The 72,089-nt window shown below is 36.9% G+C and overlaps 3 protein-coding genes and 1 pseudogene across 3 annotated transcripts; 3 read left to right on the plus strand and 1 right to left on the minus strand.

Annotated features, from left to right (window-relative positions):
• Nucleotides 1–17,548: 17,548 nt before the first annotated feature.
• On the plus strand, nt 17,549–34,749 carry LOC122194694 (uncharacterized). The gene is made up of 2 exons (XM_052764604.1): nt 17,549–19,673; nt 19,747–34,749. Exon 2 carries the CDS (start codon nt 24,995–24,997, stop codon nt 26,768–26,770), a length of 1,776 nt encoding a protein of 591 aa, XP_052620564.1. The 5' UTR covers nt 17,549–19,673; nt 19,747–24,994; the 3' UTR covers nt 26,771–34,749.
• A 622-nt stretch (nt 34,750–35,371) lies between these two features.
• On the minus strand, nt 35,372–36,040 carry LOC111894158 (uncharacterized). The gene is made up of 2 exons (XM_023890244.2): nt 35,584–36,040; nt 35,372–35,463 (listed from the first exon to the last, which is right to left on the minus strand). The coding sequence occupies exons 1-2, from the start codon at nt 36,038–36,040 to the stop codon at nt 35,381–35,383; spliced, it is 540 nt and encodes a 179-aa protein (XP_023746012.1). The 3' UTR covers nt 35,372–35,380.
• LOC111894157 (uncharacterized protein At2g29880-like) lies at nt 36,031–40,338 on the plus strand (annotated as a pseudogene).
• Nucleotides 36,550–39,099, plus strand: LOC128126694 (uncharacterized). Its single transcript, XM_052764605.1, has 2 exons — nt 36,550–38,480; nt 38,550–39,099. Exons 1-2 carry the CDS (start codon nt 37,835–37,837, stop codon nt 39,011–39,013), a joined length of 1,110 nt encoding a protein of 369 aa, XP_052620565.1. The 5' UTR covers nt 36,550–37,834; the 3' UTR covers nt 39,014–39,099.
• Nucleotides 40,339–72,089: the final 31,751 nt, after the last annotated feature.

The following is a 72,089-nucleotide window of genomic DNA, read 5'->3' on the forward strand; positions in this document are numbered from 1 at the left end:
CAATATACATTGGGCCCAACTTGCCCCGCTTCCTGAATCGAATGATGCCTTTCCAAGGCGACACTTTCAGGAGAACCATATCTCTGACCTGGAACTCCAGGTCGGATCGACGCTTATCGACATAACTTTTTTGCTGACTCTGAGCAGTCTGAAGCCTGCTTCGGACCTGTAGAATCTTCTTTGTCGTCTTGAGCACTACTTCAGTGCTCCCCATGACCCTCTGGCCAACCTCGCCCCAGCATATCGGGGTCCTGCACCTCCTCCCATAAAACATCTCGAAGGGAGGACGGTCGATGCTCGCATGATAGCTATTATTATACGAGAACTCCGCCAACGGAAGGTAGGTATGCCAGCTACCACCAAAGTCTAAAACACATGCCCGCAACATGTCCTCCAGAGTCTGGATGGTCCGCTCACTCTGGCCATCCATCTGCGGGTGAAAGGCGGTGCTGAAATGCAGACGAGTACCCAACTCGTCGTGGAATTTCTTCCAAAACCTGGATGTGAACCGTACATCCCTATCCGAAATCATCAAAACAGGCACTCCGTGCCGGGCCACCACCTCTCTGATATAGATATCGGTCAATTTCTCGGCCGAGATACTCTCCTGAATTGGGATAAAATGGGCGCTCTTGGTCAATCGATCCATGATGACCCATATCGAATCCACTCCCCGTGCAGTCCTGGGAAGCTTGGTGATAAAATCCATCGTAATATCCTCCCATTTCCACAACGGGATATCCAACGGCTGCATCTTGCCGTGAGGTCTCTGATGCTCGGCCTTGACCTTCCTGCAGGTCAAGCACCGCTCCACGTACCATGTCACATCCCGCTTCATGCAGGGCTACCAATAGTCCAGACGAAGATCCCTATACATCTTCGTCGCCCCGGGATGAATGGAGAATCGGGATTTGTGCGCCTCCTCCATCAAGATCTGGCATACGCCTCCGAGGTATGGCACCCACACCCTGCGGTGTAATGTCAATAATCCCCTGCTGTCATAGTCGAAGGAGGAAACCTGACCCACTATGCGCTCACTCTTCCGATGTTTCTCCTTCATGGCCTCCTGCTGGGCCTCCCAAATCTGCTTCCAATAGCGGAGTCATCACTGTCATCCGCATGCAGATACCCCTAATTGGCGCCGCCTTGCGGCTAAGCGCATCGGCCACCACATTGCCCTTACCCGGGTGATAAAGGATCTCGCAATCGTAATCCTTTACCACATCCATCCACCGACGCTGCCTCATGTTTAGATTTGGCTGATCCATGAGGTACCTCAAACTCTTATGGTCCGTGTAAATGGTACAGCGAACCCCATAGTGGTAATGACGCCAAATCTTGAGGGCGAACACAATAACCCCCAGCTCCAAGTCATACGTCGGGTAATTCGCCTCGTGAGGCTTCAGCTGCCTCGACGCGTAGGCGATGACATGCCCTCTCTGCATCAACACCGTACCCAAACCTGATATGGACGCATCGAAGTACACAACAAAATCCTCCATGCCCTCTGGCAGGGCTAAGATTGGCGCCTCACATAATCTCTATCTCAGTGTCTCGAACGTTGCCTGCTGCTCAGGCCCCCAATGAAAGACCACGGCCTTCCTTGTTAGCCTGGTCAATGGTACGACTATCTTGGAGAAATCCTGGATGAATCTCCGATAATAGCCCACTAATCCTAGGAAACTTCGAATCTCGGATGGAGACTTCGGAACCTCCTATCTCATCACGGCCTCCACCTTGGCCGGGTCTACCGAAATCTCGTTCTGGTTGACAAGGTGCCCAAGAAACTGCACCTTGCGCAACCAAAACTCACATTTGGAGAACTTGGCATAAAGGCTCTCCCTCCTCAAAGTCTCCAGCACCTCCCGCAGGTGCTCCTCGTGCTCCTCTTGCGTCTTGGAATAAACCAAGATATCATCAATAAACACTATCACTGACGGGTTTAACATTGGTCTACACACGCGGTTCATGAGGTCCATGAACGCGGCAGGAGCATTGGTGAGCCCGAAGGGCATCACTACAAACTCGTAGTGGCCATAGTGCGTCCGAAACGCAGTCTTCTACACATCCTCCTCTATGACCCTCTTCTGATAATATCCTGAATGCAGATCAATCTTGAAGAACCAAGATGCTCCCTGTAGCTGGTCAAAGAGGTCATCAATCCTCGGGAGTGGGTAAAGGTTCTTCACTGTTACCTTATTCAGCTCCCTATAGTCTATACACATACGATGCGACCTGTCCTTCTTCTCCACAAATAGAATCGGGGCTCCCCAAGGCGAACTACTTGGCCTAATAAATCCCTTGTCTAGCAGCTCCTGCAGCTGCGTAGACAACTCCTGCATCTCGGGAGGAGCCAACCGATAGGGTGCCTTGGCTATCGGAGCCGCACCAGGGACTAGGTCGATCATGAACTCCACCTGGTGCTCCGGAGGTATCCCAGGCAGCTCCTCGGGGAATACGTCTGCGAACTCTCGTACTACGGGCACCTCGCCCACCGTCGCTCTAACCGCCTCCTGGGTATCCATAACATACACGACATAACCTGCGCAACCCTGCTGGAGGTAATGCCTAGCTCTCCCTGCTGAACATAGGGCTGGTCCTCGCTGTGGCCTTTCGCCCTGAATCACCAGCTCTCCCCCACTTGGGGTCCTGATCCGCACCAATTGATGTGTGCACTCAATCACCGCCCCATTGGGGCTTAGCCAATCCACATCGATAATAACCTTGTTCCCCTGCAAAGGTATGGGAACCAGATCCACCAGATAACGCTCCTCAAATAACCTCAACACACAATCTCGGAACACCGTCGATGCTCGCATCGAACAGTCATCTGCAATCTCTACGTCTAGAGGGCAATCCAACATGCCTGAAGACTAGGAAAATCTCTTGATGAGCGCAAGAGAAACAAACGATCGGGTAGCCCCCGAGTCAAACAACACCTGAACTGGGATACCGTTCACATGGAACGATCCTAAACAGAGCACATACATATAACATATCAAAATTACAACAGCATAACATAAAGAATAAATAGAAAATCATACCCGTCACCACATCGGGTGTGGCGCGTGCCTCCTTTGTAGTCAGCTGAAAGGTCCGGCTCCTCACCACTAGAGCCTCCGATTTGCCCTGCCGGCCATCTGTGATCCTCAGGGTCGCTGGAGCTGGCGCCTTCACTGGCACTGATGCTGCTGTCAACTGGGGGCAATTGGCCTTCTTGTGCCCCCCCTGGGACTCCCTAAAACCTTTCCACACTCATCTGGTCCTTTTGACCCTCACTGATATGGGACAGAACCCTTGGACTCGCCGAGTCCAGGAATGGACTCGCCGAGTCGGTCACATCCCCTCCTTAAAACTTCGATTTCTGATGTACAACACTTGTCCAAAAGATAGATCCAAGCCCCTAAACTCGATCTAGCATGTAAAGTTACAAACTTTACGTGCATGCATGGGACTTTTGAGCTTAAAAGGCTCTAAAATGGTTCTTTTGTGGCATGGCGCCTTCCTTGGGTGCAAAAGCAACCCAAATCTGTCTTGTGACTCCAATAATGACATGATCCAGAAGCTCAAACCCCCAACCATGTTTGCAAACATGGTTGGCCACTAAAAATGGCTTATAAAAGCCCTAAACACCTCAAAGAGGGATCTAACAAATGAATGAGCAAGGTTCAGACTTTATACCTTCTGTAGACTGCAAATGATGAACCAAACTCGAATCCTTCAGTCTCCTCTTGATCCTTCTATGCTCTTCCTTCTTCCTTGAGGTCAAAACTCATAAGAATCACTCAAAAGCCTTAGATTTTCTCAAGAACGGCTAGGGTTTGCTATGAGAAGTGTTTGGGAGCATAAAGGGGGGAATGGAGGCTGCATAAGGTCGTTTAAATAGGGTGCAAACCCCTGGATTAGGGTTTTTGTCCAGACAGCGGTTACTCGCCGAGTCCGGGACCCGACTCGCCGAGTCCGCAACTTAAACTCCGCGTCTCATCCCGCTTCTACTCGGCAAGTCAGTCCTTCGACTCGCCAAGTCCATGGCCAAAAATGCAAACTAATTGAAGATTTAATAACAGAATACGTACCAAGAACAATGTGTTATAGTAATAATAGAAACGTATTTATATTTACTTTCATTTAACAACTTAGTTTAACCTATAATAGCAATGTACTTATATTTTTTTATTATGTGTAAAGAAAATATAAGTACATTGTTATTAAGAGTTACATATTGCTATTATTGTTGAAAAATGTGAGCATGTTGTTATTATGAGTAAATAAATGGAACTGTGAGTAAAAAAATAAAGTACATTGTCTATATTTATAAAAAGAGTACATTGATATTTCCTACAATTTACCCTAAATATAAACATAACAATTACAATTTGGTCATATTTTTTTTTTCAGGAGTTCTCATTTATACGTTACTGAGCTACCAAATCACTTGACCCTAGAAATATATTTCTCATTTTAATTATACCTCTCTGTCATATAATCATATATTTCTCATTTGCTGCTCTAACCCTCCAGTATACCGATAAATACGATGTATGCTTAATCATAAATGATTATATTACAGAGAGCTATAATTATATATGATTATACCTGTTTATACATATATGGCTAATCATAAATGATTATATATATGTTTGTTCACAGGTTGAGTAATCATATATGATTATGGTTGTTGGTTGCAGATGAAGTTGTGGTGGCAGAGGTGGCGGTAACATAGGTAACAGAGGTGGCAGTGGTGGGGTCGGTTGGTGGCGAAAGTGATGATAGTAGTGGAAACGATGACGGTTTTGATGGTGGGGGAAAAAAGATCAGACGACACTGAGTAATCATTTATATTATAACTTTCTCGGCACGCCAGTACGTCGGAGTGTCAGAGCAGCAAATGAGAAATATATGGCTGAGGTTGAATATCAAGATCTCCATTTTTTTTTGGAATCTCAACGGAACCTATATATATATATATATATATATATATATATATATATATATATATATATATATATATATATATATATGTTATTGTATTAAAACTATCTATTGTGCGAATGTAGGGTTGATTGTAGACCAATCATTTTAGTTATTTTAAAAAAGTGATTAATAAATATTATTGAATTAAAAATAATTGAAAAATACCATCTAATTTCACTATAAGGGTATTTTAGTCAATTGAGATAAATTTAAAAAAGGAAAATTCCAGATTTTTAGGGATAATTAATTCTCTTAATTTAAAAAGTAATTTTAATTTTCTAATTAATTTAATTTTAATTTTAATGTAATTTTTTATTATACCTGATTATATTTTTTAAAAATGACATTTTGTTAAAATGATATTTTATACAAGAATGACAGGATACATATTTCTGACAGAATAAATATTTTGATTAAATGAACTTTTTGAAGAAGGACAACATTTTTGAACTATTAGTTGAAAAATAACCACATTCCTTTTATATTCATGAATATGTGAATGTAGATTCATACAAATTCTTACACAATAATAGTTTTATACATTTTAATACAACTATACACATTATAACGGAATATATTGCTAATCCATTTTAAGCGAATTACATTTTATAAGAATGGCTTTATGCTTGGAGTTGTAAAAGGAGCTAAGCTCAAGGATGACAAATCCTTAAGTAAAGCTTGAAAAATCTGAAAACATGAAAAACAAATACATATTGGATCCATTCAATAAAATGCCAATGAGACTAAATATACCTTAAGCAAAAAAAAAAAGATTTGTTGCTTCTTTTTGGTGGATTTTTTTCATCGAGTCAATCCATCCAACACTTGTTATTCATTTTGAATAAACAACCATGTGAAACCTGCTGTCACTTACATATTTTCATATTACAAGCCCCTCAATCTAAAAGCAATTATGATATAAATTAAAAGAAATTACTGTAAGAGATTTAATTAGATTTAAGAAAGCTAGTCTTTTAGCTCATAACAACAAATAAGTCAAATCAAATAAGGAAGAAAGTGATTGAGGACCCTTAGAGACTATGTTTTCTCTTTCAACAGAAGAGGACATCGATGTAACAATACTTTTTTACATTTCAGAACGCTATGAACCTTAATTTATAGGTACAAAGTTGATTAACGAAACTGAAATTACACAAGATAAATCACAGATTAAAAAATAAAAATTCCTAAATTTATGTTTGTGGTGTGGGAGAGACGGCAATGTGGCCGACAACATTTAGATACAAGAAAAAAGATAATTAGGGTTAAATTTTCAAATGGCTTCATATACTTATTATAAAATATTAATTTACTATAATGAATGATACCTATCAGAAGAGATCGTAGGAGTGGTATCTTTGCTTTAGAATATGTCTGATAAAATAATAGTACGTCTAGATGATTACGTTATATCCAAATGTACACAATTGATTGGCGGGATGGTAGACCGATTTGTGTAATTCCTGATGTTTTCCTATCGTCTCGTCTGGTATTTCCACCACCAACTGAGTTGAATCAGAATTGTTGTTGAAGATACACATGGAAGAAGTCTTGGTAGAGTCTTAGGAAATTTTTTAGATTATATGGACACATTCGTATGTGTTAAATCGTTTTGTGATTTTAGAAGATTAGAACTTGGGGACTACGAGGCAATACTTGGGACAAGTATGAGTAGGTGTGAAAGGTAATAGAGGACTATACTACCGAAAGCATATGACTCACACTTGGATCAGGAAAAGCCACAAGGTTACCAAGGTGCTAGTAACTGATTCTGTTTTGTTCATGTCTGTCGTTACCGTCGTTTTGGTAATGACTAAGAAGATGATGGTTATTCCAAACCTAATGGTCATATAAAATCGAGCCTGGCTAAGATAAGTATGTTACGTGGTTCAGAACCAATGTAACATCTGATTTCAGCCAAAAGATTGAAGTGAAAGATAATTGAAGCGATCCATAGAAGTATCATGATCGCCGTTAAAGTAAGAAGTTGTAGCTAGACGTGCTACTTGCTAGAATGTGATTGTACCACATTAGAACATGAAGGAAGGTGTCTTCCATTCTGGATTCTAACTAAAAAAGACCTGAGTCTAAGCATTGCTTCATATGACGAGAGGTCATTAGAACATGACCCGTCAGTCTGTTACGATAATCGAAGTAAAGAACTTATCTTAAGTTAAGTCTGTTTAAGAAAGAGCAAGAGTCTCCAATAAGGATCAAATTTATAACTCGAAGGTTACGATTGAAAGTCCAACATAGTACGAAGAGCAGGTAGATTTGTTCACTATTTGGATAAAACCGAATTGTCCAACTGGACAATTTAGATTGGACTATTTGGTTCGGATATTCGGATTTTTGAATTGGTTTTCACCAAAACCGAATTATTATTTTGGATTATGGAATGGTTTTGGTTTATAAAATAAGAACCGAATAGTAAAAAAAACCGATTTTTTTTATCATTTATTTATTTTTAATATATCTATAATTATTTATTAAATTTATAATTTATTTTTTTCAAAAAAGTTCAAAATGTTTCACCTAATAAAAAAATTAATATGTATTTTCTCTTGAAAGCTTTTTATCTATTATATATTAAATTATAATATATCTTCTTAGTAGTTTTTTTATAAATTTTTAATCACACATAAATAATTTGTTTTATCTTCTTATGTGAAAAATTGGATAATATTATAATTATACGTCGTTTTAAAATCTTATGGTTTTTTAAAACTGAATTCTAAAAACCGATCCAAACGAATTGTAATTGGATTGGATCGGATCATATTATAATTTAGTTTGGACAATTCGGATACATATTTTGAAAACCAAAATCAATTTGCATTTACTTAATTGGATCGGATCGAAACGATCCATCCAAACTATTAGACAATATTTGTAATCATTGTTAGTACGGACTAGAGTGTAAATGACTTAATTATATATCCACCTGATGTAATACGTGATTAACACAATTCATAATACAATTCTATTTACCAAGATTAACTTGGTATCAGAGCCGATCAAAACAAACCTAACCCTACCACCCAAAAAAAAAAACTCCATCGCACAAGAAACAAGCATAGAACAAAGATTGCCCCTGGTTAGCACATATCGTAATCCTACCCTACCTCTTTTTTTCTCTTTTTTTCTTCTTTCCTCCATGGATCCTATTACAGTGTTTTCTACAATTGAAAAGACTGCTCAGAACTCCCACAAGTTTGGGTTTACTTTGTCCCCTACAACTTGTTATGTACGGACTTAGTCATGCTTGTTATGTCTGGACTTAGGGAAGCGTATAATGGTCTCAAATCAACCATCTTAACTCGAAAAACTCCTACAACTTTCTCCAAATTACATGGTCTTCTGTCTGATCACGATTATATGGTCCGGAAGTCAACACCTGAGGTATCACCCGTTCAAGCCTTCACGGCTACAACAACAAGCCGCAACATAACGACCCTACCTGTCTCCCTTACTTCCTCACCAGATCAATTGCAGGCTTTACAACAACTTCTTTCTCAGCTTGGCGTTCAACTTCAGCCAACTAATAATCAAAGCGCTCAAGCATTTTAAACTAACATGTCTGGTAATCCTTGTGGATGCGGTCAGAATAATAGAAGAGGACGAGGCAACTTTAATCGCACTTAAGGAGATTTCAACAACAGAAATCATGGGGGAGGTAATCGTAGTTAGTTTTCTTGGGCGTATAATCAAAATACCATTTTTGGTACATGTAACAGGTGCGGAATAGGACATGTTCCGTCTCAGTGCCCAAATCGCGACCCTGCCACACTCAGAAGACCACCACCATCAGCTAACTATGCAGAATATCGCTCACAAAGATCCACATCATGGCTCCCCAACACAGGATCAAGCCACCATGTGGCACATGATTTCTCTGGTTTTGAGAATGTCGAGCCCTATTATGGCGAGGATAATCTCCATGTTGGCAATGGTAAGGGTTTAGCCATCCTTCACATAGGCTCTTCTAAACTTTACTCACCAAATAAAGTCTTCTCTCTTACACATATTCTTCATGTTCCTGATATCAAACGAAACCTTCTTTATGTTCAAAAATTTTGTTTAGACAATGATATCTATTTTGAATTTCACTCTTATTTTTTTGTCATTAAGGACACAGCTACACACTACACCCTCCTCATGGGTCCAAGTAATGGTGGACTCTACTCAATTCCTCTACTCAATCTTCAATCACTTCCAAAAATTGCGTTCTCTGCCATACGCGCTTCTTCATAAACCTGGCATCAAAGAATTAGGCATCCACATCACCAACTTTTACAATCTATGTTATCTAAATACAATTTACCTTTAACAAATAAATGGTCTACTGTTGTTTGTGACTCTTGTTCTATTGGAAAATCATCTAAATTACATTTGTTATCTTCCTCTTACAAAAGTTCACATATTTTAGATCTTGTTTTTTTTGACGTGTGGGGCCCTGCACTTGTTACTTCTACTGATGGTCACAATTATTTTCTGTTATGTATTGACCATTTCATGTGGTTCCTCCCATTAAAATCAAAATCTGATATTTTCCCAACTTTTAAACTTTTCTTGGTCATGGCTGAATGACAATTTCAAACAAAGCTTAAAACTATTCAAACTGATTGGGTGGGGAATTTCGAATTCTCTCTAAGTTCTTCTCACCCCTTTGTATCATTCATCGACTCTCTTGTCCATATACAAGTGACCAAAATGGTTTTGTCGAACGAAGACATCGTCATGTAGTGGAAATTAGGCTTAGTTTACTCGCCTAATCTCATGTTCCACAACATTTCTGGCACTTTGCTTTTGAAACAGTTGTGTATCTTATCAACCGCATGCCATCTCGTAACACTCGCAACATCTCACCCTTCGAACACATCTTTCGACACAAACCTGATTTTTCTTTTCTTCGGGTTTTTGGTTGTAGGTGCTATCCCCATCTCCGTCCATACAACAAACACAAAATGGATTTTCGATCCATTCCTTGTTTCTTTCTAGGCTACAACACTTCCCATCATGGTTATCGTTGTTTTGACCCATCTTCCAAACGGATTTATGTCGCTAGACATGTTCGTTTTACTGAAACCTCATTTCCTTTCCATGCCCCACCAAAGAATCCACCACAACCTGTTCTCGGACCATATGTCTCTTCCTATCCAACTCCTCTACCACCACAAGACCATTCTCCGCCTTCTACTACACCAACACAACCCACAACACCACTCTTTCATAAACCAAACCATACATCCACTTCTACACAAATATCTTCCTCAAACTTATCTCTTCTTCCCATCATTTATACTTACCATTGTCGACACCATCCACCCTCCAACACCACTTCAAATCAGCTAACCACTTCTACCCATGAAACTGAACCACAACAACCTACTATCCCACAAATGACCACCCATCCCACCACAACCCACCCACGTCCGAGACCGTTTCTGGTTACAAATGGCCTGTTTGGCTATGTTGACGACACAATCCCATGTCCACCTGTTACCATCTCAGTCTAAACCTCATCCACTGGGAAAGAAACTGACGCTTCATCTGTTACACAAACCACACAACCCAACCCTCAGTACCAAGCATGGGTCGCCAATGATGATCATGTACGCATGTTGATTATCTCGAATGTCTCTGAAGCCTCATTCCAACACGTACATGGGGATACTTCTTGAGATCTATGGTTGTCCCTCGAGCGTTCCTACGCTCCACATATGTCTTCTAGGGAATACAATCTAAAGACCCAACTTTTGAAACTTGAGATGAAGGCTGATGAATCCTCCCCTACCTATCTGAACCGGGCTCAAGCTTATGCTGATGCTCCTGCTAAATTCGGTGAACCTATAAAAGAAAATGACCTAGTCATGCTTGTTATGTTCGGACTTAGGGAAGAGTATAATGGTCTCAAATAAACCATATTAACTCGAAAAACTACTCTGATACTGAACCTCCCACCTTTACCATTGCTAACACACAACCACAGTGGTGCTCGGCTATGTGTGAGGAATATTCAGCCTTGATACAAAGCGGAACTTGGTCGCTAGTTCCACGCATCAAAAATATCAATGTGGTTGATTGCAAATGGGTGTATAAACTAAAAAGAGACGAGACAGGAGCGGTGAAGCGATACAAAGCATGTCTTGTTGCTAAGGGTTTTCGACAACAACCAGACATTGATTATCAAGAAACATTTAGCCTGGTTATCAAAGCAACAACCATTCGTGTCGTTCTTTCTCTAGCTGTCACACGAAAATGGCTGTTACGACAGATCGATGTTAAAAATGCCTTCTTACATGGTGATCTAAAAACAACAAGCTGGTTTTGCTGATCCATCCAAACCGGATCATGTTTTTATTTTACACAAGTCATTATACGGCCTAAAACAAGCTCCAAGGGGGTGGTTTCATAGGCTTTCTACCGCTCTTCTTGCTCTTGGTTTTCGGGGTTCTCGGACTGACCCATCGTTGTTTATCTATTCAACACAGGGAGTTCTCATGTACATGCTAGTTTACGTTGATGATATCATTTTGACAGGTAATAATTCTCAAGTCATTGATCCAGTTGTACAGAACCTTAGCAATTCATTTTCGGTTCAATATATAGGCACCTTGTCTTATTTTTTGGGTGTTGAGATACACTATCAACCGGATTCTATCATTTTGTCTCAACGCAAATACAATTTGAATTGCTGCAACATGCTGGTCTTTCTACAGCCAAACCAGTTTCATCTCCAATAACAACAACTGCTAATTTGTCCATTGGGGATAGTAAGGCCTTTGATAACCCGATTCGATATAGAAAAATCGTTGGTGCTGTTCAATATGTCACACTTTCTAGGCCTGACATCACCTTTGTGGTAAATAAAGTCTGCCAATTTATGCACTCTCCAACAAAAAATCACCGGTCAGCCGTCAAGCGTATATTGCGCTACCTGTAGGGTATAGTCTCTTACGGGTTGTGCCTTCATCGTAACTCTAATCTTCAACTTCATGCATATACAAACTCTACTAATCTCTCCATAACATCTTATTTCGATGCTAACTGGGCTGGGTGCCCTAATGACCGTCGATCCACCGGGGGATATTGTCACACTCCAAAACCGATAACGGTGGAATACGTTTTGGGGTGGAGGACGTCATGTACAGTATCATCACAATTGCATAATAGTAAAAACAAGAAACATACAACCATTGCATTACATAGTGAGTTTAATTACAAGTGTGTTTTGTAATGTTTAACAAACACCAAAAGTAATACAAAAATAAGAGATGGATCTTGTATGCTCCACCTTCTCCAAAATGCTGCACCTGTACCTGTCTATCTTTGACCTGAGGATACAAGTTATTTTGAAAACGAGTATCAGCATAAAGCTGGTGAGTTCATAAGAGTTTAGTGTGAGTTTTGTATAAAAAGCATTAGAACTAATAGTATGAAAAGCTGCAATTTACATTCATAAGTAGTAGAAAACCCAGAAAATCCTATATTTTCCAGAAAATACATTGTAAGTGAAACCTTTAAGAAAACATGTAATTCTCATCTTTGAAAAACGTTTATTGTAAAAGTATATTAGTGAATCTCCAATAAGTAAGGTATTAAAATAGGTTATGCCTGTTAGTCATTAATAGAGGTGCAAACTTCATTTAGTATTAGATACTTGTTTACTTCGGGATGTTAACTTAGCCTTTAGTTTAGTATTTTAGTGTGGATATAGTGTATTCCTTGTATGTTACCGATAGTGTGAGTAATAGAGGACCCCATGACCTTCCCGGTCATGTATAGTGTAGTGAAGTAGCGGCATCCATGGGCCTGCACGGCTCGGACTGAAATTAACAGTCGGGATGTAATAGTTTCTGCCCTCGTATAGATCTATACATGTAGCGTCGTTCTCCCGTCGGAAAACTCTGGGCGTAGTGTGTAGCGAATAGAGTATCTCATAGAGAGTTAGTGTATTATCTTTGGATTAGTACTTTCTCTTGTATTATAGTGTAGTAGTCTTTTGTATAACTCGTAGTGTGTTCTCTTATTAGTGTATAGTCTCGTAATAGTGTGTGTTATAGTGTGTAGAGTAGTAGCTATAGCGAGTAGTAGTGGCCTTAACTATACCTATTATAGTTAACTTAGTGTGTATGGTTCTTGTCAATTTAGTGGTTTAAGCATCGGGAGAAATGAAAATCCTTGTATCCAACACTAATATACATGATATATAACTAAGAAATCAACGACAGTTGGACGGATAACAACTACCCTAAGCCCACAATCAAACAAGAACAGGAAATAAGGCGAGCTATTGGTCCTAAGTCCTTCAAGTCTTACTTATATAAATATATTAGTGTGGTTACATTTTTTAAGAAAAATTTATTTAATAAAAATTCTTTTCAAAAGGAAACATTTAGAAAATTGTTTATTTATCCAAAATAGTTTTGAAAGCGAAAATCCTTATATGAAGCATAGTGGTAAATCACATGTGATTTGAACTATGGATAGTGAATCACATGTGATTAATTTCCATAAACATGTATAATTGACTTGTATCCCCCCCTAAAACATATAAAAACATTTGAAAGGTTCATTTAAGGGGTATGAACTCACCTGAAACCGAGTAAATCGGGTAAATCGGGTGAAAGTGTCGGTTGAGCGTTTTGTACCAAATAAAGACTTGTGCACCTTTTAGGACCCTATTAACATGTGGAATATGTGTTTTGAAAAGAATTAATCATTTTATGCCTTTTATGAGAACATTTAGACATTCTAGCATTGATTCGGGGTCTTAGGGCTTAGAAGTGGTTCTCGGGGATCGTATAAGGCCAAATAGGGGTTACGGGGGAGTCCAAGAGTTTACTCCCTTGGAGTTTACGGCCCAAAGGCCACTCCTTGGGAGTTTACGGCCGTAAGCCCCTAGGCTTGGCCGTAAACTCTTGTTTTCCTCCAAAAATGCATGTTAAGGCCTTAAATCAATCCTCTAAATTTCTAGTGAATGCCTAGGACCAACTTTGGGGGTTAAAACCTTCATTTGATGGTGTTTGAGGGAGTTTACGGTCCTAGCTTGTGCTTGGGCCGTAAACTCCATTTTGTCCCTCAAAATGTGTTGATAAATGGTCCTAAGCACTCCCTTAAATTATAACCAAATTCTAGAAGGCCTTAGTTGAGTTTTTGGGACATTTTGGCATGAGAATTGGGTGTTTACGGCCTAAGCATAGGCTTGGCCGTAAACTCCCCTTTTTGGTTCTAAAATGTGATGCTTTATAGCCTTAAGCATTTCCTATGATCATATCTAAATTCTATCATGCCTTGGATGAGTGTTTGGGGCAATTTATCAAGGAATTTGGGTGTTTACGGCCTAAGCACAAGCTTGGGCCGTAAACCCTCTTTTTGACCCTAAAAACTTATGTTTTGATGTCCAAACTCATCTAGGCAATTCCCTTAATTAGTATACAAGCTTAAAGGAAAGAAAAATGGGACTTTTGCCAAGTTTTGGGGTGTTTACGGCCTAAGGGGCTTCCTAGGCCGTAAACTACATGTTTTCCACTAAATCCTATGATTTTTGTGTGCTAAATGCAATGGAGTACGTTTAGAACAAGTTAGGGAAGAAACCCTTACGTTTGGAAGCCGGAATTCGCGGTTTTGGAGTCGGAATCGGGTCTAGAGAGAGAAAGTAGTGAGAGAGTGTGAATGAATGGTAAAAGTGTTCAAAGTGGTGTTCATTCCCTTTATAAATGCCTCGGGTATTGCACCCGGTACACGGCTACCCGATGCTAAAGTTTAACGGGGTTAAAACTTTTTATCCGGGTGAAGTGGTTGAAAAGTAATATAACTTTATTTGGTTAAACGGGGTTAACACTTACAAGTTATATTTACTTATACTAAAATGATAAGGTCAAGAAAATATAAATAAATAGATATTTATTTATTGACGACTCCAAATATTACGGAAATATATATATATATATATATATATATATATATATATATATATATATATATATATATATATATAACGACGAATTCCGCTAGCGAAAACGGGATTATGTAACGGAAATAAATTTGGGTTGTCACAGATATGCAACTATCTTGGTTCTAACCTTGTTTCCTGATCTGCTCGTAAACAATGCACCGTCTCTCGATCATCAACGGAATTCGAATACAAAGCTCTTACTGATACAGTGGCTGAGCTAACTTGGCTTGAAGCACTTCTGGGAGAACTTTGTGTTTCCCTCAAGAGAGTTCCTACATTATGGTGTGATAATCTAGGCGCTACATATCTTTCAACAAATCCAGTATTTCATGCATGTACCAAACATGTCGAGGTCGATTTTCACTTTGTTCGCGAAAAGGTCGCACAAGGAAAGCTCTCGGTTCAATACATCTCTACAGGTGATCAGATAGCAGATGTCTTTACAAAGCCACTACCCTCACAACGTTTTCTCCTATTACGATCCAAGCTAAAGCTCGCTCCCCGATCTTAGCTTGAGGGGGAATATTAGACAATATTTGTAATCATTGTTAGTATAGGGACTAGAGTGTAAATTACTCAATTATATATCCACATGATGTAATACATGATTAACACAATTCATAATACAATTCTATTTACCTAGATTAACTCAAACGAACACCTCTAAGAGTAGGTGCAAGATTGAGCACCGTCAACAATCAAGAAGTCTAAGAATTAGATACTCATTTGAAAGGACATAAGAGTTACGGTTATTACTAGGATGAAAAGATAATGTATGGAGTCATTATACAAGCCCTGTTTTGTTGATGATTCCGAGACGTAATCATCCTAAGGGGGAGATAATTGTAACGCCCACATATTCGGGCTAATCAATCTATAGATAATAAGCGTCAAAGATGACTTTTTGATAGAAGATTATTTAGGATAAATAATGTTTAACAAAGTTGTATTATAATCCCTTCGTCCCAAAATTATTGTCCACGTTTGACTTTTTAAGTCTCTTTTGTTCAACTTTGAAATTAAATAATTTACTTTTTGTTATATAATTTTTTATTCAAGATATATGAATAGATTGTTTTTTAAATGTATTTTTATTGTTATAAGTTTCATAAAAAATTATATAACACAAATAAAATTATTTATAGTCAAAGTTGACATGGAAAGACTTCAAAAGTCAAACGTGGACAATAATGTTGGGATGGAGGAAGTATGTCACAAGGATTCCATACATATAAAGAACGCTGAAATCTGACTTATAACGAAGAAGTTATGTCCATCGAAGTTTTGCGATTAAACCAACACGGCTTTGCGTAACGTAAAAAGTGAATTTTCATAAATTATTTTTTAGCATTAGTAATCTAAACTAAAGTCATAATATTCATTAAACCGAGAGTGTACATATAGAGAACGTCCAAATCTGACTTCATAAGAGGAAGTTATGATTTTTCGAAGTTTCAGTGTAGTAGTATACAACTCAGAAATCAAATTTTAAATCGGTCAAGTTTTAGCCAAAATGATCCATGAGAATTGAAGATCTTATTATTAGGAGTTCAACGATAAAAAGACAGTCTAAAATGGAGTCTATATGTAGAAGTTATGAACTTTACACGGTCGTTAACAGTGTAATCTTCTCATACTGTTAAATTTAAAATCGATCGAGAATTAGCCAATGGGTCAAAAGAAAGTTGTAGATCTTGTCAATACCTACGCGTGGATATATAGAACGTCAAAAACGGAGCTCGTATGCGAAAGTTATGAATTTTTTAAGATTGATTGTTTTACCTGCATCCTGCGCCACGTGTCAGCACCAGGCTTCGCCTTGGTGCCTACTCAAGACACACGACGTGAGAGGCATGTCTCACGAACTGAGAGGCCCCTGTACAACCTATACATAGAGTCGAAATTCACTCATTTCATCACACCTTTAAACTCCATTCTTTCCCAAACCCCCCAAGGTCCTAAGACCTTTTCTCTAGCACCTCCTAGGTGTTAGTAGCGAAGCCCGAAGCACCGGAAAGCCCCGAGTAGAAGAGTTTTCGGCTCAAAAGTTATGCTCGTGTAGATCCCGACTCCTCGCTAAACCCCCAGTAAGTGAGTTATGCATACCATACTTTAAGTATAACTTATGTTTAATTTTATTATCGTTATTATGAACCCATAAACAAGATTTATTAGTGATTCCAAGTCGTTTTACTAGTTGACCTACTTATGGGAGAGGTGTCTAGAACGGTCATATTGGCTTGGTTGTTGGATTTCAGAAAGGCTATATGCCGAAATGGTTCTGTCTCCCAACTGTCCTACCTGACCGATCCTTACTTGATAGATCATGAAAGACATTTTACATAATATTATGTAAAAAGGAAATTATGAGCAATTTTTATATAGTTATAAACTTACAAACTTAATTAAATAAAATACACATTCATTACATAACGTTTGGGAACAAATACATTATATAAAATATTAAATATAAAACTTATTCCCTTCACACTTAAAAATGACAGCAAATTTATGGTTACTTCTAAAATTTGTTTTGAACAATTACACACTCAAAAGAAAGGGATTCTTGCACTCCACTGTCTTCTTTCCTTCCCACGTTTTTTTTTCACATGTATTATATAGCTCACACTCCTCAACTACTGATAATATAACAGCTCACACTCCTCAACTAATGATCATATAACCGATTCACAAACAAAAACAAAAGAGAAACAAAGTCACCCCATTGCTGTTTTCCTTGCACCATCGAAGATCTCTTCCCCTGTCAACCATTTGGTTCCCTTCATCAATTTCGGTCAAAACAAGAACGAAAAAAAAAAGAGTGAACAAGAAAGAACAAGGAACGCCCCATGTGAGCTGCTACTGCCGTCAGTTCCTCCCACCGAACCACCTCCTTCCTACTCCCTGTTTGCAGTGGGCATCCACCATCGATACATCCATATTGTTGCATTTCGTTCATTCTTCCCTTAGTTTGATCGAGCTCTTTTTCGTTTTCCTTTCTCCCAGTCGAACTCAATGAACAAAACACTAACCTGAAGTCTCTAATATCCTCCCCTTCGTACCTCATGGCTGGAGTAGAAGAAGAACAGATTCACTGCTTCGTCTCTTTCCTTTTCTTCGGTCCAACCAAGCTTCGGAGGTTCTCGTACTTGCTTGACTTCGGTCGGCTACAAGATGCACGAACCAGGAAGGTTCCTTGGAGATCGCCTCCTTCCCTTTCCACCCCACAATAATCTGCCGGACGAGAAGAAGAAGCCTCGCTGCCTCTACTTCCCATCTCTCCTTCGGCCTCGACAATCCCCAGAGATATCCTCTGCGCCATCGATTAGAAAGAAACGGATTAGCCGCCTGCGAGATTCCTCATGCCTCCGGTCTTCTTCGTGGTCTCCGACATCCGAGGAATCGGAAGCAGCGCCGACGAGCCCTTCGCTTCTTCCACTCTTCATTCGTTTGCCTCGACTCACCCCCGATCCATTCTATTTGTTCCATCTGCAAATGACGCAGACGGGAGGGTTTAAAAGCCCTAATTTAATTGACGTTTGGACCATTAGACAAAAATGGTCCCTCTATGAGAATCTTTTCCATAAAAACCCTAATCCCTTTTAAATTCCTTCAAAAATGAAAATAATGAACCCTCCTTTGACAAAACATTTAGCAATCAGTCCGATTCTGTCAAGAAGTTACATACCAGCCCCTATAATTTGTTCAAGTTAAAAATCAGTCCCTCCTTGATATATTTTAACCAAAAAAGTCCTATGTTGGCTACAATAAATTACCAAACAGCCTCCAATAGTTTGATTTGTTGCAAAACGGTCCCGAGAATACTTTAAAGTTCAAGAATGGTGGATTTGCGATTCACAAGACAAGTTTCTTAAAAGAATCCGAATTCGGACAACTCGAACACACGCTTCAAGGGTGAGTCCTTACGGCCCTTTTTCAACATTTTAATTATTTCGGAGGGGGAGGGGATACATGCACCTATATGTTTTATTTATACAAATATATTATCCTTTATGCGAAAATAATATAAATATAGTTTATAAAAATGTTATTTAAAATTTTAACATCTTCTTACAAATAACTAATATAAACTTTTCGTATACATATTATGGATTTTTTATCGACTAGTCCACACGACAAATATTACATGATACAAAAATATATGATTTTTATATGACATTGTATATTATGACAAGTACGTTATAACACTTTATGGTATTTCAATGATTCAAACTATTACTATACATGTATATTTATATGTTTATATGCATAAAGTTTATACATGTACATATGTTCATCAATTTGAAACATTCATTTTTTTAAAGGCGAGCACATTACACTTTTAGATATATATCAAACATACTCGACTTTTATAAACTTTATACAATGATATTCATTACGCCTAGAACTTACCCACAAGTAAGTTAGGGCTGAGAGTTATTCACAAACTTTTTAGTTGAAAACTTTTTAGTGAGACGTTACGTGATTCATTACCTGAGTTTAAACATTAAACATACCCAAACTACTATAATCGTTAATATTCGGAGCGAGATACATATGTATATATCTATATAGGGTTGACATCCCCATCTGCGGTTGCTAGCTACAACCTCGACTAGTGCCAAAATGTGTAATTTAGTCTCTTCTTCACCAAGTTGATGGTTTCGCTAGAGAAATGTTGAAATTGTCTTATGATGTCCAGAGATTTGAAACATTGTTAACTGACATTCAGGAAAAGGTATTCATCACTCAAAATTATATTCAACAAACCTTTAAAAGGCTTCTTTGTAAGATGTATATTGATTTCGCAGAATTTCACCTATAAGATACCGCTTGTTGGATGGGATGCAATATTAGACCTCGTCAATTACTTTTTACGTTCCACTTATCTCTACAAAAGTGACGTTTGTCAAATAACTCTTCTGCGAAATGAAGTGTTTTGAAAAACATGTTTTTACCCATTTATCCCTACATGGACTTTTTGACGCATATATCACTAACCTATGAAATAAATAAAAAACAAAATATGCCAAACAAATACATGATGCTTTTTTCGTTTCAAATGTTTCACATTTTTTAGATATATCCATTAAACAAATATTAAAAATCAAGTGAGTAAACATTAAGATGTTTCACATTTTAGAAATTTGAATGTAAGATTGAAAAAACAAGTAATATACTTTCATATTAATTTAATTTCAATGCAAAGACAAGAACCGTTAAAAGTCAATGAACTTGCTAAGAAAATAAAAGAAAAATAGGCAATCTATTGTTTAACTATGTGACATTCCACATCATTAAAAAGAATCCAAAAAAAGTCATTTTTTGCTAAGTTTAATGCTATTAATGATATTCATTTCTAGAACACTTCTCTACAAATGAGCTACAATGTAAGAAAAAAATTCAATATCATCTTAAAATAATCTAAAATAATAATTGTATAAATGTACAATGTTGTTAATGATTTTTTTTTTTTTGCAAATTTCTGTACTAAAAACAATTTTTTTTATCAGAAAGCTGTCATATCAATGACCTATTAATGAACATTTACAAGTATATATTACATAAATGGTGCACTTGTGAACAAAATTACATAAATGGTCCATATTTGAGAAAAAAAAATACATAAATGGTCTACATATGAAAGAAAATAAACATGCACTTTCCATTAGCAAAATGTTTTCAAAAAAGAATTATCCTATTACTGAGCTCTAACGTTCAAAATAAATAAAAAACATAAAAAAATAAAAAATCCAGGCTAGCTAAAAGGAGTACGAACTACATTACCCATGACTTACAATTGAGAGCCATAGAGTTTGTCTTAAAGATTTAGAGACACTACCTCTAGGGAACGAAGTGTGTCGTGTTCGCCAACCACAAAAAGCCTCCCAACAAATCTTTGACCAGAAGGAGCTTAACATGACATAAAAAAGTGTGTTAAGTTGCAAAATGATTACGAATGTGAAATTCGTTAGCATCTTGGTAAAATAAATGTTGTAGTAGACGCTTTAACCAGGAAAGAACAAGCAAAGCCACTTCGTGTAAAGGCTCTAACCCTAACCATCCACTCAAACTTCACCACTCAAATTTGTGATGCTCAACGAGAAGTAGTCAAACCCAATAATATCATGGAAGAAAAAAACTTCGTGGAATGGACAAACGGTTCAGCCTCAAGGAAGACGGAACACGATATTTAATGTTCACCCTAAAGTTTGGTGAAGTCAAGAGTCTAGTTCTAAACAAAGTTGATAAATCAAGATATTCAATGCATCTCGGATCAGACAAGATGTATCTCGATCTCAAGAAGCTTTATTGGTGGTCCAATATATAGATAGAGATTGCCACCTACGACAGTGAGTGCTTAACTTACTTCAAATACAAATCAGAGTACCAAAGCCGTCTGGTATACTACAACAACCGTCAGTCCGGATTAGAAATAGGAATAGATGACCATGGACTTCATAATGAAGCTGCCAAGAACGTCAAGTGTGACACCGTCTGGGTAGTGGTTGACTGTTTAACCAAGTCTGCCTATTTCCTAGCTTCAAAGAAACTGACGAAATGGAGAAACCTACAAGGACCTATCTCAAGGAGATACTCCGTTAGCTATAAGGCACACTGGAGATACTCTACTTACTGGCCTTAAGGGTAATCAGGAAACAACGAAGAAGATCGTTAAGATAAAGGAACAATTGAATGCCGCACGTAGTCATCAGAAAAGCTATGTTGACACAAGACGCAGACCCTTAGAATTCAAAATAAGAGGTCGTGTTCAACTAAAGGTCGTAGTATAGAAAGGTGTCGTTAGATAAGCAAAACGAGGTAAACTAAATCACTGTTACATCGGACCTATTCAAATTAGGTTAAGGGTTGGTCCGGTGGCTTACAAACTCCAATTACCTCAAGAAATCAACAAAGTTCACAACACCTCCCACATATATAATTTCAAAAGTTTCTCTCTAATAAGAAGCTTGTCTTTCCCCTTGATGAGATCCAGGACAACACTCAACTTCACTTCGTGAAGGAACCGATGGATATCATGGATCGAGAAATCAAAAGCATCAAACAAAGCCGCATACCTGTAGTAAAGGTCCGATAGAACTCTCGCAGAGAGTCGGAGTTTACTTGGAAATGCAGGGATTAAACAAAACAAAAGTATCCGCAATTTTTCAGCGGTGCTCCCTCCACTATTAGAATGAAATACTAGTAGAACAAAATGATAGTGGGACAAAATATTCTAGAACAAAATAATTTCGGGACGAAATTCCCTTAATGGGGAGGTAATGTGACGTCCCGGAATTTAGGTCATAGACTGTTAACGGTCAAGTTCACAGTAAATCTCTTTGTAATTTTATTCATTGAGTTTTAGTACAACTAATGTAAATAAATGAGTTATTTCAACTATTATAAGATAACAGATGGTATCTTACATCAAATTTATTAATTTGGCAAACAAATCAAACAACTTAAGCGACAACCTTAGGAATGCATATGAAAAACTAAATTTTTTTTATTAAGTAGTTTTGAGCAATGCGAACACTGTAGTCTAGTAGTGTAACACCCGTGTTTTTCGGTTAGGCATTAATGACGATGTAATAGTCTAGGGTAACCTTTGTAACTCATTTTGAAATAATAAGAATGTATTATTTGAGTATTATGTGTTTTATGCTTAATTATGTGGCCTAATTGAATTAAGAATAAAATAAGCGTAAAAATAAAATGTTAGATAAGACCTATCTCGATACATGAATACGTAGTGATCGTTACAAGGTTTCTGAATATATAAAGAATGCTGAAATTTGAGTTATAACGAAGAAGTTATGACCTGTCGAAGTTTCGCGACAGAACCGACACGATGTTGAATGACGTAAAATATGAATTTAAGATCGAGCGGTATCTAGCCTTAGTGATCTAAATGAAAGTCGTAGAATACGTTAAACCGAGAACATACATAAAATGAACGTCTAAATTTGACTTCGTATGAGGAATTTATGATTTTTGTAAGTTTTGACTTAGCGGTATACGGCCCGAAGTTCGGATATGAGGTTGAGTGGTTTTTAGCCGAAACAATCTAAATGAGAATCGAAGATTTCGTCGATAGTATTCCAACGCTAAAAAGACAGACGAAAATGGACGTCAGGTGAAGAAATTATGATTTTCTAACGGAGTTTTCCTGTCCCGGCCTACTAAAAATAATATAATAAAAATAAAATTCAAAATTAGCCGACGGAGTCTAAACGGAAGTTGTAGAGCATAATCTCACCTACACGTGGATATAAAGAACATCAAAAACATAGCTCGTATGCGAAAGATATGAATTTTTGAAGTTTGAGGCACGCATACCGAAGCTTATCCGGAGGGAACGCCCCGCGTTCGTTTTGCTTGGCCTCGGATTGGCCACGTTGCGCTCTAGTCGCATAGCCATCACTTCCGAAGTTCGTAAGCCATGACGCTCCGGAACGCGCTGCGTTCGGAGGGTCAGCCTCCCCCCATAAATAGAATGCAAGTTCTCCGGGATTTGTTGCTCATTTCTTCTCTCTCACTCCTTATTGCCTCATTTTGCATGCAATTTTTACCCCTGAAGCCCCGGTAACATCCCGACACCCGAAGCGAGTCCCGAAGCCCCGAAGATCCTGAGAAGTAAAGTTTTTGAGCCGTAACTCTGCCCGCGAGAAGCCCGGTTTTTGTGCAGATCTCCCGGTTTCACCGAAGAAATACTATTGTTAGAGCCGTAGTGCTGTCCGATCATCTTCTTATCAAGTGAGTCTATACTCCTTTTCTTCTAACACATAGATACGAAGTAGTCTCTACAAAATACGTGTTATGTGTTTGTATATTATTTGCTTATTTGAAATAATTGTCGAATGAATGATTTGTACAAGTTTTAAGTTGTATATAAATGTATATATTTTATCTACTAATATGTTGTGTAGAACATGGGTAGACAGTTGTTGTGTGATGAAATAAAATGATGAGAGGCGTCGTTGTCGATGTTGTTGTTGATCTAGTCATCTAGCAGAGTATGGATGACGACCACAGACTCTTTCTAGACTGTCCAGTGGAACGCTGGCAGGTTCATAACCTGTAGGTGTTGTGAACGATGTGTTCACCGGTGTACTCTATCCCCCTCATGGTTGCCTTTAGGACATCTATTGTTGAGGAAACCCCTTCGCAGTAACGTCCATCCCGATGAAAAATCCTAAATTAGGTCCCTTGTGATAGTTGTTGTTTTAGGGACGTAAAGTGAGGATAACGGGAATGAGTAATCGGGTTATTGTTGGTTGGTGAAATTAAATATAATTATTTATTATGGGTTGAAAACCCTATATGCTCACCAGGCTCCCAAGCCTGACCAACTCAATCTTATTTGCATTACAGTTAGTGGCGCGAGGGCATAAGATGGATGAATCATCAAGATGTTTTGTTTATAGGCCTGTAGTTGTATATAACTGTTGTAAGGCTTATAATATGCCGTTTATGCTTTTGTGTCTGTATCGAAACATGACATCCCGAGTTTTGTTATATATAAAAATACATTTTTTTAAGGATGCTTTGATAAATTTTATTTATCATATTTTGTTTTGGGAACAAATTTCGCAACTCTTTTAAATCAAAGGATTACTCTGAAAATTATTTTAAAAGCATAAATTAAATTGGTCTTTTCTGGTCGTGATTTTGGGGATTTCGCAGTTGGTATCAGAGCATTAGTTTAAGCGAACTAGGAATTTGTAGGATTTCTAGACTTGAACTTAGAATGTCAAGTGAAGATTGTGAGATGAGTGTTTGTCATATTTTAGACACGAGCACTAGTTTATTTTATGAAAGTTGCCTAAAATGCTTTTATGTGCTAAATGTTATATGTTTGCCATATATGATATCATTTGTTCGGATCTACGGTTTGTTGTCAATCGGATATGGAGACCTTATGTGTTTAGGATTCTAAGCGTATGACGACGGTATTAGAACTAACATGTAAACATTTCAGAGTGATGAGGATGATTTAATTATCTATCATGATCGAGGATATATATTCATCTTAATTAGCGTGTAGATCAAAAAATGGTAAGAACCAGGAGTAGCATTGGAAACGCAGATGAAAACAGGAATCAACCACCTGTGATTGAACGAGTACCTGTTGTAGCAGCAACACCTAAGCCAATGATAATGGCTAGGGTACAAGCGATGATCCTAACGATGTTGGATTGCCAAATGGAAGAAACTAGATGTCTGCTTCAGCAGAATCGCGAAGAACCTTCAATGTCGATTGAACAGCCCGAATTGAATGAAGGGCATTCGGAAGGAGGAAACTTCAGTGGGACTGTTGGTCAAGCCAACCCACCAATTGTTAGGAAAGTCAACCAGGATGGAGGAAATAATGGGTGTGGGTGCAAGTACAAGGATTTCATGGCATCCAAGCCACCATGTCTATCCGGAAGCCCGACGCCGGTAAAAGTTATAAACTGGATCTCTGAAATGGAGACAATATTCGAGAGTTGCGAATGCATCAAAAGACAGAAGACCGCTCTTGCGATCCCTATGTTGAAATCTGGAGTGTTGAGTTGGTGGAAGCTATTAACTAACTCTATGCCCAATGGAGAAGCAAGCAAGGTGTCTTGGGAAGACTTTGTGGTGCAACTCAAATTGCAATACTGTTCCGAGCATGACCTTCTGGAAATCAATAATGAGTTTCAGAATTTGAAGAAGGGAAAATTGAGCGTTAATGAATACGCTGCAAGTTTCACAGAAAAGATGAAGCTTATCCCATACCTAGTACCAACAGAACTCTCAAAGGTCAATAAGTTTGCCCTCGGACTACCAGCAGAATATGGTCCAATGGTTAAGCAAGCAACCACATTGAAAGCCGCCATCTGGGCTGCTAGAAATGTTGAGACCCAGATCAGGGAGAAGGGTCTGGAGATGTCTAAGGTTGGTGAGAAGAGGATGTTAGATGGACCTTCAGGGTCCAACAAGAAAAGTAAATTCTCGAAGTCTAGTTCGAGAGGAGGTGGAGGAGGCGAAGTGAAATGGTGTGACAAATGCAAGAAGAAGCATCTTGGGAAATGTGGCGGGGAAGCCACATGCTTCAAATGTGGGAAGCCAGGGAACTATGCCAACGAATGCACCCTTACCAAGAAAGTTTGCTATGTTTGTGGTGAGGAGGGGCACATCTCGAGGGATTGTCCGAAAAAGAAGGAGGCAACAAAACCCAATATTCTGCCAAAGCCGAAGGCGAGAGCCTTCCAGATTACCTTGGAAGCTACTAAAGATGAAGCTGATGTCGCTTCAGGTACCTTTCTCGTAAACAAATTGCCTGCCCAAATTTTATTTGATTCTGGAGCCAACTACTCCTTTATTTCACATGAATTTGGTAGAAAACTAGTTTTGTCTGTCGATAGACTAGATAATGCTTTATTAGTCGAAGTTGCTAGTGGCAACTTTATACTTGTTAGCCATCGCATGAATAACATCTTGATTGATTTGAATGGGAATAAGTTCCACGAGGAATTATTTCCCATTGAGTTGAATGGTTTCGACATCGTGCTGGGAATGGATTGGCTTAGCGCCAATGATGCCGAAATACTATGCAAGAAGAAGATAGTAAAAGTAAATCCCCCTGGGAAAGAGTCATTTATGGTGTATGGGGACAAATGCAGAGTAAATTCTAGAATCATTTCTCTAATGAAAGCCAGAAAGTGTTTAGCCAAAGGATGTACATCATATTTGGCATTCGTGATTGATGCAAAGAAGGAGAAAAAGGAGATGCAGAGCATTCCTGTGGTGTGTGAGTATCCGAAAGTATTTCCCGAAGATCTTTCTGAATTACCACCTGATTGACAAGTAGAATTCTGTATTGACTTGTTACCAGGAACCACGCCAATAGCAAAAGCACCGTACTGATTAGTACCAATAGAGATGAAGGAGCTGATGATGCAACTTCAGGAGTTATTGGACAAATGTTTCATTAAGCCTAGTTCATCACCCTGGGGAGCTCCGGTGTTATTCATGAAAAAGAAAGACGGGAGTATGAAAATGTGCATCGATTACAGAGAGCTGAACAAGGAAACAATAAAGAATAGATATCCGTTACCAAGGATTGATGACCTGTTCGATCAACTACAAGGTTCAAGTTATTTTTCAAAGATCGACCTAAGGTCAGGATATCATCAGCTGAAGGTGAGGGAGCAGGATATCGAAAAGACTGCATTCAGAACACAATATGGACACTATGAGTTTTTGGTTATGTCGTTTGGACTAACCAATGCTCCAGCAACATTCATGGATTTAATGAACAGAGTTTGTAATCCGTTCCTTGATAAATCTGTGATAGTGTTCATAGATGACATTCTGATTTACTCGAAAATCCAAGAGGAGCATGACAGACACTTGCGAGAAGTGTTAGAAGTCTTGAAGAAGGAGAAGTTGTATGCTAAGTTCTCCAAATGTGATTTTTGGATTCGAGAAGTCCAATTCTTGGGTCACGTGGTCAACCAAGAAGGGATAATGGTTGATCCAAAAAAGATTGAAGCTGTGATGAAGTGGGAACAACCAAAAAGTCCCACAGAGATCCGAAGTTTTTTGGAATTAGTTGGATATTACCGAAGGTTTATCTAAGGCTTTTTTTTCGACCGCTACTCCATTAACAGATTTGACTAAAAAAGGAGCTACTTACGCTTGGAGTGATAAGCATAAAGAAACATTCGAGTTGCTAAAGAAGAAGCTATGTGAGGCACCGATTCTTTCTCTACTCGATGGAGTTGAAGACTTCGTTGTCTATAGCGATGTGTCTGGTGTTGGGTTGGGTTGTGTTTTGACCCAAAGAGAAAAGGTGATAGCATATGTGTAATGCCTGTAGACCCGTGCTGGTTAATTTAGAGATAATAGGGGTCAGAAACGAATTTTCTACAAAAGATTATTTAGAATAAATAATCTTAACCAAGTTGTAGAATATGTCTCAAGGGTTCCGTACATATAAAGAACGCCGAAATCCGAGTTATAACGAAGAAGTTATGGCCCGTTGAAGTTTTACGGCAAAACCGGCACGACACCGGGAGATGTAAATAGTGAATTTACGATGGAGGACTTTTTATCCTTAGTGATCTAAATCATAGTTGTAGTATACGTTAAACCGAGAACATCCATAAAAAGAACACCCAAATCTGACTTTGTATGAGGAAGTTATGATTTTTCTAAGATTCGGCTTAGCAGTGCACGGCCCGAAACACGAATTTTAGTTCGAGTGGTTTTTGGCTTACACGACCTAAATGATAGTTGAATATCTCATTAATAGGAACTCAACAGTAAAAAGACAGACGAAAACGGAGTTCGTATGAAGGAGTTACGAATTCTTCGCGGTCATTTAACAATCTAAACTCCTCCTACTGTTAAATTTACAATTGGTCGAGAATTAGCCAATGGAGTCTAAATGAAAGTTGTAGATATTGTTTTTACCTACGCGTGGAAAAAAAGAACTTCGAAAACGGAGCTCGTATGCGAAAGTTACGGGGTTTAGAAGTTGGCAGGGTGCTGCTGCAAAAGGAGTGACGTGGATGAATATGAGCCTAGGCTTTCTCCCCAAGAAAAGCCATCAGGTGATGACACCTGGCACCGACTCGGTGAGTCAGTGAACCGAATCAGCGAGTCCATCAGGAATTCAACCTATAAATAGAGGTGCCGGGTTCCATTCATTCTCACACCTTTCCAAACTATTCTTTCTCTCTCTAGACTCTCTCTAGCCCCCTAACCCCCCCTAAAAGCCTAGGTAAACCCCCTAGCACCCGAAGGAAGCCCCGAGGCTCTTAGATTCCCAAGAAAAGAGCCTTTCCGCTCGAGAACGCTGCTCCAGCGAAGCCCGGTTTTCGGGAAAACCCGCTGTAAGTGAGCTACGCCTACCCTATCTTTAGTATAGCTTATGTTTCAATATAGTAAGGTTATTAGGGCCTTATAATAAGTACTTGGGCTATTATTATGGGTTACATAAGTATTGTTTAATGATTATATAATAGTAATAATAGCCAGACTATTAATTAGTCTTGGTAAATATTAGACTAAACTCTAGTGGTAATGATACTAGGTTTTGTCCGAGGAAAATTGTGTTGAGAGTAACGAAGCGCTGTCTGAGTACCGAGTCACTACCGTATCAAGTGAGTGGATGGTCCATTTCATCTTACACATATACTACGTGCCATGTGTGCATATTATCTGGATACTTGCTGTCTATGTTGGATGAATGATTTTATACATGTTTTAAATGATTTAAACTATATATTTATTTTATATCTATAAATATGTTGGGATAAAACATGGGTAGATGAAATAAAATGATGAGAGATAGGTGATGATAATTAGGTGAGGATAGATATGTGATGATGAATTGGTGATGTAGGATGAAAGATACTATAACCTTGTCCGACAATTTGGAGATGTAGTCATCTACCAGAGTATAGATGGCGACCACGGATTGTCAAAGACAACCCCGTGGAAACACCAGCAGGCTCATAACATGTAGGTGATGAATTACGAGTTCAGGCGATGTTGTAACTACATATTGATGCAATGATACTCTAACCCCTTACTATGAACTACGAGTTCAGGCAATGTTGTAACTACGTATTCATGCGATGATGCCCTAACCCTTGTTGGGCACGAATTGAGGGAGTAATCCCTGATTTAATACTGTCTATGAGATGTAGGCGATGATATTTAGGGAGAGTCCTTAGGAACAAACATATAAGGATATGCGATGTAAGGAGATGATAGGTAAATATGATGTAGGAGACGACCCTTAGGATAAATCCTTAGGGAAGGTACTTAGGAATAAAGAAGATAATGGGGATGGGTAATTGGGTTAATTGTTTGATGATTAAACATAATAATTATATTATTGTGGGTTGAAAACCCTATGGACTCACCAGGTTTCCCAACCTGGCCACTCAGTTTAATTGTATCACATGTGTCGATATAAAGCTACACTAAACTGAGAGATTAAGGAGATGTAAATCACTAGTGATAATGAATGTAAGTTCTGTTTATGCTTATGTTTCTGTATGGACGATGCCATCCCAAATGTTTTAAAATGAATAAAAGTACTTTTCTTCGGAAATACTTTGATAACGTATTTATCATGTTTTACTGGGAACAAATTCCGCAACATTTTTATTAAAGGAGGTACTACGATTTTTATAAAGCATAAAAAATCAGTCTTTTTTGGCCGTAAAAATGGGGATGTCAAAATACGCGTCTCGACAGCTGAAAGAGCATGAAAAGAACTACCCCACTCATGATTTGGAGTTGGCAGCGGTAGTATTTTCTCTAAAGATATGGAGGCATTACCTCTGTGGCATGAAGTGAAAACTTTTCACTGATCATAAGAGTCTCCAATATCTCTTTAATCAGAAAGAATTGAATATGAGGCAACGACACTGGCTAGAGTTACTCAAGGACTACGACTGTGAGATACTTTATCACCCCGGTAAAGCAAATGTCATTGCTGATGCTCTCTGTCGGAAAGTCAATCTTGAAAGAAGAAGGCCAAGAGCGTTGAGAATAGAAGTTGTATCGACAATTATGGAAAGTATAAAGAAAGATCAAGAGGAAGCTTCTGAAAAAGAATGACTGGAAAGAGGAACGTTTGGGCAAAACGTTGGTGTTTGGAACAAACGGTCATGGACTGAAGGTATTCCAAGATCGTATTTGGGTACCTAAGTCAGGAGGAATAAGAGATCTTCTCATGGAAGAAGCTCACAAAACCATGTACTCAATTCATCTCGGTAGCACTAAAATATATAGGGAACTAAAACCCTATTACTGGTGGCCAACGATGAAGCTTGATATTGCAAAGTATGTGGCGGAGTGTGTGACATGTGATAGAGTCAAGGCACAAAATCAGAAACCATACGGGAGTTTAGAACCTTTACCTGTGCCGATGGGTAAGTGGGAAAACATTGCCATGGATTTTGTCACTAAACTGCCCAGAACAAAGAACGGTTACGACATGATTTGGGTGGTCGTAGATCGCTTCACTAAGAGTGCGCATTTCATATCAGCCAATGAGAAATGGTCTATGGATAAACTTGCGAATTATTACGTGAAAGAAATTGTGAGGCTTCACGGTGTTCCGTTAACGATTGTGTCAGATCGTGACAGTCGTTTCACCTCGCGATCTTGGAGAAGTCTACAAGAGGAATTGGGTACCAAGTTGTGTTTAAGTACAACTTACCATCCACAGACTGATGGTCAGAGAGAGCGAACGATACAAACGCTTGAAGGATATGCTGAGAGCATGTACTCTGGAATTCCAAGGTAACTGGGATGAACATTTACCTTTGGTAGAATTCTCCTAAAATAATAGTTTCCACTCGAACATAAAGATGGCACCTTATGAAGCTATGTATGGACAAAAATGTCGTACGCCATCTGGTTGGCTTGAGGCTGGGGAAAAACAGTTTATGGGACCGGAGATAGTCCATCAAACTACTGAAAAGTTGAAGATAATTAGGGAGAGAATGTTAGCAGCTGAGGATTGTCAAAAGAGCTATGCTGACAACAAGCAAAGACCGATGACTTTTGAAGTTGGAGATTCATTTTTGCTTAAAGTCTCGCCGTGGAAGGGACTTATAAGGTTTGGAAAAAGGGGAAAGTTAAGTCCAAAGTTTATTGGACCGTTTAAAGTTCTCCAGAGGATTGGGAACCAAGCTTACAAGTTCGAATTACCCGAAGAACTGAATGGAATTCATAACACTTTCCATGTGTGTTATTTGAGGAAGTTCACGGGAGAAGTTCCCGACATAATTCCAATTTCTGAGTTAAGAATTGACGAGAACAAAAGGTTAATTGAAGAACCAGAGGGAATCATTGACTGAAAGACTAAGTAGTTGTGACGCAAGATGGTCGAATTAGTGCTTGTCCGATGGAAACATACAAATGGGCCAAATCTCACCTGGGAGACGGAGTGTGACATGATGAGTCGCTATCCGCTTTTGTTCGTTGATGTGTGATTTCGGGGACGGAATCGTCCTAAGGTGGAGAGAATTGTAACGCCCATGTTTCTGGGCTAGGCATTAATGGCGATGTAATAGTCTAGGTTAACCTTTGTAACTCATTTTGAAATAATAAGAATGTATTATTTGAGTATTATGTGTTTTATGCTTAATTGTGTGGCCTAATTGAATTAAGAATAAAAATCAGCGTAAAAATAAAATGTTAGACAAGACCTATATCGATACATGAAGACGTAATAGTCGTTACAAGGTTTCCGAATATATAAAGAATGCTGAAATCCGAGTTATAACGAAGAAGTTATGACATGTCGAAATTTCGCGACAGAACCGACAGGACGCTGAATGACGTAAATATGAATTTAAGATAGAGCGGTATCTAGCCTTAGTGATCTAAACAAAAGTCGTAGAATACGTTAAACCGAGAACATACATAAAAAGAACGTCTAAATTTGACTTCGTATGAGGAAGTTATGATTTTTGTAAGTTTTGACTTAGTGGTATGCAGCCCAAAGTTCGGATATGAGATCGAGTGGTTTCTAGCCGAAACAATCTAAATGAGAATCGAAGATCTCATTGATAGAATTCCAACGCTAAAAAGACAGACGAAAATGGACGTCAGATGAAGAAATTATGATTTTCTAACGGAGTTTTCCTGTCCCAGCCTACTAAAAATAATATAATAAAAATAAAATTCAAAATTAGCCGACAGAGTCTAAACGAAAGTTGTAGAGCATAATCTCACCTACGCGTGGATATAAAGAACGTCGAAAACGGAGCTCGTATGCAAAAGATATGAATTTTTGAAGTTTGAGGCACACATACCGAAGCTTATTCGGAGGGAACGCCCCGCGTTCAGAAGGGGGACGACTCATGTTCGTTTTGCTTGGCCTCGGATAGGCCACGTCGCCCTTTTGTCACATAGCCATCACTTCCGAAGTTCATAAGCCATGACGCACCGAAACGCGCTGGATTCAGAGGGTCAGCCTCCCCCTATAAATATAAAGCAAGGTCTCCGGGATTTGTTGCTCATTTCTTCTCTCTCACTCCTTATTGCCTCATTTTGCTTACAATTTAAACCCCCGAAGTCCTGGTAACATCCCGACACTCGAAGTGAGTCCCGAAGCCCCGAAGATCCCGAGAAGTAAAGTTTCCGAGCCAAAACTCTGCTCGCGAGAAGCCTGGTTTTTGTGAAGATCTCTCGGTTTCACCGAAGAAATACTATTCTTAGAGCCGTAGTGTTGTCTGATCATCTTCTTATCAACTGAGTGTATATTCCTTTTCTTCTAACACATAGATACGAAGTATTCTCTACAAAATACGTGTTATGTGTTTGTATATTATTTGCTTATTTGAAATAATTGTTGAATGAATGATTTGTACAAGTTTTAAGCTATATATAAATGTATATATTTTATCTACTAATATGTTGGGTAGAACATGGGTAGATATTTGTTGTGTGATGAAATAAAATGATGAGAGTCCTCGGTGTCGATGTTGTTGTTGATCTAATCATCTAGCGGAGTATGAATGACAACCACGGACTCTTGCTAGACTATCCAGAGTTTGGCAGGTTCATAACATGTAGGTGTTGTGAACGATGTGTTCACCGGTGTACTCTATCCCCCTCATGGTTGCCTTTAGGACATCTATTGTTGAGGAAACCCTTCGCAGTAATGTCCATCCCGATGAAAAATCCTAGATTAGGTCCCTTGTGATAGTTGTTTTTTTAGGGACGTAAAGTGAGGATAACAAGAATGGGTAATCGGGTTATTGTTGGTTGGTGAAATTAAATATAATTATTTATTGTGGGTTGAAAACCCTATATGCTCACTAGGCTCCCAAGCCTGACCCACTCAGTCTTATTTGCATTACAGGTAGTGGCGTGAGGGCATAATATGGATGAATCATCAAGTTGTTTTGTTTATAGGCCTGTAGTTGTATATAACTGTTTTAAGGCTTATAATATGCATTTATGCTTTTGTGTCTGTATTGTAACATGACATCCCGAGTTTTGTTATATATAAAAATACATTTTTTTAAGGAATGCTTTGATAAATTTTATTTATCATATTTTGTTTTGGGAACAAATTCCGTAACTCTTTTAAATCAAAGGATTACTCTGAAAATTATTTTAAAAGAATAAATTAAATCGGTCTTTTCTGGCCGTGATTTTGGGGATGTCACAAGTAGTACGCGTTTCCCTGATTCCGAAAATATAAAGAACGTCCAAAATGGAGTTCATATGCAAACGATACGACCGTTTTTAGAATCCAAAACTTGTATTATACTGATTTTCTTAAAAACTGTCAAAACCGTTTCTAACCGTTGAGGGACTTGCACAGCTCAAATGGAAATTCCGAAAGCATTTTTAGTCTAAGGTTATTGCCTACTATTTAATTTCAAATTTGAAATATTTTTGATAATAAAATATTTATCAAATTTGAAAAATCATTCGTTTTCAGATTATTATTCGTGAAACCTTAAACAGTTGATTTCGATATAATTTCAATTATTGGTAATGTATCCCGGAATAATATATATAAATATATAAACCCAATCTGGTTGATGAAAATTTTGAAGATGGAAATGACACAATATTTCAAAAATTGGTGCATATATTCATATTTAAGGAAACATATTTTTATAACGATTAAAGATTTAATTGGTATATGGTAACCCTATTAAAGTGACAAACAATTGTAGACAAAACTAATAAACTGTATTATTATTTATGCAGACACGATTAAATAATTATAAGAAATAAGTTAATAAAAATTGAGGAAACTTTAACCTTTAAGCAGATTACTATATAAAGTCATATAAATTTGATGTTGTGTGAATTTATGTACATATATTATGGTCATATAAAATATAAATAGAAAAATATATTGTAAATAAATAATGCAAATTTTACATTGGAAGAAAATACGTTGCTATAATGGACGATAAAAAACTCAAATTGGATGAAAATTCATAAAAAAAAAAAGATTTACTATTATTATTATAAAAAATAAAGGCATATTACATAATATTAAGTAAAAAGGAAATTATGAACAATTTTCTATATTTATACAATTACAAACTTAATTAAATCAAATATACATACATTACATGCGTTTGGGAGCAAGTACATTATCTAAAATATTAAATATAAAACTTATACCCTTTACACTTAAAAATGACAATGACAGCAAATTTATGGTTACTTCTAAAATTTGTTTTGAGCAATCACACACTCAAAAGAAAGGGATTCTTGCACTCCACTGTCTTCTTTCCTTCCCACGTTTTTTTTTTCACATGTATTATAGCTCACACTCCTCAACTAATGATCCTATAACTGATTCACAAACAATCAAACAACAATTAAAAACTCTTGAACATAAAATTGATAGAGATTCAAAAGAGGTTGAGGAACTCTTCCTGTTTTCTTTCTGTTCGGTCTCCGTTTTCAGTTTTCAAATCCAGTTGGATATAGAATAACCAAAGTCACCCCATTGCTGTTTTCCTTGCACCCATCGAAGATCTCTTCCCCTGTCACAAACAAACCCAAACAACCATTTGGTTCCCTTCATCAATTTCAGTCAAAACAAGAACAAAAGAGAAAAAAGAAGAGAAAAGAAAATATTGAACAAGAAACAACAAGGAACTTACCTGTTAACGATCGAGTAACCAAACGCCCCATGTGAGCTGCTACAGCCGTCAGTTCCTCCCACCAAACCACCTCCTTCCTACTCCCTGTTTGCAGTGGGCATCCACTATCGATACACCCATATTGTTGCATTTCGTCCATTCTTCCCTTAGTTTGATCGAGCTCTTTTTCGTTTTCCTTTCTCCCAGTCGAACTCAATGAACAAAACACTAACCCGAAGTCGCTAATCTCCTCCCCTTCGTACCTCATGGCTGGAGTAGAAGAAGAACAGATTCGCTGCTTCGTCTCTTTCCTTTTCTTCGGTCCAACCAAGCTTCGGAGGTTATCGTACTTGCTTGACTTCGGTCGGCTACAAGATGCACGAACCAGGAAGGTTCCTTGGAGATCGCCTCCTTCCCTTTCCACCCCACAATAATCTGCCGGACGAGAAGAAGAAGCCTCGCTGCCTCTACTTTCCATCTCTCCTTCGGCCTCGACAATCCCAGAGATATCCTCTGCGCCATCGATTAGAAAGAAACGGATTATCCGCCTGCGAGATCCTCATGCCTCCGGTCTTCTTCGTTGTCTCCGACATTCGAGGAATCGGAAGCAACGCCGACGAGCCCTTCGCTTCTTCCTCTCTTCGTTCGTCTGCCTCGACTCACCCCCGATCCATTCTATTTGTTCCATCTGCAATGCTCCTGAGTATCACTTAATGAAAGAAGAGAACGGAAGTGTGAGGATTTGGAAGGAAAGAAGAGAAGTTTGGGTGCTCCCTAGTTTTTTTTTTGAAGAGAACAGATTTGTGAGGATTTGTATCGTTCCAAACTTTCCTCCCAAAATGGGCGGAATTGGAGAGAAAGAAAACGGCTGGAAGATAAAAGGTTAGATTATGACGAAAATACCCTTTAGCCTAACAATAAAAGGATATGCTCCCTGATTCTACCTGATTGATCAGCTTCTGCCTCGTCTTCTTCTATGTTACAAACACCAGGTACCCAATTTCTTCTTCAACTGTTCTTCTTCTTTCTTTCTTTTTTTTTTCTTCTATATTCTACCTGATTAGGCTTCTGCCTTATGTTTGTTACCCAATTTCTTCTTATTTGTGTTACGCCTTCTGCCTTCTGTTATGACTTCTGCCAATTTTTTTTGGTTAGACTGTGTATCTGTGTTGTATTATAACACTAATTAATCCCATCCAATAACAAATCACTCGATGCTATGCAAATATTTAAGGTAAAGTTGGCCATTTCTGTTGTAATATATACAAGAATGAGTGTAATAATGTCTGTCACATATTTAGAATAATAGCAAAAGCGTTGAAACTACAATTGAAATGTTCAAAATGCTTACAAATTTTTTTTATCAATGGGAAATTGTAATATTTTGTCCCTCCTAAAAATTGTAATATTTTGTCCATCTTTTGTTCATAATAGCAGAGAATTTATACCTGTTTGTTTGTACGGGTAATACCCTTAACTTGAAATGTTCAAACTGCTTACAAGTTTAATGTTAATGTCATTATTGTTTAAGAATTAAAAGGATGTGAGTATGTTATAATGAATGTCTATTACGGTTAAGTAGTAAAGCAAATACTGCAATATTAATTAATTTTATTATTGGTAATGATATAATTACTGTTTTTCTGAAGCTAATTACATGTTATTTTTTGAAGCTAATTACATGTTATTTTTATCAGAATGACTGTTTTGCCCCTGGATTACATTCGATAAATCAGAATGATTGTTTTGCCCCTGGACTACATTCAATAAATCAGAATGACTGTTTTGCCCCTAGATTACATTTAACTTTTATAACAAAAAAAGTTTATTAATTATTGGTAAATTTTATAATTACTGTTTTTTGAAGCTAGTTACATGTTATTTTTTTGAAGCTAATTACATGTTATTTTTATCAGAATGACTGTTTTGCCCCTGGATTACATTCAATAAATCAGAATGATTGTTTTGCCCCTGGACTACATTCAATAAATCAGAATGACTGTTTTGCCCCTAGATTACATTTAACTTTTATAACAAAAAAAAGTTCATTAATTATAATTAATAAATCAACTCTTTATAATTACATGTTATTTTTATCCATGTTGTTTAAATTTAACTCAAACTATTTGATCATGTATCAGAAAAAGGGATTAGTTCATATATAGTCCTTATGGATACTCTGGTACTCAACCCTGCTTATGCTTTATGAGCCCGACAATTGCAAGTCGTTAACTTGATTTGCTTGTTGTTGACTTTTATTACACAACGTAATATGGCCAACAAAAATCGGGTTAGGTTACCCACTAGAAAAGTTAGTTTAGAAAGACAAGTTGTACGGGAAGAGTTGCTACACAATCTTTTAGAAGGTGGTCAATATCGTGACCTTATTCGTATGAGTGAAAATGCTTTTAGGAGATTGTGTGAAATCTTACAAACTGTAGGTGGTCTACGACGTACGCAACACATGTCCGTTGAGGAACATGTTGCTAGATTTTTGCATATTGTAAGTAATGATTTGCGAACTCGGTTTACCTCGTGGATGTATCGTCGCTCTAGATCTACAACGAGTAGGTGCTTCCATAGAGTATTACGATCGATTATAGCAATAGTAGGTATTTATATTCAGCAACCTACAGGTGATGTTGTCCCGACAGAAATTCAAGAAAGTAGGAGATTTTATCCTTTTGTCAAGGATTGTATAGGGGCACTAGATGGAACTCATGTTCTTGTCCATGTGCCTAACAAAGATGCCCCTAGATACCGTGGTCGTAAGGGATACCCGACAATAAATGTATTAGCTGCTTGTACATTTGATTTGAAGTTTACGTATGTGTTAACGGGTTGGGAGGGTACTGCATCAGACTCGAGAATAATAAAGAACGCATTTACTAGAGATGATAAACTACTAATTCCATCAGGTAATTTATTAAACAAATGTAATTTCAATATCTAATATTTTTCAATAATATTGATTAAGCTCTTTATAGGTAGATATTGTTTACTAGATGGGGGTTTGCCTCATACGAATAAACTAATGGTGCCATATAGAGGTGTTAGATATCATTTAAAAGAGTACTCCATGCGTGGTCCACAAAATTCTAAAGAGTTGTTTAATCTTCGTCATGCTTCCTTACATAACGCCATTGAGCGAGCTTTTGGTGTCCTTAAAAGAAGGTTTCCTATCATTCGAAGTACAATGGAACCATTTTACTCTTGTGAAACACAATCTATCATATTTTTGGCATGTTGTATTCTACACAACTTTTTATTAGATGAAAACCGCGACATAAATCTTGAAGATGAGGTGATACAGGAGATCTTAAACGGACGACAAGAGAAAGATCGTCGTAATTCAACAGAAACATATGAGGATAATACTAGGGCAGATCAACTAAGGAATTCAATTGCAAATGAAATGTGGGCAAATTATTTGGCACATTCAAACAATTAAATTAATATGTAAAACTAGTTTCATATTGATGCATTTTGTTTTCAATTTCACATTTTAGTGAGGATTGGTTTTTGAGATTAATTATGTGTTTTACCCTTCATATTTTTCATTAGTATTATGCTTCGTATTGTGGTCTAACAATGTATGATTCTTTAATTTTTATTCCTATGTCCAAAGTCACCATGAGCAAACAGGAAGCTAGTGGTAGTGAAAAGGAACAAGTTAAATGGTCAAATAAGATGGATTATGCGTATATCAAAGCAATGATTAAACAACAAGAGATAGGCAATAGGGTGAATGGTAGTTTCACACCAACTGCATATGCTCAAATGGTTGAGGAGTTGAACAATGAGCATCAAATGGATATTACCAAAAGTCATTTGAAGAATTGCTACAAAACCTTAAAAAAACATTTTTCGCAATGGTACGATTTGTTTAGGGGAATTTCATTGAGCGGATTCTCTTGGAATTCAACTACTCAACTAATAGAAGCGGAGGAAGAAGTATGGGATAATTTAATAAATGTAAGTGTTCCTTTTATGTATATATTATTTTTTTTAAATATTTTATGTTATCGTTTGCAATATTAATTATTTTTGTGTTGTTAAACAGTCAAAAACCGAGGCTGCGTTGTTAAGGACAAAAAAGATTGCAAACTTCGATGATATGTTGGTATTATTTGAAAGGGATAGGGCATCTTGTGCACATGCTGAAACGGGAAAAGAAAGAAATGACCGATTAAATAAAAATGAGAAAATTCAAGTTGAAACAATTAAAGAAGTTGACGACTTGTTAGCTAACAATGAAATTCATTTGGAGAACGAATATGTTGATCTTGATGATGACATTCAAGGTGTTATTCCAACTCCGTTTTCACAAGGGCAGTCTTCAGGTGCAAAGAAGTGTAAGAGTAAAAAGAGGAAATTTGAAGAAGAAGAAGAAGAAGAAGAAGAAGATTTTAACTCAAAGATAATGAAATCGGTTGATAATGTGGCTGGTGCTATTAGGGAGGGTAATGTAATATTTGATAGAGCTTATCCTCGGGAGTATACATGGGACGAAATTTATAGAGAACTGGAGTTGGTGATTTGGAACCCCATGAATTACCGAGGGCTCTAAATTTTTTGGCAGCAAATCAAGCAAAAGCTAAGACATTGTTCAGTTGTCCCCTTCAGATACGGATGTGTGTCCTCAAAGATATGATGGGTGCACGTGATGGAATAACCTTGGGTGATTGTTACTGGATTGATCTTATGCGTTTATGATTTTGGTTTTTTTTTTTTTAAGTTGTTTTTGGTTTTTGTTTTGCATCTTGAAAACAATTGAATAACATGCGGTTTTCCTTTTTTAAAAAAGTTGTTTTGTTAATGTTTTAAGTAGACGGGGAGGAGGGGAGAGTTGGTTATTATTATTATTATTTTTATGGGGGGGGGGGGGGGGGGGGTTAGAATGGATGTGGGGTTGTAAACACTTAAAATATTTACTTAATAACATGAAGGGTATAATTGTCTTTTTTTTTTATTTTCTTTTCTTTTCCTTTCAACTCAGGAGCACCTAAAATGAATACTTTCTTTTCCTTTCTTTTGAACTCGGGAGCACGGAATACTTTATCCTTTCCATTCCCTTTCTTTTCTTTTCCCTCCTTGTTCTTCCTTTCTTTTCTTTTCTTTCCTTTAATGAACTCAGGAGCAGGGTGCAAATGACAAAGACGGGAGGGTTTAAAAGCCCTAATTTAATTGATGTTTGGACCATTAGACAAAAATGGTCCCTCTATGAGAATCTTTTCCATAAAACCCTAATCCCTTTTAAATTCCTTCATAATGAAAAAAATGAACCCTCCTTTGACAAAACATTTAGAAATCAGTCCCATTCTGTCAAGAAGTTACATACCAGCCCCTATAATTTGTTCAAGTTACAAAATCAGTCCCTTCTTGAATTATTTTAACCAAAACAGTCCTATGTTGGTTAAAATAAATTACCAATCAGCCCCTATAATTTGTTCAAGGGTGAGTCCTTACGCCCCTTTTCAACATTTTTGTTATTATTATTATTATTATTATTTTTTTTTGGGGGGGGGGGGGGGGGGGGGGAATACATGTGCCCATATGTTTTATTTATACAAATATATTATCCTTTATGTGAAAACAAAATAAATCTAGTTAATAAAAATGTTATTTAAAAATTTAACATCTTGTTACAAATAACTAATATAAAATTTTCGTATACATATTATGGAATTTTTATCGTGTCCACACGACAAATATTACATGATACAAAAATATATGATTTTTATATGACATTGTATATTATGACAAGTAAGTTATAATACTTTATAGTATTTCAATGATGCAAGCTATTACTATACAAGTATATTTATATGTTTATATGCATAAAGTTTATACATGTACAGATGTTCATCAATTTGAAACATTCATTTTTATAAAGGCGAGCACATTACACTTTTAGATATATGTCAAACATACTCGGCTTTTATATACTTTATACAATGATATTCATTACGCCTAGAACTTACCCACAAGTAAGTTAGGGCTGAGAATTATTCACAAACTTTTTAGTGAGACGTTACGTTATTCATTACCTGAGTTTAAACATTTAACATACCCAAACTACTATAATCGTTAATATTTGGAGCGAGATACATATGTATAGATCTATATGGGTTTGACATCCCCACCTGTGGTTGCTAGCTACAACCTCAACTAATGCCAAAATGTGTAATTTACTCTCTTCTTCACCAAGTTGATGGTTTCGCTAGAGAAATGTTGAAATTGTCTTGTGATGTACAGAGATTTGAAACATTGTTAACTGATGTTTAGGAAAAGGTACTCATCACTGAAAATTATATTCAACAAACCTTAAAAAGGCTTCTTTGTAAGATGTATATTGATTTTGCATAATTTCACCTATAAGATACAGCTTGTTGGATGGGATGCAGTATCAGCCCTCGTTGATTACTTTCTACGATCCACTTATCTCTACAAAAGTGACGTTTGTCAAATAACTCTTCTGCGAAATGAAGTGTTTTGAAAAACATGTTTTTACACATTTATCCCTCCATGGACTCTTTGACCCATATATCACTCACCTGTGAAATAAATAAAATACAAAATATGTCAAACAAATACATGATGCTTTTTTTGTTTCAAATGTTTCACATTTTTTAGATATATGCATTAAACAAATATTAAATTCAAGTGAGTAAACATTAAGATGTTTCACATTTTAGTAATTTGAAAGTAAGATTGAAAAAACAAGTAATATACTTTCATATTAATCTAATTTCAATGCAACCATGAGAACCGTTAAAAGTCAATGAACTTGCCAAGAAAATAAAAGAAAAATAGGCAATCCATTGTATAACCATGTGACATTCCACATCACTAAAAAGAATCCAAAAAAAGTCATTTTTTCAAAGTTTAATGCTAGAAATTCATTTCTAGAACACTTCTCTACAAATGAGTTACAATGTAGGGGAAAAAAAGTTTCAATATCATCTTAAAATAATCTAAAATAATAATTTTATAAATGTACAATGTTGTTAATGATTTTTTTCTTTTGCAAATTTGTGTACTAAAAACTATTTTTTTTCTCAGAAAACTGTCATATCAATGACCTATTAATGAACATTTAAAAGTATATATTACATAAATGGTCCACTTGTGAACAAAATTACATAAATGGTCCATATTTGAAAAAAAAAAAATACACAAATGGTCTGCATATGAAAGAAAATAAAAATGCATTTTCCGTTAACAAAATGTTTTCAAAAAATAACTATTCTATTAATGAGCTCTAACATTCAAAATAAATAAAATAAATAAATAATATAAAAAATTCAGGCCAGCTAAAAAGAGTACGAAAATTAATTTTTTGAAAGTGATGCTATTATTGAAATTTGTTTGGAGAAAACAGTCCTTTAAACGAGCTTTAGTATACAAAAACAAATGTAACTTAAGTGATCCAAAAAAGGTAATTTTTTAAAAGTATGATGCTATTTATTAACGTTTTCTTTTTGCAAAGTTGAATACCATAATTTTTTTTTTCCAGAAAACTATCATTTTAGTGACCTACTAATGAACATTTAAACTACATGGATGTAAATGGAAATAAATAAATAAGATAGGAAACCTTAAATATTACATAAATAGTCTATATGTGAAAAAATTACGTAAATGGTCCATATGTGAAAGAGAATGACAATGTACTTTCCATGTAAATTCTATTGAAGACAAACACCAGACAAAAATAAATATGAACGTTGCACGCACACTAATGAGCTTATTATTTTGAACTTCTATTGAATACAAAATTAGATAATATTTTTTTCATTTGTAAAAATACAAGTCATGACCACACTTTGAATCCAACATATCATTAAATTTTAAATAACACCGTCATAATCAAACCTAAAGACCGAAAAAAAAACCCGAGTCTGAACCGAAAAAAAGCACATGAAGACCGCAAGATCGAACTGCCTAAGAGCGTTTCACTGCCAAAGAAATAGACCGGACCCATACGGGACCAATCCGACATAGGTCTTAGACCAATTTTTTTCACCGTTAGCGTTTGGTATGACTAGCACAAAACTAACATTACACCAAAATTAACATATTATCCTTGAGATTTTAAGATATTTAAAAAGAAACATTTTGTTAATTTTTAGCCTATAATAATTACAACTGAAACATGTCATTGCAACATCTTAATAATTATTAAATTATTTGTTTTCGTCGAATAATTGTTAGGAAATTATCTTTTTGGTTGATCGACACTCAAGAGTCGAAAAGTACTCGATACAGAATACCTGGTTGGCTTCTTGATTTTTGCACCGTTTGGGCTCAATTTATGTACTGTTTGGGCTCTGTCCGGATGCAATTTAGGTCGTATCCCTATAAAAAAAAAACGAGGAGAAGGGCGGCGTTATCACCTCCAACCTGAAAATCCCGATGAATTCATTTTCGCATGTGCAGGTGATGGCGTTTTTTAGAATCTTGACTAAGACGGATAGGCATGCTGTAATGCCCGTGTTTCTAGGCTAGACATTAATATTGACATTATAGTCTAGGTTAACCTTTGTAACTCATTTTGAAGAAATGAAAAGGAATTATGTGAATTATGTGTTTTATGCTTAATTATTAGGGTTTAATTAATTAAGAATAAAAATAAGCGTCAAAATTAAAGTGTGAGATAAAGCCGATATCTTTACATAAAGTTGTAGTGGTCAAAACAAGGATTTCGGGGATATAAAGAATACCAAAATCCGAGTTATAACGAAGAAGTTATGACCTGTCGAAGTTTCGCGATAAACCGGCATGGTGCCGAATGTCGTAAAAAGCGATTTTTTGATAAACTAATTTTTAGCCTTAGTAATCTAAACGAAACACGTAGTGTTCGTTAAACTGAGAAGTTCGATAAAAAGAACACCCAAATCTTACTTCGTATGAGGAAGTTATGATTTTTCGAAGTTTCAGCTTAGCGGTAAACAGCTAAAAACTCGAATTTTAGATCGAGTGATTTTTAGCCGACACAACCTAAACGAGAACTGAAGGTCTCGTCATTAGTAGCACAACGGTAAAAAAGTCTGACGAAAACAGACGTCGGATGAAGAAGTTATGAATTTTTAACGGATTTCCTGTCCCGGTCTGTTAAAAATAATAATATAAAAATTAAAGTCAAAATTAGCCGACGAAGTCTAAACGAAAGTTGTAGAGCGTAATTTTACCTACGCGTGCATATAAAGAACGTCAAAAACGGAGCTCGTATGCGAAAGTTATGGATTTTAGAAGTTTTGGTGCGAAAAACGAGAAAAATCCCCAAAACCGAGGAATTTCGCACACGTGGACTTTGGCCACGTGTTCTCCCTTCGCATCCGACGTGTGTCCAGAAAGTGGCTGAGTCACCGAAGCCAGCTGGCGAGACGTGTCGCCTGCCCTCGCATCCGAAGTCCGATCCATTAGAAGTCTGACGCGTGTTCCATTCCTTGTGTCCGAGCCTCGCAGGAGGAGCCACGTCCGAAGCCTCGACTAGACTGTGGTCCAATCAAGAGGCGACAACGAGCCCCTCGCATGCGCAGATCACGTGCGAGCCACCTGCGCACCCTCGGCCAGCTGCTGCCGCGTGGCCTTCGCTCCTGATGCTAGGTGCCACACATGCTGACTCCTCTCCTCCTTAAGCCGACTTCGGAACCCTTATAAATACAAGGGGTATGCGAGCCTTCTCGGTTACTTTTGGAGTTTTTCCATATTTAGCCCATTTCTTCATATTTTCTTCATTTTAACATTCCCCAAAGCCCCAGTATCAATTATAAGCCCCATAATACTCCATGAAGTGCCCGAGAAGCCCGAAAAATTTATCTTTTCGGTTTCAAAGCCCGACCTTTGCAGAGCCCGGTTTCTTAATAAAACTCCCGGTTTTATTAGAAACTATCATTTTAGGAAACAAATTGCTGCCCGATTATCATCAAATCAAGTGAGTGTATAGTCACCTTCATCTTACACATAGATATGAAGTATTTTATATGAAATACGTGCTATGTGTAATTATATTAATTGTTTGACTGAGGTGACTGTTGAATTGACGTTTTATACAAGTTTTAAACTGTATATGTATTTTTATCTACAAATATGTTGGGTAAAACATGGGTAGATAGTGATGTGTGATAAAATAAGAGTGATGAGAGGCCTCGATGTGATTTGAGATCCAGTCAACTAGCGGAGTTTGGATGACGACCACAGACTTTCTAGATAGTCCAATGGAACACTGGCAGGCCCGTAACCTGTAGGTGTAATGAATTAAGAGTGTTCATTCGTTGTACTCTATCCCCCTCATGGTTGCCTTTAGGACATGTATGGCTGAGGAAACCCCTTAGCAGTAGTGTCCATCCCGATGATATTCTTTAGGCTAGGTCCCTTGTGATAAGTGTTTAGGGACGTAAAGTGAGGATAACGGGAACGGGTAATCAGGGTTATTGTTGATTGGTGAACTTAATATGTTTATTATTATTGTGGGTTGAAAACACTATATGCTCACCAGGCTCCCAAGCCTAACCCACTCAGCTTTTATGTTACAGGTAGTGGATCCCGAGCATAGTCGGAGGACAACGAGAGATTTTTGGATTATAGGCTAGTAGTTGTAAATAATTGTTGAAAGGCTTATAATGTCTTGTTTATGCTTTTGATCTGTATCGGAACATGACATCCCGAGGTTTTGATATGAAATGAAACTATACATTTCTTAAAGAAAGGTTTTGCTAAACTTTTATCATGTTTTGTTTTGGGGAATAATTCCGCAACATCTTTTAAAAAGATTTCTATGATTTTATTTTAAAAAGCATAAATTAAATCGGTCTTTTCTGGCCGAGAAATTAGGGGATGTGACACATGATTACCATCGTATCGGCGGCTATCGGGGACTACACTTCAAGGTATTTAATTAGTTTCATTTGTATATGTGCCTCATGTAAACGGTCGATTTTGTATGCTATAAATGTAGATGATTTAGGGTTTGTCTCATAATTAACAAGAATGTCGTAAGGGATATAGTAAATAAGCAACTGAAGCAATATTAGAGGCAAAAAGGGTTGCATATGAATTTTAAATTAAGTACATAATGCCAAAATGCGTAATTTACTCTCTTCTTCACCAAATTGATGGTTTCGCTACAGAAACGTTGCAATTGTCTTGTGATGTACAGAGATTCGAAACACTGTTAACTGATATTATGCTTTTCTAGGAAAAGGTATTCATCACTCACAAACAACCTCCAATAGTTTGATTCGTTGCAAAATGGTCCCAAGAGTTCTTCAAAGTTCAAGAATAGTGGCTTTGCAGTTCACACGATAAGATTCTTAAAAGAATCCGAATTCGAACAACTCGAACTCATGCTTCAAGTGTGAGTGTTTACGGCCCATTTTCAATATTTTAATTATTTCGGGAGGAGGGGAGGGGGGAATACATGTGCTTATATATATTGTTTATACAAATATATTATCCTTTATTCGAAAATAAAATAAATCTAGTTCTTAGAGTTCTTTAAAAATTTAACATATTGTTACAAATAACTAATATAAACTTTTCGTATACATATTATGGAATTTTTATCGTGAAATAACTATTCGACACGACAAATATTACATGATACAAAAATATATGATTTTTATATGAAATTGTATATTATAACAAGTAAGTCATAACACTTTATAGTAATTCATAAATTCAAGCTATTACTATACATGTATATTTGTATGTTTATATGCATAAAGTTTATACATGTACATATGTTCATCAATTTGAAACATTCATTTTTATAAAAGCGAGCACATTACACTTTTACATATATGTCAAACATACTCGGCTTTTATAAACTTTATACAATGATATTCATTATGCCTATAACTTACCCACAAGGTAAGTTAGGGCTGAGAGTTATTCACAAACTTTTTAGTTAAAGGATTTTTAGTGAGATGTTACGTTATTTATTAGCTGAGTCTAAACACTTAACATACCCAGACTACTATAATCGTTAATCTTCGGAGTGAGATACATATATATATATATATATATATATATATATATATATATATATATATATATATATATATATATATATATATATATATATATATATATATATATATAGATCTATATGGGGTTGATCCCGCCACCTGCGGTTGCTAGCTTCACCCTCGACTGATCAATCGAAACGGTTGATAGGTGTCTACAATGTTTGTTGCAACTTCCAATGAAACGTTGTAGTCGGGTACATTCAAGTCGCCTAGCTCGATTATAGGACTCACTATAAAAATTAAATCGAATATCTCTCTCCCTCTCTCTCTCTCTCTCTTACCACAACTTTTAAACTTGGTTCGTTTAAAAATCGTTTTAAGCATGAAATTACTTATGACAAGACATTGTTTGGATTTTTCAAAGCTTATTTAAATATGGTTTACTTATAAAGATAATATTTTTTTAGACTTTTTAAAAGTATTACTGTTATCAGTAGAAAACCTGTAACACTCACCAACCTTGTGTTGACCCTCAAAATTACATGTAATCTCAGGTTATCAATAAACCAACATTCAAGAAAGATCGGATTACAGTTGACCTAGTTTACTTTCTGTTGTATTATATGCCAATCTGCTAAGGCAATTCATGTATTATTAGTTTTTGTACAAACCGTGTATTCAAATATCAAAATGGAACATGAATGCTATTTTGTTTATTGTTGTACTTGTGTTGTATATTCAGTTTACCTGTAATCCATGAACTTAGTCGCACATCCCGACGTGTTCCTCCGCCTCGGTCGGGGGTGTGACAGATTGGTATCAGAGCTAAATTGGCTATAGAGAACTCGTATCCTCAAAAGAGGAATACAACTATAGCAACTAGGTTCTAATAAAAGTATTATTAATATTAATTACACTACTTCTTGGCTACTTACAAAATTACATAAATGGTACATATTTGAAAAAAAAAAATACATAAATGGTCTACTTGTGAAAGAAAATGAAAATGCACTTTCCATTAACGAAATGTTTTCAAAAAAAAAATGATAAAAAAAATTAATTTTTTAAAAGTATGATGCAACTTATTAACGTTTTTTTTTTTTTTTTTTTTTTTTTTTTTTTTTTTTTTTTTTTTTTTTGCAAAGTTGAATACTAAAAACAATTTTTTTCCAGAAAACTTCATATTAATGTCCTACTAATGAGCATTTAAACTACATTTGATGTAATGGAAATAAATAATTAAGATATGAAACCTATAATATTACATAAATGGTTTATATGTGAATAAAATTATGTAAACGGTTCATATGAGAAAGAGAATGACAATGTACTTTCCATGTAAATTCTATTGAAGCCAAACCGAAAGATAGAAATAAACGTACACCTTGCACGCACACTAATGACTATTATATTTGAACTTCTATTGATAACGAAATTAGATAGTATTTTTTCATTTGTAAAAATACAAGTCATGACCACACTTTGATTCCAACATATCATTAAATTTTAAATAACAACGTCATAATCAAACCTAAAGACCGAAAAAAACCAAATCTGAACCGAAAAAAACACACGAAGACCGCAAGATCGAACTGTCTAAGAGCGTTTCGCTGCCAAAGACTGGAAAATGGATCAGACCGATACGGGACCAATCCGAAATTGGTCTAAGACCAATTTTGTTCACTGCTAGCGTTTGGTATGACTAATAGAAAACTAACATTACACCAAAATAAACATATTATCCTTGAGAATTTAAGAAATATATTTTTTTTAAACATTTTGATAATTTTTAGCCTACAATACTTACAACTGAAACATGTCATAGCAACATTTTAATAATTATTAAATTATTTGTTTCCATCGAATAATTTTGGGAGAACTATCCTTTTGGTTGATCAACACACTCAAGAGTCGAAAAGTACTCGATACGAAAAACCTGGTTGGCTTCTTGATTTCTGTACCGTTTGGGTTCAATTTATGTATGCTCCATAGCTAGGCCTCTTTGTCGGATGCAATTTGGGTCGTATCCCTATCAAAACAAACGAAGCAAATGGCGGCATTATCATCACCAACCTGGAAAATACCGATGAATTCATTTTTCGCATCTGCAGGCGATGATATTTTTGAGAATCTTTGCTAAGACGGCTAGGCCTGCTTACCGCTATATCGGCATCCACGGGGACTACACTTAGAGGTATTTAATTAGTTTCATTTGTATATGTGCCTCCTTTAAATGGTTGATTTTGGATGTTGTAAATGTAGATGATTTAGGTTTTTTCTCATAATTAGTAGGAATATCCTAAAGGATATAATAAAAAAAAACAACTGAAGCAATATTAGAGGCAAAAGGGGTTGCATATGAATTTAAAATGGAGTACATAATGCCAGAATGCGTAATTTACTCTCTTCTTCACCAAACTGATGGTTTCGCTAGAGAAATGTTGAAATTGTCTTGTAATGTACAAAGATTTGAATGTACAAAGATTTGAAACATTGTTAACTGATGTTATGCTTTTCCAGGAAAAAGGTATTCATCACTCAAAATTATATTCACCAACCTTAAAAAGGATTTTTTTGTAAGATGTATATTGATTTTGCAGAATTTCACTTATAAGATACCGCTTGTTGGATGGGATACAGTATCGGCCCTCGTCGATTACTTTCTACATTCCACTTATCGCTACCCAAGTGATGTTTTTCTTAGTAAGGTATGAGTGTAATTTAATATTATTAAAGTCACAAATTTTCTCAAAATTATTTCATTGAGTTATAAAACTTTAATTATGAAATATGTGATTATCAAACTATAATATTTAAATAGTAATCCAATTTAGTATTCTGTGTTTTTGTAACTTTTACTATATAATTCAAGTAACTTTTAGTATATAATTCCAAATTTATGTAACTTTTACTATATAATTCAAGTAACTTTTAGTATATAATTCCAAATTTATGAGTAAAGTCATGAAACTGTCTTGCCAATAGGCACTAATAGTTGTTAATGCATAATACAAAAATTTTAAATGCAAATGAAGAAGTTTTAGTCTAAAATTAGAAAATTTGATTAAGGGGCTTGGCATCCACTATAATTAAAACTCTTTTTGACAACCTAAATTCATATCATAAGATTGGAATTCATAAAATTTAAATGCAAAATAAAATCAAAAATGTGCTTGCTTTATAGAGGAAATATGTCTACATATAAATTTGACAGCTTTATAGAAAGAAATTTTGCTGATAAAAGAAATTTGACAACTCTAACCCATTAAAACCTTTTTGATTTTTGACTATCGACAAAAAAAAAAAAAAAAAAAAAAAAAAAAAAAAAAAAAAAAAACCAAAAACCAAAAAACTTTTGCAAAATAACTCTTGTGCGAAATGGAGTGTTTTGACAAACATGTTTCTACACATTTATCCCTCCATGGACTCTTTGACCCATATATCACCCACCTATGAAATAATAAAAATCAAAATATGTCAAACAAATACATGATGCTTTTTTTTTCAAAAGTTTCACCCGTTTTAGATATATCCAATAAACAAATATTAAATTCATTTTTTTACAAAGTTCAATGCTATTAATGAAATTCATTTGCAGAACATTTCTCTACAAATGAGCTTCAATGTAGGAAAATAAAACTTTTCAATATCATCTAAGAAAATCCAAAATAATAATTATATAAATATACAATGTGGTTATTTTTTATTTTATTTTATTTTATTTGCAAATTTCAGTACTAAAAACAACTTTTTACCCAGAAAACATATCAATGACCTATTAATGAAAATTTAAAAGTATATATTACATAAATGGTCCACTTGTGAGCAAAATTACATAAATGGTCCATATTTGAAAAAAAATATAAATGGTCCATATTTAGAAAAAAAAGTACATAAATGGTCTACATGTTAAAGAAAATGAAAATGCAATTTCTATTAACGAAATATTTTCAAAAAAAAAATTATCCTATTAATGAGCTCTAACGTTAAAATTAAATAATAATAATAATAATAATAATAATAATAATAATGGAGGATAGAAAACTCAAATCGGATGAAAATTCATTAAAAAGAGAGAGAGAGAGAAAAGAAAAGAGCAAACCAAACGCCCCATGTGAGCCGCTACTGCCGTCAGTTCCTCCCACCGAACCACCTCCTTCCTACTCCCTGTTTGCAGTGGGCATCCACCATCGATACACGCATATTGTTAGTTCTTGAAAGAAGACTGCAACAGTAGCACACCAAAACAGAGCATATAGCTAAAAGCTTGAACTTGATTGAATGATAAACTAATCTGTAGAGATATTCAACTTACAGACTCGATAGCTATTTAAGCAAAATAAAGTGCGATTAATTAGCAACTACCCCAACTATCTCTACTAAGCATAAGACTCGGTACTACAGCCAACATGGCTTTGATTTATTCAGCCTTGAAAGTAAACGTGCATAATACTACTAAAACATTCAAATAAACTTAATAAAACTTATGATATCTGAATTATTTTTATCATTTTCCCCTTTAATTCAGAGATCAAACCTGCTTAACTCCAAGCAAATCACGCATTACATCAAACTTCAATCTTCCAAGTGGCTTTGTCAAAATGTTAGCCTTTTGCTCTTCACTTGGTACAAACTTCACTGAGATTTCCCCATTTTCCACACATTCTCGGATGAAATGAAACCGTATGTCTATATGCTTACTCCTACCGTGGAAAACAAGATTTTTCATTAAGTCAAGGGACGACCGGTTATCCACTTTTATCTCAACTGGAGGTACATTTTGACCTGTTATTTCTTTCAGAAGCCTTCTTAGCCATAACCCCTGACAGGCTGCTAGAGTTGCAGCCATGAATTCAGCTTCGCAAGATGAGAGAGCCACACACCTTTGCTTTTGAGATGCCCATGTGATTAGACTGTTGTTCACATAGTACGCCATACCTCCTGTACTCCTTCTATTATCTAAGTCATTTCCATGATCACTATCTGTGTAACCAGTGAGACTTACTTTTTCTTCCCCTTTTGAGTACCTTAGACCAAAGTTCAGTGTACCTTTTATATATCTGAGTATGTGCTTTACAGCCTGTAAGTGTTGACTCATCGGCTTTTCCATATAGCGACTCACAATCCCCACTGCAAAAGTGATATCTGGTCTCGTGTGAGTAAGATACCTCAATGCCCCGACTAGACTTCGATATTCAGTGGGATTTACATAATCTCCTTCTCCATCCTTCTGCAGCTTGAGTTTGTGCTCCATTAGAGTTCTTGTGGGATTGCAATCCTTCATCCTTGTCTTTGATAGTAGGTTCTTAGCATAACCTGCTTGTTTTAGAGTGATTCCCCCTTCATACTGATTTACCTCAATGCCAAGGTAATATGATAACAGTCCGAGATCACTCATCTCAAATTTGATATTCATATCTCGTTTGAACCTTTCAACCTTCTTCGCACTGCTTCCTGTCACTATTAGGTCGTCAACATACACACCTATAATTAGGGTGTCACCCTTCTCCTTCTTCGTGTAAACTGAGTACTCATAGGCGCATCTTTTGAAACCAAGAGTCTTCAGATGTCGATCCAGACATGTGTTCCAAGCTCTAGGAGCCTGTTTGAGGCCGTACAGGGCTTTAGACAATTTCAAGACTTTGTGAGTTTCTCCTTTCTTCTGAAAACCTTCTGGTTGAGAGACGTAGACTTCCTCTTCCAAATTTCCATTTAGAAATGCCGATTTGACATCTAAATGGTGTACCTTCCAACCATTTGAACCAGCTAAAGCAAGAATGAGACGAATTGTCTCAATTCTTGCAACTGGTGCGAATACCTCTTCGAAATCGACTCCATGTCTCTGTACGTACCCCTTCGCTACAATACGTGCTTTGTGCTTCACAATCTTGCCTTCCGGATCTCTTTTCAGCTTAAATACCCATTTAAGACCGATAGGCTTTCTGTTCTTCGGGAGATCAACAAGTTTCCATGTTTGGTTCTTCTCGATTGAGTTCAATTCTTCTTTCATCGCTTGTACCCATTCGATTTGTTTGCTGGCTTCGAAATAGGTTTTGGGTTCTTGGCTGTTACATAGCAACAATAGATTTTCAGGAGGTATGTGTATTTCTTCTGTATTCTCGTACAGATCGGTGAGTAATCTGTAACGAGGTGGGGGTTCATCGTCGCTCGAGTTCTCGGTGAGGCTTGGGGAATTTTGTGCGACTGGAATACCTGCTGAATTAGGGGTATTAGGAGTATTCGAATCGGGTTGCGGGTTACTAAGCTGACCCATTTCAGCCCAGTCTTCATTATTTTGACCTGACCCGGTTTGATCGGGTGTATCCGGGACCCACTCATCTTCACCATTCCAATCATCATCGTCTTCATAGAATTCTTCGTTGAAGTCTACTCCCTCCACTGTAAAGCTTATTCCCGGCATTGATTTAATCGAATCATTATCCCCCCATTCCCAGGCACGATTTTCTTCGAATACCACATCACGGCTAACATACATTTTCCCATTACTGGGATTTAACAATCTGTATGCTTTTGACCCCTTTTCAACTCCAAGATGAACTACACGAATGCTTTTATCCTCCAGTTTCTTCAAGTGACCTTTTGCAATCTTCATGTGGCCAACACATCCAAAAACTCTGAGATGATCGATGTTAGGCTTCCTTCCCGTCTACATTTCGTACGGTGTGGAATCTTTCAAGGCTTTTGAATGGACTCTGTTTAGTACATAAACAGAGTATGCTACTGCTTCACCCCACAACATATCTGGCATCTGCATTGTCTTCAAGTTGCACCTCACCATCTCTAACACCGTTCTGTTTCTTCTTTCCACAACTCCGTTTTGCTGTGGGGAGTATGGAGCTGTGTAATGTCTTTCAAGGCCAGTCCTTCTGCAGTAATCTGTGAATTCTTTTGACAAGAACTCACCCCCACGATCCGTTCTAAATACTTTGATCTTTTCATCGGTTTCAGTCTCCACTTTCTCCCTGAAATCTTTAAATACTTGAAAGGACTCATCTTTTGTCTTCAACAGATAGGTCCACATTACCCTGCTATAGTCATCAACCATTAGCAAAATATACCTGTTTCCAGCTGGCGTAGGTGGTGAGATTGGACCACACAAGTCTCCATGAACCAGCTCTAGTTTCTTCTTTGCTCTGAATTTTGTGTGGTGTGGGAAAGGACTCCTGACTTGTTTACCCACCAGACATCCTTCACAAGGTTGAGCTTGAGACTTTACTGATGGCATTCCCTCTACAAGCTTCTTTTCCACCATTTTCTTCATCAGATCAAAGTTAATGTGACCCATTCTTCTGTGCCACAGCCATGATTGATCATCTGTTTGTGCAGTCAAACACATGCCTTCAATCTCTTCTAACTCTATTTTGTAAAGCCGATTTTGTGACCTTTCCACCTTCATCAACATCTTTCCCTTGGAGTCTCTGACCCATAGATATGGATCTTTAATTTGAATCTCGTCACCTCCTTCTGCCAACTGTCCCAAGCTGATTATGTTACTACACAGATCTGGGATGTAGTACACCTCATTCATCTTCCTTTGGCTACCATCCTTACACCTGAATATGATTGAGCCTTTTCCTTCGATTTTTACTCGAGATTCATTCCCGAATTTCACAAAACCTTGAATAGTTTCATTCAAATCCATGAACTTGGACTTGTCTCCAGTCATGTGGTTACTAGCTCCTGTATCTAAATACCAATAACGAGTTTGAATTTGGGAATTACCGTGTGTACGCAATTTTGGGGTCAAATTCTCTTCATTTAGATACACTTTTCCTTTATCTTCATAAGTTGCAAGCAAGAGAGCAGGTTCATCATCTTCCTTAATCAAATTGTTTTCATGATTTCGTTCCTTCCTCGGGTTCTTACATTCAGCTGCATAATGCCCAAATTCTTGGCAATTATAGCACTGAATGTCAGCTTTATCCCGACTGCTTGAGGAGCTTTGACTGCCTTCTTTTTGGTGTTGTGAACCACCTCTTCCACGACCACCACGTCCACCATTCCTTCCTCGGCCTCTGCCTCGACCACCTTGTGACCCATTTGAACTTCCACGATTCCACTTTTGTTGTTTTGATTCTCCGTCTGTTTTCTTTTTGATTTTTTCGCTCCATTCTTTGTGGGTTAGAAGAAGTTTTCGATCGTCACTCTCACCATAGCCTTTCATTCGTTCTTCATATGCCTTGAGTCTTCCAATTACCTCCTCAACGGACATTTCTTCTAGATTTCCAAACTGCTCGAGTGTTGAAGCAATTTGAACGAACTTGGAAGAGACTGCTCTGAGTAATTTCTTCACTACTTGCGATTCTTCCACCTTGTCCCCTAAGGTGCGAAGTGTGCTCACAGTGTTAGTCACTTTTCCGGTGAAATCATCAACACTCTCCGTCTCCGTCATGCGTAGTGCTTCGAATTCAGCTTTCAGCGTCTGAATTCTTGCAGTCTTCACTCTGTCGGCTCCTACATACATGGTTTTGAGAGCTTCCCAAGCTTCTTTGGCCGTCTTCTTCTCCGCCAACACCATTAGTAGATCTTCCGGTATACCCTGATAAATGACAGCCAATGCCATGTTATCTTTCTTTGCTTCAACAAGGGTATTCGAGGTTCTGGGCTCTACAGCATCCCAGACACCTTGAGCCAACATGTACACTCGCATTTTTATTGCCCATGCTCCATAATTCGTCTTTGTCAACATTGGATAATGGAGTGTGACTTGACCGTCTTTGCTGCCATTGCTATTCTCTCCTGTCATCTCCTTTGGTTGATACTTGGGCATGCACCAGATTGCTCTGATACCAACTGTTAGTTCTTGAAAGAAGATTGCAACAGTAGCACACCAAAACAGAGCATATAGCTAAAAGCTTGAACTTGATTGAATGATAAACTAATCTGTAGAGATATTCAACTTACAGACTCGATAGCTATTTAAGCAAAATAAAGTGCGATTAATTAGCAACTACCCCAACTATCTCTACTAAGCATAAGACTCGGTACTACAGCCAACATGGCTTTGATTTATTCAGCCTTGAAAGTAAACGTGCATAATACTACTATAACATTCAAATAAACTTAATAAAACTTATGATATCTGAATTATTTTTATCACATATTGTTGCATTTTGTTCATTCTTTCCTTAGTTTGATCGAGTTCTTTTTCGTTTTCCTTTCTCCCAGTCAAACTCAATGAAAAAAACACTAACCTGAAGTCGCTAATCTCCTCCCCTTCGCACCTCATGGCTGGAGTAGAAGAAGAACAGGTTCGCTGCTTCGACTCTTTCCCTTTCGTCGGTCCAACAAAGCTTCGGAGGTTCTCCCCACTTGCTTGACTTCGGTCGGCTACAAGATGCACGAACCAGGAAGGTTCCTTGGAGATCGCCTCCTTCCCTTTCCACCCCACACCGATCTGCCGGACGAGAAGAAGAAGCCTCGCTGCCTCTACTTCCCATCTCCCCTTCGGCCTCGTCAATCCGCAGAGATATCCTCTGCGCCATCGATCAGAAAGAAATGGATTAGCCGCCTGCGAGATTCCTCATGCCTGCAGTCTTCTTTGTGGTCTCCGACAACGGACGAATCGGAAGCAGCACCGACGAGCCCTTCGCTTCCTCCTCTCTTCATTCGTCTGCCTCGACTCACCCCCGATCCATTCTATTATTTGTTCCATCTGCAAATGACGAAGACGGGAGGGTTTAAAATCCCTAATTTAATTGATGTTTGGACCATTAGACAAAAATGGTCCCTCTATGAGAATCTTTTCCATAAAAACCCTAATCCCTTTTAAATTCCTTCAAAAATGACAAAATGAACCGTCCTTTGACAAAACATTTAAAATTCAGTCCCATTATGTCAAGAAGTTACATACCAGCCTCTAAAATTTGTTCACGTTACAAAATCAGTCCCTCCTTTAATTATTTTAACCAAAACAGTTCTATGTTGGTTAAAATAAATTACCAAACAGCCTCCAATAGTTTGATTTGTTGCAAAACGGTCCCGAGAGTACTTCAAAGTTCAAGAATGGTGGAGTTGCGGTTCACACGACAAGTTTCTTACAAGAATTCGAATTCTAACAACTTGAACTCATGCTTCAAGTGGTGAGTCCTTACGGCCCATTTTCAACATTTTAATTGTTTCAGGGGGAATACATGTGCCTCTATATATATTTTGTTTATACAAATATATTATCCTTTGTGTGAATATAAAATAAATCTAGTTTATAAAAATGTTATTTAAAAATTTAACAATTGTCACAAATAACTAATATAAACTTTTAGTATATATATTATGAAATTTTTATCGTGAAATAACTAGTCCACATGACAAATGTTACATGATACAAAAATATATGCTTTTTATATGACATTGTATATTATGACAAGTACGTTATAACACTTTCTAGTATTTCAATGATTCAAGCTATTATTCTACATCTATATTTATATGTTTATATGCATAAAGTTTATACATGTACATATGTTCATTAATTTGAAACATTCATTTTTATAAAAGCGAGCACATTACACTTTTACATATATGTCAAACTTACGCGGCTTTAATAAACTTTATACAATGATATTCATTACGCCTAGAACATACCCACAAGTAAGTTAGGGCTAAGAGTTATTCACAAACTTTTTAGTTACCGGATTTTTAGTGAGATGCTATGTTGTTCATTAGCTGAGTCTAAACGCTTAGCATACCGAAACCATTATAATCGTTAATCTTCGGAGCGAGATACATATGTATACATCTATATGGGGTTGACATCCCCACTAGCGGTTTCTAGCTACAACCTCGACTGATCAATCGAAGCGGGTGATAGGTGTCAACAATGTTTGTTGCAACGTCCAATGAAGCGTTGTAGTCAGGTACATTCAAGTCACATAGCTCGATTATATGACTCACTATAAACATTTACTCACATATCTTTCTTTGTCTCTTACCACAACTTTTAAACTTGATTCATTTAAAAATCGTTTTAAGCATGAAATTAATTATGAAAATACATTGTTTGGATTTTTCAAAGCTTATTTAAATATGGGTTACTTATAAAGAAAAAACTTTTTAGATTTTTTAAAAGTATTATTGCTGTTTGCAGATAACCTGTAACACTCACATACCTTGTGTTGACCCTCAAAATTACATGTATTCTCAGGAAGTCATTAAACAGACATTCAAGACAGATTGGATTACAGGTGACCTAGTTTACTTTCTGTTGTATTATATGCCTACCTGTTAAGACAATTCATGTATTATTATTATTATTTGTAAAAACCCTTGTATTTAAATATCAAGATGGAACATGAATGTTATTTTGTTTATTGTTGTACTTGTGTTGTATATTCAATTTACTTGTGATCCATGAACTTAGTCACACAACCCGACATGTTCCGCCGCCTCGGCCGAGGTGTGACAGATTGGTATCAGAGCTAAATTTGCTATAGAGAACTCGTATCCTCGAAAGAGGAATATAACTATAGCAATTAGCTTCTAATAAAAGTATTATTAATATTAATTATACTACATCTTGGCTACTTATGGTACGAGGAATCTGGTTTGAAATGTTGCTTGGGTTGTTGGATTTCATAACGGCTTAATTGTTAAAATGGTCCTGCCCTCCGGTGTTTCCTATCTGGCCCTCGTCTGTGCTTGGTAGTCTTGAAGTACAAAACAAAAATTTAATAATACTGCAAACCCCACCAACAATAATATATAAGAGTTATATATACTATGACCCGCGATGAGAACACTTAATAAAATTCTAACATGCCTCCAACTAAAACTACCAACTCAACCCTTTTGGTCAAACGCCTCAACTAAGGTTAGTACCGTACATAAGTCATACCATAAATAAACCTTGAATGTAAGCCTATGTTATTTATCGTCGAGCCGGTGAACAACCAACCGTGAGAAAGGAGTTTGACAGACTACAATGGTTGAAACTTTTAGAGAATATTAAAGGATGTTCTCAAGATTCGTTGCGGAAACCTAGTACTTTAGAAAACTTAGATCAAACCCAAAACAACGTATACATTCAAAATACTTAAAAATATGGGATGACATTCAAATTTTCCTAGTTCGCTTAAACCCAAAGAAGAACAGAAGAACCAATAGCTCCGCTACCATCGTAACAGAGAAACCCATAGTTCCCAACTGATCATTCAGTAGTCTCCAAACTTCTCTCTCTATCATTTGAAATCGGTAGGATTTCAATTCTCTCTCTATAATTTGGAACCTTACCATAAAAGATCGAATGTGACTGCGTACACCTCTCAATTTAACAACCTCACAAGCCTTTACCTAGGAATGGTGAACCCGAAATACAAAAATACCAAAAGGTATATCTGGGGATTAGCTTCACCAGTTCAAGGTTTGATTGAGCAATATATCCATCAGGGTTCCATAACCCCACAAACTGAAAAGAAACAGGCTAGGATTACAAAAAGGAAGTTCCATGGCAAGTCAAAATGGATCTTCAAGCACCACAAACCTAATCCAAAACCTATAGTTGTGTACACTCTAATCACAAACACACCCACTCAATCAAAGCCCTACTCTAGGACTTTACCCCACTGTACCAAGTTCCATTTTCACCATGTCGGAAATTGCATGGTCTGCACCATCTATAACTTAAGAGGTCACACCTCTAAGTTTTGCGGAAAGGCCCTGAATAACCACGTCTTTCACGTCAACCTAATATCGATGACTATTTGAAAGTTTTGATGTGATCATCAGAATAAATTGGTTATCACTTCATCGAGCAGAGATTTTATGTCATGAAAAATTCGTCTGAATGCCTTTACCCTACAACGAAGCCCTCATAATTTACGTAGACAAATCATGAAAGAATCTAAGAGATTGCATGATGGCGAGAAAGTGTTTACAAAAGGGATGCTTTACTTTCTTGGCCCACGTCGTGGATATACAAGACAAGGGTAAGGAAATCAAAGACATATTGCAAGTGTGCGATTACCCAAAGGTATTTCCTGGAATACCTCCAGTCAAATATGTCGAATTCCGAATCGACTTAATCCCGGGTACAACATCAGCGGTAAGATCTCCTTATCGTATGGCTCAATCGGAAATGCAAGAACTATCCACTCAACTCCAATGACTTCTTGACAAAGGCTTTATCCGACCAAGATTCTCTCCATGAGGAGCTCCAGTGTTGTTGTAAAAAAGAATGATGGATCGTTCAAGATATGCACCGACTATCGAGAGTTGAACAAACTTGCCATCAAGAACCGATATCCACTCGTGAGGATCGATGACCTATTCAACCAGCTACAAGGATCCTGTTACTATGCAAAGATCGATTTAAGATCTGGCAACCACTAACTCAGAGTTCAAGAAGTAGACATTTCAAAGACAACATTTGGGACTTGGTACGGTCACTGCTAGTTTCTGGTTATGCCATTCAGACTGACCAACGACGCCAAACGAGGTACACTAATTCGTAGGGATTGTAGACTATTGGCGGAGATTCATCGAGGATTTTTCCAAGATAGCCAAGCCTCTCATTGCTCTAACCCAGAGGCACAAGAAATTCGATTGGGGAGATAGATAAGACTCTGCCTTCCAGCAAAGGAATCAATTTTTGTGCATTACACTAATTTTGTCTCTTCCAAATAGAACATAAGACTTTGTAGTATCCCGCGACGCCTCACACCAAGGATTGGGATGCCTACTTATGCAACAGAATAAATTCATTACATACGCATCCTGAAAACTTAAGCCAAACAAGACCAACTACATTACCTATGACTTACAATTGAGCGTCGTAGAGTTTGTATTAAAGATTTGGAGAGACTACCTCTACGGAATGAAGTGTGTTGTGTTCGCCAACCACAAAAGCCTCCAACACATCTTCGACCGAAAGGAGTTCAACATGGGATAACGAAAACGTGTCAAGTTGCTAAATGATTGTGAATATGAAATTCGCTAGCATCTCGGTGAAGCAAATGTTGTAGTAGACGCTCGAACCAGGAAAGAACAAGAAAAGCCACTTCATGTAAAGGCTCTAACCCTAACCATCGACTCAACCTCACCACTCAAATTTGTGAGGCTCAACCAGAAGCAGTCAAACTCGAGAATATCATTGAAGAAAAAAACTTCGAGGAATGGATAAACGGTTCGGCCTCAAAGAAGACGGAACACGATATTTCATGAACCGAATTTGGACCCCAAAGTTTGGTGAAGTCTGGAGTCTAGTTCTAAACGAAGCTCATAAATCGGGATATTCAATTCATCTCGGATCAGATAAGATGTATCTCGATCTCAAGAAGCTTTATTGGTGGTCCAACATGTAACACCCGCAGATTCGGGCTAGTCAATTAAGATATAATAAGCGTTAAAAATGATTTTTTATAGAAGATTATCTAGGATAAATAATCTTAACCAAAGTCATAGTGAGAGTCAACAATTGTAACATATTCCACATAATAATGAAGAATTATGTGAATATTATGTGTTTCATGATTATTATAATATAATAAAATAGGAAAAATCAGTTGAATCGTCCGTAAATCGTAAAAATAAGTGAGCCAAAACATATATATATATATATATATATATATATATATATATATATATATATTATATTTACAAAGTACATGTTGTCCCGATCCTGAAAATATAAATTTCGTCGAAATCCGAATCCAAATGAATTAGTTATGATTTTCATAAGATATAAAAGTCAGTCGCGCAAAAGGAATGTACGATGTAAAAAGCTACGAAGAGAACGGTTGACTTTTAGCCAATGCCACCAAAACAAAAATTGTAGTACTCCTTAAAATAGGAATTTTGAGAAAAGAATGTCAAAAACAGAGTCTGTATTAGAGAGTTATGATTTTAGCAAAATCATTTAATTTTATAAAAATATGGACGTAAAATAAAGTCAAAATTAGCCGCCGGAGTCTAAACAAAAGTTGTAGATCTCGTCGATATCTACGCATGGATATAAAATACGTTAAAAACGGAGTTCGTATGAATGTGTTAGAAATTATATGTAACACCGTGAATTTCAAAATAATTTTTCGCATAATATAAAAGCATTTTCATTTAATTTTCATAAAAGCATCAATGTTTTAAAACTCCAATCCATATCATACAAAAATCCCAAGATCACATATCATAAAAATCCCATGCGTGTGTACAGATCAAGCCGGCGCCTTCCCACGGTCATCACTAGTACCTGAAACAAACAACACTAACACTGTAACCACAAAGCTTAGTGAGTTCCCCAAAATACCACACATAACATATATTAGCCACTCGAGGCTATAACTCTGTGGGCCCGTAGACCCTACTCTGTGAACCCACTGGTTCTAACTCTGGGAACCTTCCGGTTCCAACTCTATAAACATGCACAACATAAATCACATAGAAATAATGCAGTACAACACATAACATACATATAGCATACAAATACTCTATCACATAACTCTGATTACCTACTCAAGGAAAAGTATAGTGAGAAGACTCACCTCGCGTATCTCGATAACTCGCAAATCCCGGAAATCACTCGCGCTCGATCCTCCGAACTATAATCCTCCTATAACACAATATATCTCTAATTAACACTTTCTCAACTAAGGTTGACTACCCCTATCAAGTCAACACTGGTCAACTCTGGTCAACGGTCAACTTTGACCGGACTCGGCAAGTGCACTAGAGCGACTCGGTGAGTCTATACGTGTTTACTGACTCCCTAGGATCCTCTTTTGACACGTCGAGTACTTCCCTGACTCGACGAGTTCCACCTGGCATGAATCGTGGGGCCACCACGACTCAACTCGCCGAGTCTCAAGAACAACTCGGCGAGTTCCGGCTCGACTCAGTCCATCTGTCAACCCTCTCCAACTCTCCCTGACTCACTGAGTCAACCCCTTAACTCGGCAAGACCACTCGCTGAGTGGTTAAGGACAATCTTCATGCTACTCGCCGAGTCTGTTCTTTGGACTCGGCGAGTCTATGCCATGCATCAACTCAATCTCGCTCCTGAGGTCAGATCCGCTCCAACAACTCATAGATCTAGCCCTGCCAAGCACATTCATCACGTAAAGTCACAATCTTGGCTACCATGCAACGCTTACAAGGCTTCTTTTGGTGAAATGACATCTAAAATGGCAACCTAAGCCCCCAACTAAAAAGGAAAGGCATAAAGCAGAGCATTTGGGACTCTCTGGACCTACTAAGGTCCAGATCTAGGTACCATTTCCCCATGGGACCTCTCATATTCCAATTACAAGGAAAACAAGGCATGAAGAAACCCTAGATTTGACCATATCAAGAAAAACACGAGAATAAGCTCTGAATGTTACCTCAAATAGCTTCCTCTGTCGAAATGGGAGTAGATCCAAGCTCCCCAACTCTCCTAGCTTGGCCTTCCTCTTCTTTTCTTGCAAATACACACAAAAATGGTGAATAATGGCCTCTTATCTCACTCACAAGGACTCTCAGCTGCTCTGGTGCTCTCAAGGTCGAAGGTAGCTGCAATGAAGGGGTATAAGATCCTTTAGATAGGGCTCCAGGCCAGGAAATTAGGGTTTCATTAAACAGCGTGGACTCGCCGAGTCCGGACGCGAACCCGCGTCCAAATCCACGATCATACTCGGCGAGTCTAGGTTCCAACTCGCCGAGTCTCCTCACAATTTACCAAAAATAAATAAATGAATAATACATGGGAATCCGGGGTGTTACATTATAATAGCTAATTTACATATTAAAATAAAGAATAAACCATATATATATATATATATATATATATATATATATATATATATATATATATATATATATATATATATATATATATATACACACACACACATATGTATGTATATATGATTAGAAAGGTATCGACGATGCGGTCATTATAATACTAGTGTTGAGTACTTTCGACATTTGTTTAATACAAATATAGTTAAACCTATAAAAAAATAGTATTATAAATGGGAGTTGAACAAACTTTCCATCAAGAACTAATATCCACTCTTGAGGATCGATGAAATGTTCGACCAACTACAAGGATCCTGTTACTATGCTTATATCGATTTAAGATCTGGCAACCACTAACTCAGAGTCCAAGAAGTAGACATTTCAAAGAAAATATTTGGGACTCGGTACGGTCACTACTAGTTTTTGGTTATGCCATTCGGACTGAACAACGAAGCCAAACGAGGTACACTGATTCATAGGTCTTGCAGACTATTGGCAGAGATTCATAGATAACTTTTCCAAGATAGCCAAGCCTCTAATTGCTCTAACCCAGAGGGACAAGAAATTCGATTGGGGAGACAAATAAGACTCTGCCTTCCAGAAAATGAATCAATTTTTGTGCATTACACCAATTTTGTCTCTTCTAGAGAGAACATAAGACTTTGTAGTATCTCGCGACGCCTCACACCAAGGATTGGGATGCCTACTTATGCAACGAAATAAAGTCATTGCATACGCATCCTGAAAACTTAAGCCAAACAAGACCAACTACATTACCCATGACTTACAATTGAGGGCCGTAGAGTTTGTATTCCTCTACAGAACAAAGTGTGTCATGTTCGCCAACCGCAAAAGCCTCCAACACATCTTCGACCGGAAGAAGTTCAACATGGGATAACGAAAATGTGTCAAGTTGCTAAATGATTATGAATGCGAAATTCGTCAGCATCTTGGTAAAGCATATGATGTAGTAGATGATGTTGGATCGTCAAATGGAAGAGACAAGGAGTTTACTTCAACAGAATCGGGATGAACATAGGGTTCCATTTGAACTACACGAATTGAATGATGGATAATCGGAGGAAGGGAACTACAGTAGGACCGTTGGTCAAGCTGAATCGCTAGTGGGTGTAAGGAATAAACAAGATGGAGGAATTGACGGACGTGGATGCAAGTACAAGGATTTCATGACATCCAAACCACCGTGTCTTTATGGAAGCCCAACACCATTGGAAGTTATGGACTGGATATCCAAGATGGAGATAATGTTTGAGAGTTGCGATTGTAACAACATGAAAAAGACCCCTCTCGCGGTTCCCCTATTAAAGTCTGGAGTACTGAGCTGGTGGAAGTTACTATCCAATACGATGCCAAAGGGTGAAGCAAGGAAGATGTCTTAGGAAGATTTCCTAGTGCAACTAAAAATGCAGTACTACTTTGAGCAGGATCTTCTGGAGATCAACAATGAGTTCCAGAACCTGAAGAAGGGAATGATGAGTGTTACCGAGTATGCTGCAAGTTTTACGGAGAAGATGAAGCTTATTCCTTACCTAGTTCCAACTGAACTCTTCAAGGTCAACAAGTTTGCCAATGGATTACCAACAGACTTTGGTCTAATGGTTAAACAAGCAACCAATTTGAATGCCGTTGTCTGGGCAGCCAGGAATGTTGAGACCTAGATAAGGGAAAAGGGTTTGGAGAGAGCTGAAGTTGGCGAGAAGAGGAAGTTTGAAGGATCGTCAAAGTCCAACAAGGAGAGTTAATTTTCAAAGTCTGGAGGAGGAGGAGGAGGTGAAGCAAGATGGTGCGATAAGTGCAAAAACAACACTTGGGAAAATGTGGCGAAGAGGTGACATGTTTCAAGTGTGGAAATTATGGGCATTACGCCAATGAGTGCACATTCAACAAGAAGGTATGTTTCGGATGTAAAAAAGAAGGGCATATTTTTAGAGACAGCCCAAACAAAAATGAAGCAGCAATGCCAAATGCACCACCAAAGCCAAGGGTATTCCACATAATCCTTGACAAAGCAGATAACAACACAAGGAATCAGAAGTGAGGACTTTATTGAAAGGTTTTGAGCATTATAACACTCCTATGGTGTACATGCAACCCTATAAACATTGGATCTATGTTTTCTCTATCATACATGCAAATATTCAAAATTCCAAGGTTTTATCCTAACTAGCATAATATGAAGCAACTATACTACAAAAGCCTAGTTAGATAACATACCTTTTTATGTAGCTTGAAGTCTTGAACTTTAAGAGCTTAGCCCCAATAGTGTGGAAGCCTCAAGTGGAATCAAAAATCACCTAAAACACCTTGGAAAACTTGAGAGAATGCACACTAGAAATCCGTCACACCCCCAAACCAGAACGGCGGAAACGTTCGGGGGCGGAGGACGTCATATTCAGTATCATAACAGTTCATACAAAGGAAAGTACACACAACCATACATATATATAAAGGTTTTAAAAATGTTTACATAATTGTATTCATTACATGTTCAAAAGATAAATACATAAACATCTTTCAAAAGAAGTAATTAACGCCAGCGCGTTAATCCCCAAAAGTTGATTTCCAAACCTGCTTAGCGGTTCCCTGAGAATACAAGTTATTTCAAAGAGAAAGTGTCAACAATTAAGTTGGTGAGTTCATAAGTGGTTTAGAAAATTTGTATGCCATTCCAAATTGAGAGTATGTTTTCCAAGAAAATCCCTTATTTTCTTATAAAAGTGTGAAATGCATGAGAATATTTGTATTGAATAATGTAGATAGTTAAATCAAGAAAATCCCTTATTTTCCTATTAGTTGTTTGTTTTGTATACAGGAAAATCCCATATTTTCCTAAAGTAATAGTTAGCCTAATGTCCCAGACTAAAAACCGAAAGCAAATGACATGCTTTAGAAGGTTGAAGCATAGATTTATATAATAAAACCTATTAGAAGATTTCGGTTTGCTAGATGAAGAATAGTTTTAAAAGCTACTCATTCATCAATCAGAAGTACTATAATAATTGTATATCCGATGAGTTTTATAACCATACTAAACATAATATGCCTGTAGCGACGTTCTTCAGGCGTCGTAGCGTTACGACAAACTGTCACCCCAAAGGACGGACTGTAGCTAACAGTCAGGGCGCGGGATCATGACTTCCCGCATAGATCTATACACATTTGACACGTTCTCCGAATGGGAGACTCTGGTAATAGACAGGACTTGTAGCGGTACCTTTTAGCAAAAAGGTATTATTTGAAGATGTACACGTCTCACGGATTCTCAACTAAGTCTGTATTAAAGTAGTAGTTTTGTATGCAAAGTTTATCCTTTTTCACAATGTTTGACAAAGCATAAATCATATGTTCTTTGAATGCATAAAATGATTTAGTAAAGAATGTTACCCTTGATATGATGTATTTGTATGTAAACGTATAAATAACACATTATTTCTATTTATAAAACATATTGTATCTCAAGAGGGTAAAGCTGTGTTGTGATGTGTTTTGCATGATGATGACTTCATAAGATAGTTAAAACAACAGTATGAAAAGCATAGCAAAAGATCGATGTTTCATACAATTTTAGTCGTGTGTTTACTTGTATTCCCCCCCTTAAAAGTGTTTAAAAAGCATTTAAAGTGTGGTTGTAGGGGTATGAACTCACCTGAAGGTTTGAAGAAAGCGAGATGGAAACCAGGCAGAATTTCGTCTCGGGAAACGGATTTCCTCGGGATTCTCGGGAATCTCGGGAGTAAAAACGACCTTCGGGACTTGAGCAAAATGACCGGGGCTTCGGGTTAGAACGGGCACGGAAAACGAGGCAAGAACGCACAAGAGAGGAGAGAAATGGAGCCCTTTCTTCGGAACCCTCGCATCCCTTTTATCTCCCGTTTTGTAGATGTCTAAGTACGACAGCTATGATCTTCCCAAATCCCGTGGAACAAGCTTTCCATATGAAGATGATATTCCACGATTCGATCGAGGAACAAGAAATCATGCTTCACTTCCTCCACCTCCTCCAATTATTCTCCCTAACCCACAAGATTGAAGAATTGAAAGGTTCAATGTCACTAAAGCCCTATTGGAAATGAAACATGAAGATGGTAAATCCGTGTGTGCCCACGTTCTGGGAATGAAATCAGACATCGATAGGTTGATAATGTTGGGTGCGTCATTCCCTGATAAGTTGGATGTGAACTGGGTTCTGCAGTCACTTCCTGAATCATATAATGAGTTCAAGAGAAAGTATTATATGATGGATCATGACGAAAACTTCATTGACCTAACTTACATGCTCATTGCTGCTGAATCAGAAATGATTTGGCAAAGCAATGGAATGTATTTATTAGGAAAGTCAACCAACCATGCTTCCGAGGACGTTCTAGGAGAACCGACTTGCGTTTGCTGCCAAGAGAAAGGGCGTTGGATACAAGTCTGCCCTAAGAGCCTGAAGAGTCCAGAAGATGGGAGAGTCAAAGAGTATGGTTGTGCTTCAGGTAAAATCCACTATCTAACTCCATTAAGTTCCTATTCGCTGATTCTTAATACATAATGTGATAAGATAGCATTTGAATGTTTTTCAGGATCAGTGAAAAGAGAGGAAGCTTGATGGAAGAGCAAGATGAGTCTAGTCACAAAGAAATGGATCTTGATCGCATGGATTTGAAGATTAGACTTTGAACTTAGAAAGTTATGATAGAATTGTTAGAAAATTTTCTTTTTGACTACATAGTTTTTCAGTTGATTTTGCATTGTAAGGACAAATGTTTTCCGCTGATTTTATGAATAAAATAAATTTTGGTTTGACTCATTTATTTATTTATTTCCTTGCAATGAAATCGTTATGAAAAATTGATGTTCATAGATTTATACAACAAGTGGATATGATTCTTAATTATGTTGTTTGTGGAAATGTCGAGAATTTACCAAATAGGGAGAGTTTCTCATCACCCAAGGTTCAACTGGACAGAAACTTGGAATCATGCAACTTGGTTGCACGATGAATGAGAAATTTCATATTTGTAAATTAGACTAATTCATTGACCAAGTGTCAAGTGAAGGACTAAGCGATCGAGTACACAAAGTTGTGTGTTCATTAAGTTCACCACAAGAGTAACAAAGATATTCGTCATGATTTACTAAAAGTTTAGTAAATGTGATTATACTTACAAGATTAAGTGTAATTCTGAATTGATTGAAAGAGTTTAAATCAATAGCAGAACGAATAAGAAGAATTAAGTAGGCAGAAAGATAAAAGTTTCTCTATTCTAAGAAGAAGGGAGAGTACCTTCTATGCTTTATGATATGTCTTAATGATTAAGAACCATATCTCAATTGATCCTCTAAGTGAGTCTTAGTACAATTGTATGTCTAAGAAGAGGAATTAAGAATTGAAGAAATGGTTAAATCAAAAGGTCAATCATACTTCGTTCCAAAACAAGTCTTAAAGTTAAGATTGTTATATTGAGTGACAAGTCTTAAGAAGGTTTATAACATTCATCAAATGTAGAATTTGGAAAAGGATTTTCTTATTCTTGCACATTTGAAATTGGAAATTTGTGATGTCTTGGATAAGACAAAGACCAACTACAACCAATTTTATGAAGTGTTTTGTCTTGATAAAAGCTACACTAACTATTGAATATTTGGTTGTCGAGAAATGTTTATTGACAAGAGAATCTTATATGTCAAGGAGTCAGTGGGAGTCTTAATGGTCTTGAAAAGTTTAAGAACTAATCAAGAATAAACCTTATCAATCATCACCAGCACACGAGTTAAGGTTTACAACCTGTCGTGTAGACACTATCTTGTTTCTGTGCCGTTCCAATCGAGTTAATTATGCATATGAGTTCTATGAGTTCTCATTTGAACGCATAAAAGGCAAGCACCTTGATCAATGAAAAGTACATTGATAGGAAAGGGTGAGCTGCTTAACTACTCGGAAGACATGGTGGGCAGCCGTGTTACCATAAGGCAAGAAATCAAGATTAAGAGTTCGGTCCATATGAGTTTGAATTTGTCATAAACTTTGGTTTTAACAAATTCACATGGATAGGAGCACATACACCATTAAAATCTAAGTGTCATAAGATTCCCTCCTTCATGAAAATGACTGTGAGGAAATGCTTTCACTAAGAGAGATTTTAAGAAGATAGTGATTGTGAAAATTGGAATCTCGAATTCAATTATGGTTACGGTATCCCTTTCCATGATTCGAATTGTGAGATTTGGCAATTAGTCTGAATTGTTTGGACACACATACGAGCTATCTAAGACAAAGGTGTATAAAGAAGCCTTGATAAAAGATTATCAAAGCATTAAGTATTAGAAACATGAACTTAAGAAATTCAATAAGTATTGTTTTTCTAGAAGTTAAGCTGGTTTCTGAATACATGTCAAAACTAGTAGGAGCATAAGTGTTATGTTTATAATAATAATCATCGTGATAGTGGGAGCATAAATGTTATGATTATATGATTATTAAGGAAAGTATTGCAAGTTAGCAATATTAATTATAGAAAAACAAGAGTCATACTTTGCAATGTTGTAAGCGTTGAATAGTTGTTTTGCTATAAATAAGAGAGAGAATATTATGCTTCATTTAAAATCTAAAGGCTTAGGTTATGGGATGTTAATAAATTAGTCAATGATACATAGTGTGTTCTTAAATTTCGATTATGATTACGACATTCCTCTTCATAGATCGAATTGTGAGAACATAGCACATAAAATATTATGGCAGAAGATTGATAAAGTATCAAATCTTCATGTAAGACATTATGCATCGTGTCCCATACGCTTCGGGTATAGGATTGATTGCAAATTCTATAATATTTGACCATTCTAAAATTTTCCAAATGTATAGCGCATTTAGAGGGAAAAGGACAAGAATCGGTTTCGATTAAGATAATTAAACAACTATCAAAGGACAATCCAAAGTTCGCCGAGGATTGGTCGCTTGTGAGTAGTTGGAAGTATGATATTGGATGGACCATATCGACATTATTATGAATAGATAAGATTCTATTAAGAATGAGTTGTCATATGGCAAATATGGAAATGTTTCTTTATTGGGAGTTGGATATTGAGAATCTATGTCTGGATTAGAAACTTTTATGCAAAAGGATGTTCAAAGGAATGTACTTTGAGTGAGAGACATCACATCTATGGAATTGTCTTGTAACAATCTCCGATAGAGGACTTTGTAATTTCATTGGCAATAGTCATTATGACTTTAGTGCATTGATATTACGAAAGGATCATTGCATAAAATGTTAGAATCTAACATATTCCATAAGTGGCAAGAATTTGATATTCTTTCACTTGTGAAAAGGATTAGGAGTTATGAAATGAGTATGATTGGAAATGTGTTCATTTGATCTATTTCACAAAGTAAGGACCATAGGTAAACATTGTGTGCATGCTAAGAGCATAGGACAAGTGTAGTAAAAAATTCACATTATGTGCATGCTAAGAGCATGGGACAAGTGTAGTAAAAATTCAAGTAAGAAGTTGATTACCCGAAACAACAAATAATGAGTAATCGATATGGTGATAAATAAAAAGTGTTTTATTTATACTCAAAGGTTTGAGGCCATATGGGATTAGTATTATTCTTGTGTTTCACTTTGCATGTTTTGACTTCCTGAATAATTTAATTGGTTAAGAACAGTCAAATTATTCGAACGGGCCATAGTCGTTCATATGTTGGAAGTAGGTATGAATGAAGACTGTCGTGAATTGGTGTGTGGATTGTCTAAAGTGTATTAGACATAAGCAAATGTTTGCTGCAACCTTCATGAGTGCTTATGAATATGATTT

The sequence above is a fragment of the Lactuca sativa genome, chromosome 6 (genome assembly GCF_002870075.4).
Source record: "Lactuca sativa cultivar Salinas chromosome 6, Lsat_Salinas_v11, whole genome shotgun sequence".
Taxonomy (NCBI): Eukaryota; Viridiplantae; Streptophyta; class Magnoliopsida; order Asterales; family Asteraceae; genus Lactuca; species Lactuca sativa.

Coding starts and splice junctions, on each gene's coding strand:
- LOC122194694 (XM_052764604.1), top strand. CDS start 24,995: ATGGTAAGAACCAGGAGTAGCATTGGAAACGCAGATGAAAACAGGAAT.
- LOC111894158 (XM_023890244.2), bottom strand. CDS start 36,040: ATGGAAAGTAGAGGCAGCGAGGCTTCTTCTTCTCGTCCGGCAGATTAT. Junction 35,464..35,583: donor GGTTACTCGATCGTTAACAG/GTAAGTTCCTTG, acceptor TGTTTGTGACAG/GGGAAGAGATCTTCGATGGG.
- LOC128126694 (XM_052764605.1), top strand. CDS start 37,835: ATGGCCAACAAAAATCGGGTTAGGTTACCCACTAGAAAAGTTAGTTTA. Junction 38,481..38,549: donor TAAACTACTAATTCCATCAG/GTAATTTATTAA, acceptor AGCTCTTTATAG/GTAGATATTGTTTACTAGAT.